Source organism: Physella acuta, unplaced genomic scaffold (genome assembly GCF_028476545.2).
Source record: "Physella acuta isolate Inbredline_101_S28 unplaced genomic scaffold, ASM2847654v3 ptg002270l, whole genome shotgun sequence".
Classification (NCBI taxonomy): Eukaryota; Metazoa; Mollusca; class Gastropoda; family Physidae; genus Physella; species Physella acuta.
The window spans coordinates 70,931-132,238 of NW_026733769.1; the positions used below are offsets into that span (position 1 = coordinate 70,931).

The window sequence follows — 61,308 nt, forward strand, 5'->3', positions numbered from 1 at the left end:
GATAAATCTCCCCAAAGGTTCGAAAGCCCCCCCCACCCCCTGGAGGAAAAAGTATGAAAGAAACCCTGTCCAGAAATCTTCTCAGTCCTAACTGCGTAAAGTAGGTTCTTTGTATCCTTATGAGATTTCAATTCAAAAGTAGAAACGTATGCAAGTTACCTCTTGATATAGGGCTGGTAAGTAGGTCACCAACCAGTTCTAAGGCTCAATAAAACCTGCATGAGCCATAGAACTGGTTGGTGACCTACTTACCAGCCCTATTATCAGATATGCGCATATTTTAAAAGTTAACTGATATATTTTTATCACACGTGTGAATACATGCAGCGAACGCCCAGTTGAAAAATCACATTCTCGAACATAAGGAATGCGTTTGGATGTCCCATAACATTTTCTCACATTTTCTCTTACGACCATGAATGATACAGCCCAGAGGCGTAGCTAGGGGGGGTACATATGTTCCCGGGCGCCGACCTTAGGGGGCGCCAAAATGGGTTGGAAAAACAAATTAAAATCTAATTTTAGGTGTAAATTGAAAGTTAGAGGGGGTGGGGCGCCGAATTGAAAGTTTGTCCCCGGGCGCCGGGAAAAGTCGCTACGCCTCTCATACAGCCATTCTTTATTGTTACAGATATGTAGCCTCAACGCCCTATGTGCAGGTGTACTAAATAGTTTTACGTCGTGACGTTGGTACCTGTGGTCTGGTACTGCCAGGATAAAGACGGGGATTAAAGTCTGGATCCCCGCCACGATGGCTGGCAGACATGACAGGAAGAAGATCCGCCTCTGGTACGGACCAAACTCTCCCAGCTCCTCCACTAGGTCGTCGTACTTCATGGGGGTAGGTCAAGGCCACGCGTGTTCAGTGACGTGATAGGCGGGTATTCCCGATTAAACCTCTTCTCGGTGAGATAAAATTTTAAAAATAAATGAGATAAAAAAGCAAACTATAATTTTTACAATGTGGTAGGTCTGATAACCTACATTTAAAGATAGAAAGAACAATAAAAAAAATATAAAGAAGGTGGCTGTTTGTATTACCGTACTTCAAATCGATTTTTCGTTTCGCTAATATTAAAACACCAACCTTAATCTTGTAAACTTATTAGATTGTGTAATTGTTAGCCTAAAATACGACTTGGTGTCTTGAGAACAATGTACGTTAATCATTGATTTAAACACTAGAATAAGCTTCTAAGTTCAATTATTTTTTAACAGTGATATTAAATAATATCCACCAATGGCGTAGACAGGAGAGAATTTCAGCAGATAACAGTCCCTTCCCCACTTCACATTAAAATGACAATAGTATCACATCAATGTACAGCGGTTAGAGTCCGTATGCTCGTGATTAGTTCAATACTTTTAGCTTTAAAAATGTGAACATCTTAATTTAAAAGCTAAAAAAATTCTAAAAACATCACCCATGACAAAATCCTGCATACGCCACTGCTAGACATCCTGAGAAAAAAAAATGTGGGTAGGCTAAGCTTACTTAAGAAGATCAGCAAGAAAAGTTTTATCTTGGTGCCTTTTGTCTACTCAAGTTGAACGCGTGTTGATAATAAGGGTTTTGTCGAGGATGATGATGGTGATGTTTATAGCAAAGATGATGGAGGCGCAGAATACGATGATTATTACGATGATAATAGAGATTATAATTACCTAAAACTTACTCTATCATCTTACTTACTTCTAGAAAGAAAATAATATCGTTCACTCAAAACACAAGTGCGTGATTGATTAAAAGCTGCTCCACCAGTCTGTGTTAAAAGCATGTAGGCCTATGGCTTGCTTAGATAGTGCACATTAAATATGATATGGTTCTTTTCTTACAGAAGATATTTTTACTTGGTGATAAATAGAAGATGTTTAGATTAGCCCCGCTAGTATTTCCTTTACTGATTGAGCAATCTAGCTGATTGTAAGCCAAAGATTGTTGACATTCATTAGACACATCGTCTACAACTACCGTAACACTGATAAAAGTTTGATCAAAATACTGAAAATGTAGACTAAATATTTTTTACATTTTTTTTTTTTTGCATCTTTTTAAACCAACAGTTTTTCTTAAAGCTTTTCTTTGTAAATAACTGTAATTCCATGGAAGTTGTAGCTATAAGCTATGAGGTAGGGGCGGATTAAAATTAAATTAAAATTAAATTAGACTCGGGCCTTAGTTGAAGAGTAAGGTGGCCAGCACATTTAAAGTAAGATTTATGCCTTGTAATAAGTCCAGCTGTGAGGGGGGGGGGGGAAGCTGAAGCCTTTTCACAACCCTTCCCCTTTTATCCGTCACTGGCATAAATGTGTAAAGTAACGTTCAATAAAACCATTAAATTTGTGTTGTTGTTTACGTCCACGTGGAGGGGGAGAAGGGCAGTAAGTGTGTGGACTTGGGGAGGAAGGTTAAAAAATTCAAAATTTTTGTGGACGCCATAAATGATTGACCACTCTCCAACGTGGCAAAGCTAAGTGAGACGAAACAATTTTCTATACAGTGGGGGAGGGGAGAAAACTCCAACGAGAATGCACATGTAGGCCTTTAGTTACACTGTGTTGATTTTTAGAACTACCACAAAAGACAAAATGCGGTGTGTGTTTTTTTTATTGCTTTTTTTTCAAAGACTTTTAGAAACGGTATCTTGAATGATTAGAGTTCGATTCCCGGTCAACATTCAGTCGTTTCTTTCAACATCTAACGCTCCATCAACACAAATGAATAGTCCATTGGGTACGACTTGAATCTGGAAAGGAGAGGTTAGCCTTTTTTTACGATATGCTTCTTGTTGGAGGGGAGGTCTTATAAATGTCACACCTCGCATATTTAGCTGTGCAAAAATATAAATTATGTTAGCAATTTTAATTCAGTAAATTGGGATAGTAGTATAGTAGTCTGTCGTCATAGACACTAGAGTTACTTCCAAGCATCTCTTCGGGATGAAGACAGTCTACCACCCCCCCCCCTCCCCGAACAAAATGGAATTTATATAGAAAATATATACTTTTAACAGTATCCGCCCCCTAACTAACAGTTTAGTCCGCCCCCCCCCCCCCCAAAAAAATTACAAGTGCCCCCCCCCCCCCCCCCAGAGAAAAAAGTCTGGAAGAAACAATGTAGACGACGTGTGACAACTGGGGTGTGGGATGGGGGGTAAAAGTCGTCTAAAATAGTAATTTAATTTATGTACGAATCCTTATACTATAAAAATGGTTAATATATAAGCTCTTGTTTTTTAATTTATTCTTCATGGTTCGAAACAAGGTTTAAAAAGAGCAAAAATACGAAAATGTGTACTTTGCATATTTTGTTAAAGGGTGTTAGAAATTTTACAAAAAAAAGTTTGTTCCGGTAATAGTGGGCGTGACCTTGAATACTTAATAGTTTTCATATCCCAGCATTCTTTTGTTATTAATCATTCAAAATGGCGCTGAAGGAAGCAGTCCACGAAAGTAAGTGGAAAATAAAATTAATAAAGCTGTTGTGTTATATTAATTAACCGCTACATAACACTAAAACCTATTTTGAACGAGCACATATTCTTTTAACCAAATAGATTACATCCAGACACCAGTCATATAGACGAATCTGCTCAATAGAAACGTTATTTAGAGGATAGTGTAGAAATGTGTTGGACCAAATTTTTGTAGGCCTAAAAAAATTAAGTTAGATCTAGATCTAGAATCTAGATCTAGATTCTACCAGCCGTAGAAGAAATCATTGCAGAATTAGTATAATTTTTCATTAAAGGATCGCGACGTCACACTCCTGGGTCGACTTGTGTGACAATGGAGGGGGGTGTCTGTCAGAACGTGTCTTATTGAATTGCTCTCTTCGCCTTCGGCCTCTTCCCTACACTTAACAGTGTTAACACTAACAGTGTAACACTTAGTTTACTATTTTTTCCCTGCCGTTTTGTGGTCCAGTCCAAGCTAGATATGGACTACAGAGTAGAGCCTACTTGATGAGATTGAATCTACTATTCCTTGGATGCTACTTTTAACCATTAAGCCTACATGTCATAGAGGGCATGAGTTGAACAATATGAATAGGGTTGTCGGTATCGGCCGAGTTCGCGGTAAAAACATGACCCGAATTCTCCCATTACTTTCTGATACCGGACACACGAGATTTGGTTTTGCATACTAATAAGTTTTTAATTTATGGTAATTAATTAAGTTTAAAAGTTCATTTCCTAATGTTAAATGAAAAGTAGAATGGTTTTCCAGTTGTTTTGATGGCTTAGCGATCTGATTGCATGCTGTCTCTGCTTTGGTCATACCGCTGTATAAAGGTTAACTTCAAATGCGTTAAAAACGCGATTTTTGAAAAGTTTCCATTTAGATAATGAAAGTTTCCACAGCAGATACATCCCATATTTATAGAAATGATATTTATTTTTGGATATTTTAACTTTGACATTAGTAAATACTCATTTGAAAGTAGTCACCGTAAGTAGGTCACGTTGCCCCCATTGACGCCAATGTTATATTTCTTCATCCCGATCTGCCGTCTTTTAGTTTTGATACACTAACAACAGCATTCTTATGTAATGTACAAACAAATCTCCTATTTGTTGCTTTAAAAATATTTTAATATACCTGCTTTCATTTTTTTGAACTCTGGTTCTAGTTTTGCTTGAAGTAAAATTTTGCTGAGTCAGACATAGGATACCTGTCTGTTGCTAATTATACACTTAGAATACACTACACTAGCTGTGTGCTAGCTGTAATTTTAAGTATTCAAGTTCTACTTACCCTTACTTATAGTTATATTTATATGCTGAAAATCAGAATTCATATACAATACACATAAAAACATTGATCTGATAACTTCAGTTCACTTATAACAAAATGGCTTAGGTGGACTCTACTTCACCTGCCCAAAATAATAAGGCAGTTATATACACATCACAGTGTTCAAGTCATTTACTTTACATTTCTGACTATGTAGTTCTTTCATTCACTGTATTTATATAAAACATTGCTTTAGAAACATTTTCATATCTGTGCAGTACAGTTTTATAACAAAATGGCTTAAAATGGACTCTACTTCACCTGCCCACAACAACAAGGCAGTTATATGCACATTACAGTGTCCAATTCATTTACTTTAGATTTCTAACTTTGTAGTTCTTTCATTCACTGTATTTATATAAAAATATTGCTTTAGAAATATTTTCATATTTGCGCAGCACACAGTTCTTTGGGGTTATGGAAGGAAGCCAACACAAAAATATACTTCTGTATTATTTTTATTCATTTCAATAGCATTTACAAGTTCTATATATCATTCTAGTTAAACTCTGCAAATATGAACAAAATCCAACCAAAATTAACCAAACTATACTCATTTATAGATACCCTATGATGACTTGTCACAAATGGCCAATGTTAAAAGAGGGACTTTTACCCACCCCCCACCCCCCCCCCCCCCCCCCCACCCCACAAAAAAATTCATAAAAAAAAACTATTTGGGATAGAAAGAATTTTTTTTCTGTTTTGTTTTCTCCTGATTGAAATCTACAAGAACATATATTTTTTATTTTAATATAATGAAATTTGTGTTTATACCTAAATCCCTAATATGAATACAGCAATTTTGCAGGTTTATCTAGTTTGAACATTGCAGAATAAGAAAACAATTTTGAATAGGCTAGGCCTAATAAAAATTGTCAACTTTATGGAGTCATGTATTGGTGTTCATAGGTGCCCATGAAAATTTATAGAGAATAGGGTATAGGGTAATATTATGTTGTTTGAAAATGTAAAAATGTGTTGAAAACAGAATTGTGTAAACTTTTGATATACAGACAAGTTTAGTTTTAAAATTTGAACATTATATTTTTATTTTTTTTATCCATTACTTAATGAAATTGCCATGGGTTTGTCATCAGAAATAATCAATGAAGTCATCAAGCAGCAAAGAAAGTCTGGAGAATGGAAAGTTTTGGTGGTAGACAGCCTCAGCAAACGGATGATCTCAGCATGTTGCAAGATGCATGAAATCATGTCAGAGGGCATCACTTGTGAGTGGCATTTTAACAGTTTTTCAATATAAATACATAGTACCTAGAGCTTGTTGTTTACATTATATTTATAGAATCTGCTTTATAGTACTGGTATGATAACTACACAAATTAAAGTATTAATATCAAAACACAGCTATCAGTTAAGTTTATGCATTGGTGGGTTTGAGAGTTTCTTTGTAAATAAATTAAGCTTAAACTTTTAACCCACACCACTTTAACAAAGATGCTTTAATTAAGAATATTTTTTTAATTGTGAAATTTTGCCATATATGTTGGAGGTCATGTAATTAGGATTTATCCAATATGTTTTGCTGTTTTATATTATTTTTATTTATTAACTATACATTTATTGTTTATTTAGTGGTGGAGGATATTAATAAGAGAAGGGAACCCCTGCCACTTCTAGAAGCTATTTACTTGATTACACCAATTGATAAGGTAAAAAGTTGTATTTAGCTATTACAGTTTTTAAAAAATACACATTCAATTTTTTAAATTAAATATTTTAGTACAATGTGTTGTATCTTGTTAGTTTTATTTTAAATTCAAGCAAATTATTAAATGTAATGTAAAGAAAAAAAATTTCTGTTTGTCAATTTAGTCTATAAAAGCAATGATTACAGACTTTCAAAATCCGAACAGTACACAATACAAAGCAGCCCATGTGTACTTCACTGAAGGTATAACTTTATAATTTTTTTTTTTTACATTAATTTAAATATAAACAATTGATTGAAAAAAAAAAATTCGTATCTATTTATTGCTGAACATCTTGTGTAAATAAAAGACTGGTTTTAAAATAAAAATTCTGTCATTTCATTTCTGCATTACTTAATTTTCTCTTATTAAATAATCCATTGGTCTGGCTTTTAAAAAATGTTATTAATGTGATCTAATGTGTAGATAGTCTCATTTCAATAATCACTATCTTCTAATTTCAGCATGCCCTGATGAGTCATTTAATGAGCTATGCAAATCTACAAGTGCAAAGTTTATCAAAACGTTGAAGGAAATAAACATTGCATTTTTACCTTATGAATCTCAGGTGACTATTTTTTGCTACTGTCCTTTGTGGGGACAAACTATTTGTTATTTCTATTTGATTTCATAAATTAACAAGTTATGTCTCTTAAAATTAATTTTGATCAGGCCTAGGTGTTTAATAACATTTTTTCGTAAAACATTTTTATGTTTATATTAAAATATAAATGTCTTATTTTAAATTAATTTCAATTAGAGATTTAAACATACTTTTCATGGTTGTTTCAGGTTTACTCTTTAGACTCAGCTGAAACCTTTCAGTTTTACTACAACCCAAACAAATCTTCAGGTCGAACAATTAACCTAGAGAGATGTGCGGAGCAGATAGCTACCTTGTGTGCAACACTGGGAGAGTACCCCGCTGTCAGATATAGATCGTAAGCTTTTATTTATTTATTTTTATTACTGTTTTAATGTCAAGTTAGTTTCATTCTTGGGTTAACCTACTGTAATGAATCCATTTAATGGCTACAGTTAGGGTAGGGTGGTCAGTATTAGGATTTAGTTTCAGATGCTCACTTTGTTGGACATGCAGTTTTAAGCTATGATTCAAACTCTAGTTTGTTTTTTGTTGTTGTTTTTTTTTTTTTTTTCGTTAAGAAATGTTGTTCTATCATACTACCATGCCATCTCTAATCAATGGTGAAACTGAGATTTTTCTTTTTTCTTGTGGTGCATGTTCCATACCAGTATCTGGCAATGCCACAATAATGGAAACTTAACTAAAAGACAGGGTGTTGGGTTACTAGTAGTAAACTATAAAATTATAGACCTTTCTAAAGTCAATGCTAGCTGAAACCTATTGAGGTGCCTAACCCTAATTTTTTTGCCCTAACATTAAACCTGATAGTACCATACTACTGACAACCCTAACACTAGTTCTTTAGTACAACTGTCAGACTTAGGTAAAGGGGAAATCCTAGATTTCTCATTGTATGGGGCGGCGTGGTCTAGCAGTAGAGAGCTAGACTGCTAACCCAGAGTCCCGAGTTTGAATCCAGGTTCAAATCAGTGGAACGTCCCTGAGTCCACCCAGTTCTGATGGCTACCTAATTTGCTTAGGGAAAAGGGGACGGCGTGGTCGAGTCGGTAAAGCTCATGGTTGCTAAACCGAAAAGTCTCGAGTTCGAACCCTCGGGCAGATGAGGCTCATTAGCTGGGGACAGCCACTCTTCTAGGAGAGACAACTCCAAAATCAAACAACTGCTGCCTTGTAGTTTGTTCTTGGTTGGACAAAGGCTATGGAAGCAAATCCAAAAAGAAAAGCAGGCTGAAATCGGAGTCAATGGCCTCAATGGCGCATAACCAGTTGACACGTAACGCTTAATTGTGTTGAAGGCGTGGTCGAGTCGGCAAAAAGCTCATGGTTGATAAATTCGAACAGTCTCGAGTTCAAACCCACTGGTAGATAAATCTCGATCCCCTTCAACACTAATAATTAAGAACGAAGAAGAAGAAGAAGCTTAGGGAAACAAAGTCGGCTGGGCACAGTACTGACCACACTATCCCTTCTTCTGACAAAGTCAATGAATCAGATGAACTCTACTTAATCTGCCCCATGTGTCGTGGGCACAAACGGGATTAAGAAGAAGAAGATTTGTCATTGTGGATTTTTCCTATGTGTAATTTTTGTTCACAGAGATTATGACCGCAATGCAGAATTCGCCCAGCTTGTCCAACAGAAGCTGGATGCCTATAGGGCTGATGATCATACAATGGGAGAGGTAAATATTTTCAATTCTTATCCATCCACTGACATTTCTATTGTAGTAGAAGTTATTGATATGAATCTCCAAATGTTAGTTTTCTTGCTGAAGGATCATATTCAGCTGAATGGCTAATCAACAAGTACTTTAACTGATGTAGTCTAAGTACTCAGTATTTAAATTACAATCAATTTGCATAAAAATTAAATTATGTGTTGGTTTTTTCCTCAAGATCTGCTTTTATTTTTAATTTCAAATATATTTTCAAAATAAAAATTGTTGCACTTTAATTATTATATGTACGTGTTTCAATTATATTTTTTCTGATATTCTCCTAGTCAATTTTTAGTAATGGTTATTTACTTATACAGCTGATAATGTTTACTTCAGGGTCCTCAGAAAGATCGCTCCATGCTGTTGATTCTAGACAGGGGGTTTGATCCTATCTCACCTCTTCTTCACGAGCTGACTTTTCAAGCCATGGCCTATGACCTCCTGCCTATTGAAAACGATGTCTACAAGTAATTGTTGTTTTTAATTTGTTACTGATCTCGCCTAAATGTTTTGGAGAATAATTTTCTTTATAAAATTGTTTTTGCAACAGTAGTTTTTATTGCTAAAAATAGATTTCTTCTTACATGTTCACGTCTATAATTTATAAGTCTTTTATAAATGGATTTTATCTTTCAAAACAATATTTTGTTTTTATGTCTTTTAAATCTCTTGAAATAGAATACAGTTTATTTTTCTGAAATATGTTTTTAGATAGTGATAAATGCCGTTTGAAAATTAGAAATTGGGCTTTTGTTTCCCTGATATTTTAGTACAAACATTACTTTATTTCTCTGGTGCAGTATCTTTGTGTAGTTTCTAAAGATGTCACTCTTAAGAAAATACAATGTTTGACATGAGATATTTTTTTATTAAGGTATGAAAACACAAGTGGTAATGAAGTGACAGAGAAGGAGTGTTTGTTGGATGAAAATGATGAGTTGTGGGTGGAGCTAAGGCACCAACACATGGCCATTGTGTCTCAGTAGGTACATTGTATTGTTGATTATAAACAGTGCTGTGTATTTATTAGAGTGTTAGTTTGGCTTGAGACCTTATATCTGTCACCCATGATACCACTGAATCTGAATGCTTGAATCTTAGAACCAATGGCATGTCATTTTCACCTAGTGTGATAGTATTTAAAAAAGAGACAAGTTTTTAACTGAAGCAAAACAATATATAGACCAACTGTTTATGAATTGGATTTATTGGCATAAAATTCAACCTCTGATATGCTTATAGCTAAAGACATTTGTTCTCAAACTGCTGCAGTGTCCTTACAATCTCAGTGGGGGAAAAAAAGAACTGCTAATCAATCACATTATTAAAGTTTTAATGATACACTCTAGGTGTTGGTGTAAATGGGTTAAAGGTATTTTAAAATGTTTAAAAATAGTATTCTGATGTTTCTCTTGCACTTCTTATTGAATGTTAAGGGCAAGGTATTAAAAAAATTAAAACTTTTATTTTTATTACAATAAATGTGAGATTTTTTAAGACATAAAAGTAGGACAGAGCGTTGGAGCGCTAATCTGTAAGTTTTGTGTTAGTTTCCTAGCCTTGAGTCTGTTGGGCATCCTTGAGTTCACCCAGCACTGATGGGTACCTGACTCATTAGGCAAATGTAAACAGTTTATTTACAAAGTTTACTTACTAGTGCTAATGTTTTGTATGCCAATCTTAGGCAGGTAACAAAGAAACTGAAACAATTTGCCGAGTCCAAACGCATGAACACTTCGGACAAGACCAACATCCGTGACTTGAGCCAGATGCTGAAGAAGGCACCTCAGTACCAGAAGGAACTGAGCAAGTATTCTGCTCACTTTCACCTGGCTGAGGACTGCATGAGGCAGTACCAGAAACATGTTGATAAATTATGCAAAGTCGAACAGGTCAGAAATCAAAAAAAATTTCTTTAAACAAGTAACTTCTGTTATAGATTAAGTGTTACATTTTATCTCAACCTAATACGTTTCTGTATAACATGTTTGTTCTGGAACCTAAGGATAGACAGTTTTCTTATTTTTTAAATATTGCATGTGATATTTTGAGCGGAATCCAAACAATTTGGTAAACCATTTTAACATTAATGAAGTTGGGAAATAATTTTCTTTTCTTTAGTAATTGTTAAAGTTTGTCGCTGTCTTTAAATGTTTAAATCCACTTTCTGCATGGACAGGATTTAGCCATGGGGACTGATGCAGATGGAGAGAAGATCAGGGACCACATGAGGAACATCGTGCCCATTCTTCTGGACCAGAACATCACAGCCTATGACAAGATCAGGATCATCCTCCTCTATATCATCCATAAAGCAGGTTCGACTTTAACAGTTTTTGTGTCTTTTTTTTTTCTTTTTATCTGAGTATTATCGTTTTTAATATTGATATTTTTTTTTTCTTTTTTGAAAATTAAGGTAAGATAAGCTATATCATTCCTGTTTGCAAATGCTGTTGTTTAAATTGAACTGGTTTGAGCAAAGTAAGATAAATCATATTTGATACTTATGTGTTCTTTAGAATTTCAAACAGTGCAAACTCCTTACAATAAGCTTATCCTTATTCTTGCCTGAAATTTTCTTAATACTAGATTACACTGATAGGGTAAGAGCTGTTGAAAATATTAAGTGTTGCAATTCTTTAGTTAGCTTACACAAAATGCTAACAAGAATTCAAGAGAAAAATACTCAAGAAAAAAAAATTATGCTTTTACTCTTACCCTAAGCCAAAGATTCCATAGACTGCCTGCATTTTCTCACTTGTTATGGTATCATTGGAGACAACACTATTAACTTGCTTTGGTTACTTTATTAACACTTTCTATTTAAATATATTGTGTATATATTTGTATAGTAATCTCACTGAGCAAAACAAAAAAGTCAAACTCTCTTGAAACATGTTCTATATACTTGTTTAGTAAACTCACTGGACAAATAAGCCAAACACTCTTAAAACATGTTCTATATATGTATATAGGGATCTCACTGGACAAAAAGCCAAACACTTTAGAAACATGTTCTGTATACTTGTATAGGAATCTCAGAAGAGAACTTGGCCAAGCTTGTCCAGCATGCCCAAATACCAGTAGAAGAGAAGTGCATCATCACCAACACACAGAACCTGGGTGTCCCCATCATACAAGATGTGAGTGTTGACACTTGAGCTTAATGTAGACTAGCTAGGCCCATGTTATGTAGTTTAGTCTCATCAATTAGGAACAAAGTTGCTTTAGTTTTTGTGTCTAGGGTAATTTAGAGAAGATCCAAGAGCCCTGCATGATATGGTAATTTAATATTTTTAAAGTTTAATAACTTAACTGATACTAATTTAAAAGATATAAAATAATAATGCATGTTCTTGTCATAAATTAATTTTTGTTTCAATTGAGGTTTTTTCGCTGAGTGTGACAGTAAATTTTGCAGAATTATCATTTTGTTTTTTATTGTTTTAGATAGCCATGGGATCAATTTTTTTTTTTAACATTCAAGTGAAAATTTTTTTTTATTTGACAAGAGATCTTTAGTTTAGCCAAGCTTGGATAAGTATTCACAGAAGTCTAGTGTTCTCAGCAGTAATGCTAAATAATGTTGGCTGACAGACTGTTGTGTGAGGTGCATGGAAGCATGGCATTACATGGCATGTCCAATGTCAGGAAGTTGTCGGTGTGATATGGCCAGATTTTTGTGTACAAAAAAAATTTCTTGCAATGGACAAGATAATAACTTTGTGGGTTTTTTTTTTTAAGAAATTGTAATGAAATTGTTTTTTTTTAATATTTAGTAATATACAAAGAACCCCTATTAGAATTCATTTCACAAGTTCTTTTGGTCTGATAATTAGTAAACTTTAACACATACTAGATGCTAAATCTTTAAAGATACTTGAATTCCTAAATTTAATTCATCAGTATCGGTATCAGTATCGATGGCTTGGCAGGACTATCAAATGGTCTGGTGTGGTTTGTTTTTAAAATTGATGTTAAACAGTTAATGTCTGTATTTGTCTGACTTTCTTCAGATATCGGAAAAGGCAGAATCTGAAAGCGGTGAAGTAAATATAAGATTCAGATCTTGATACTATAACTAAACACCTCTACCCATCTGCAACCTTTGCAGTCAGCGGGGGAGAGCATTTCACAAGCTTATAAAATGCAGTTATTCCCTAACTCAAAATTTAACCCAAAAAAAAATCAAGTGCATGTGCATCTCTTTGAACTCTCATCTTGTGTTAATAATTTGAAATAGGTTTTAATTTTGAAATTATTTTCTTTCTATTAAATAGGCATCTTAAATATTTGATAATGCATACGTAAGAAGAAAATGAAGTGATGAGTATCAAAATACTTATTTATCTAGTGCACTTGCTTTTACAATATAACTTTTTTTATATCCTACCTAATTATATTAGCCAGTTACCAATCAGATTATGACTAAAAATGTGTCTTGTATTGGTTGATTCAGCTTGTGCTAGCATATTTCTATTTTATTTTGAGTCATAAGAGGCTGTTTATTCTTTCTTTTATTTATTTTTTTCAAACTCCGGTGGTTTTAGTGCTGCGTTTCAAGGAACTTAGATTGCATTCTTAAGGGTGGGTGTTAGCCGGTAGACTGAGACTTGAAATCAACTTTTTAAAAGTCTGAATTGCATCTGAATGTTTGTTTTCTTCTTTCTTGATAGAGCATGGCAGCTTGCAGTAAAATCTTGAACTGTTATTTACTTCTTTTATCTCAGCATTTGTCTTGTGTAGGTGGTCTCCCTTGATGCCCAACTGAGACTTTTTAAGACAGCTGTATTTTCTTGCAATGACTTGTGTCCCCTGAGCATATGTGTTTTTTATTTTTTACTTCAATTTTCATATATATTTTAATGTATTTTCAAGAGAGTCAGAAATAAATTGATAAAAACAATAGTGAGAGAAATGGCTACACTGCCGTACATTAATTAAATAAAAATAAATACATCTAAAATATCAGATACAAGAAATGAAAATAAGTATTTATTTTAAATATTAAGTGTATTAAATTTTAACAGCTACAAGCATTTTTAGTTGCTAGTGTTGATATGTGTATACCTTAGTTTCTGATCTTTGTAAATTCCCATGATGCTTCACAACTTGTTTTAGCTTGAGTAACTAATTATTTTCTTAGTTTTTCTAGTAGCTAAGATCAATATTTTATGTTCAGTAGGTTGTTTGTTTTGTTTTTTTACATTAATATAATTCTACCTTATAAAATCTTCCAGTTCGTGTTTTAAAAAAAAAAATTATTCCCGCTTTTATCGTAATTATATTATTTTAATATGAGATTGAATACTAAATTAATCAGATTCCATACTTTCAAACATCCAAAATATCTTTCGTTTTACTTTATGAATAAAAAAATTAAGTGAGCTCCGCTACTTTTCTTTCTACTCTCACGCTACTGATTGTGGCCCCTTAGCCCACAACGGGTAAGAAGGGTATTCTCAATGAAAGTTATGGAACTTTTCAAGGACAGGTAACTCTCCGGATCATGTTTGGTAAAAGCTACTTCACTTAACTTCTCCTTAACCAAGGGCTCATTCAAACTTAATACAACTAGTCAGTCTTGTAACAGCCACTCCTGCATGGCTATTTCTAGCTTTAGTTATCCAGCTCTTTTTGGTTTCAATCATATTTTATTTATTTTGGTCTTTTATTATTACATATATCCTCATATGATAATTAATACTTTAATCAGCATATGCATAGCTTTGGGAGAGAGTGTTAACATGTATATACATTGTTTAATAATTAACTATGTAGTAATAATTTATTTTCTGTGAATTGAATTTTTTATGTATTTATTTAAAATCTTCATTTAATTATTGTTATTCACATTAAAAAAAATTGTAATTAAGTAGAGTAGCAAATACATTAAATCTTTTTAAAAAAAAAATAACTTGGGCGTAGGCAGTGGTTCCCAACATATAGTTAGATGTAGGCTTACACCTTGTTACTCGAACTCACCTTGTTCGCTGTCAGCAGTATATTTTTACCTGTCCATTGGCCAGTTTTTAGGACATCTGTTCTGAAACAGTTGTGGCTAAAGGCTTGGTCAACTACTACTGGCCATGTGGCTATTGGCTAAGACAACCACAACATATGAATGGCTTTTACCTGAGTTATCAGCCACTTGTAGCTTACCATACCTATGCTAATGATACTACTGTCATCAATATTTTCTCAACATTGGCCTTCAAATTTCTTCTCCCACCTGACCTTACTAATCCACCTGTTATACATTAGATAATGCCCCCCTAAAGTTGACAAAATATTCCATCAAAGTATTTGAATAGTTTTAGTTTGGGAGCCACTGATGTCTGAAACAAAAAAAATTTCCTTGTTATACTTTTGCAATAAAATCTTTTCTTTAACCAAACTAAAAAATGTGTCCTCAGCAACTAGAATAATAAAACCAGATGTATACAACCTACCACCCAAAAAAAAAGATCATTGAATGAGCCCTTTTAGATTGTTACACACTACTAAAATATTTCTTTCCTACCAATCTGATAATATCAACCTCCACAAAATCATCCAGATCTAAAAATTCTATTAAAGCTGTTATGTTTTTTTTATCTTGAATTGTTTCATAAGTACTATAGTAGCTGTGTGCTTTACCCCTTTTTTGTTGTAGCCTAGCCTTTTGTGTTTTTTTTATTGTAATCTAGGGCTTTATTTTTAGATAAATATTTAAACCTTACTTTGCACAGGGGAGAGAGAATATTACTTATTGTTTAAAATACCTTCCTAAAAGAAAGAGAAGAAAAAAAAAACAGACCACTGCAAGAAATGACTACAAATCTAGTGGATTAGGAAAGTTGTTTTAAAAAAATCAAATCCAACATAATTTTTTTTTTAGTTTAACTTTCAAAATATTGAATAATTAGCCCTCCAATTTTGTCTTTTGAAACCAACCTACCTTCCGCTTTAAGCAATACCCTAATAATCTTACATATAAAATTTACCTTCGACTTTTATATAAATAAATTGATTCTGTGCTTTACCGCTTGTTGCTTTAATGCATGCAGGACTTCAAAGCTAATGGGTTTTTTTTTATATTTATGGGTAAAAAAAGTTAGAAACTAGCATTTTGTTAGTTTCAGTACAGAGGTTACATTAGCCTGGTATTGTGCATATGGAGGAAATGTTTTGGTATTTTTTTTTTATTATTGTTTTCACAGCCTACATTATTTTGCCTTTTGAAAAAAATGGTTCAATGACTCAGGAAACTTTGATTGACATTTTAAAATTTGGGCTTAAATGCAATTTTAAAATTATTATTTTTTTGACTAGGAACGTTTTTATAATTTAATAAGGTTGGAATTTATAGTTTGAGTAATAGTTTTTTATGTTGAAAATTTGTCATGATTTTTGTAATTGTATGTATAAACTAATTTTTTATTTGACCAGTATTAGGTTTCATTATGGGTTAGTAATTCTGGCTAATATTTAGCCAATTAATAATTAATTTATAATTAATTATTTTTAAATTGCTAGTACCCTCTTTTAACAGACTTACCAGAAAATGTATGTAAAGGTTTGCAACTTTAGTCTGTATGTTTTGTGAATTCAGGGTGACTTTATTTTCCTCAGGGAGGCAGGCGTAAAACTCAGCAGCCATACCAGCCATTTAATCGCAAGGTTCGGGCATCAGAACACACTTACCAAATGTCAAGATGGGTTCCATACATTAAAGACATTTTGGAGGTACAGTACTTCTTCATATTTGTTCTTATGATATTAAAGGAAACTGTACAAAGTCGAAAACTGCAACTCGGCACAGGCCCCATACAGTTTGTCAGTGGGGTGTAATGGGGCAAATTTGGACTCAATCTTGTAAAAAATGCAGACTTTTAAAACATGTTCTATTAGCAGTAAATTATTTTTCAGTTTGTTCAGTGTCCATTACAGGCTTTTCTCCTTAGTTAACTATGTCTGTTTGTCTGACTTGCACACACATTTGACCTTGGTGAATAACACAGATTAACTTCACGTGTAAATACAAATCTCCAAGGGTTCTAAACTTTTCCTAACCCTACCCTAAATGCCTTGCTTTAAAAGGGTAATGGTTTCAATCCACTGTACCCTTCTAACAGGATGTCATTGAAGATAAGTTAGATGCCAGGCACTTCCCCTTCCTGTCTGGTGGAGCCTCAGCTAGACCACACATAACAGGTGGACAACGCAGGTATTGTAAATAACCCCCACATGACTTGACATCTTTTTATATAGATTTATACATTTTCCACGAAAAATTATATAAATTTATATAAAACTTAACATGATTTTTGTCACACTTACTAATAGAATGTAGTTTTGAAATTATATATATATATATATATATATATATATATATATATATATATATATATATATATATATATATATATATATATATATATATATATATATATATATATATATATATAGTTCTTATATATAGTTCTTATATATTTATACTTAATTTTTGGCATAATTTTTTCAAAATTCAGAGGATCATGTAATATTTTGTAAAAAAACAGATGTAGAATAATGTCAATAAATTGTATTTAACTTGTGCCTCGAATCACCTAACAGTTTTTGTTATCAGTCGTCTAGTACATAATTTATTTCATTAATCAAGTTTTTTAAATGAACATTTCAATCCTATATAATCTATTGCAACAAGCTTTTAGGATTTTAAGATTAAAAAAATGTCATGTCTTTGCAGTGCTCGCTATGGCCAGTGGCATCAGGAAAAGGGTAAAACAAGCTACAAGTCTGGTCCCAGGCTCATTGTGTTCATCATTGGAGGGGTGACTTACTCCGAGATGAGGTGTGCATACAACGTCACACAATCTGTGAAAAACTGGGAGGTCCTCATAGGTGGGCAAAATATTTTTATTCAAAATTATTCTAATAATTATTCAATTAATGCAGCAGTCAGAAGGTAGTTTTCTATATCAACATGACTGCTAACCTGAAAGTCTAGAGGTTGAGTCTGTATGACGTCCATGAGGCCACCCAGCTCTATTGGGTACCTACTCAATTTTAAGGAAATAAAGGTGGCTAGACATAGTGCTGACCACACAATCCCCCATATTCCGAAGCAATTGAAACAGATGAACTCTATTTCATCTGTATGTCTTGTGCATTCACTGGAAAAATGAGATGATGATATGAATATAGTTGCTTTGAGAGAAAAATATTTTAGCACGTTATATACATTGTGCAGGTTTTTTTAAAATTATTTATTACTACTACTAGTATCATCTTTCCATAATCTTATCACTAATTCGACTGTAGTAAAGTCACACAAAGCATTATTACAAAATGACACATGTGTTTTTATTAATTCTATGCATCTTTTTCACATGGAATTTGGTGCCGTACATTTCTCAAAAATATTTTTTCATACCCTCACCAGGTGCTACTCACATTCTGACTCCAGAAGGTTTCCTTAGTGATCTACGAAGTCTGAGCACAAGCCAAACTTGATTGTGTTAATAGGGTTACCCCTTTTTTTTTTAATATTCATCCCCATACAACGCCATTTTATTAAATTATCAAGCTGTACAACTCTACCGAAGATAAACCTAGATAAATATAGCAACATCCAATATTTGTGTCTTTTAACATGAAAATTTATAATAAATGTGTAAGAAATTATAATAATTGCTTGCATTTTAATAATGCTATATTTGCACATTACTGTTTGCCAAGCATTTAATTTTTTTGGATTTATTTCAACAATACTTTTAATGTGCAAATTTCTTTTTATTTATTTTATTTATAAATTTAAAGCTTTGACATTGTATTTTTGGAAGGTTTATCTTTTTACTTTGATGAGTCTATCTAATTGGTGCACCATACCATGTGGGAACAAATACCACTACAAACAGTAAAATGGTTTTTTTAAATACATGAAAGCTGATCAGCTGGATTGTTTAAAAAAATCAGTTGGTAATTTTGGGTATTATTTTTTAATGTGTGCGAAAGATAGATAAAAATGTGTATGATTGTGGAGTAGTTTAATTAATGTTAGGTGTACTTGCCAGGATTGGTACTTACAGCACAGACTAGTGTTAGTGTAATTTATTTCATTCACCGCTTAGTTATTTTACTATTTCATGTTTAGCCTTAGATTGAATGTATGTATAAACTTTTTTTTTAAAAAAGGATTGATGCCCCATGTTTGATGTGCAATACTTTATTTTCCGCCTTGAACAAAGGTTCTGTTGTACATCTTTGTTATATTAACATTCTAATTCTACAGTATGTGATATATTCTTAATTTGTAAATATTTTTCAGATTTTTTTTTTTCATTTGTCAATGTATTATATTAACAGACCTCTGTGTATTAATTACTTTGTCTGTTAATAATTACCTGTCGGTTATTTTTAATAAACCCTACTCCAGTATCAGTAATGTACATTTGAAAGGTAAAATCAACAGGAGGTACATCATGGTTTAACACTATGCATCCCAAAATAATTAGTGGAATTGTTGTGGAATCCTACTCATTAAATTTCACATACTTTAAGTATTAATTCTATAAGTAGTAATTTCATACCTCATCTAAAATGAGGTTACTTGCCCCTCTCCCCCTCCATTAAAATTGATGCTCTGTTCTGTAACCAAAGTCTCCACTAGTAATCCAACGGATGCCATTTTCATCCTACCTGGCCACATTGTAACATTCCAGAAAAGTTAGGTTCATTTTACTTGTATTTATTAAGGGTGCTTTTCATGCTTGGCCATTTAAATACAAAAAGTAATTGTTTCACTAGTCCAGATTGCTGTAAATTTTTTAGATACATTTAACTCATCACAATAAATTTAACTTAAGTGGCTTGTTTTATTTTACATCAAATGTAAAAGTCCCTTTCCACTGTGCTATCACAGCAAATTTTTTTATGTAAAAAAAAAGTTTTGAAGAAAGTAAATAAATTTTAATCCAAGAAGTAGCTCCCAATCTCATGTATTTTTTCCCACGTTTTCTTTAACTTGCTTTCTCTGTGTCTGTGTTTGTCTTTCCAATCCAATCTTGCGATCGAAATTTCTGGCACTTCCCAGTTAGCTAGCGCGCTGAAATTTTCAGGGAAGCTTTCTTTTGGATGACCATAGAATATGCAATTGTTATTATTACTAAATTGATCAATGGAAACATTTTATTGAGCATTTTAGACCGCTATATAATCTATATATATATGCGAGCCATTAGAAAAAAAACCAGTGACGCGTACCTCGCGCGCAGTGAAGCGAACGATCCCACAGGCTTAGAGGCAGATAATTTACTTTGAACCGAGTTTAAACTTACAGGATGTAGGCCAGTTTGGGGGAGACGATATGGTCGAGTGGTTGGGCACACAATTGCTATCCCACTCGACACGGGTTCAAATCTATGTGTTCTAGTCAGTAACGTATTCACACAACGATTTTTTTTTGAGTTGTCTTTTTACGAGTTGTCTTTTTACGAGTTGTCTTCGTTTACCCAAAAAAAAGTGAAAAGATAAAAATCGATAACAGGATTTTAATGCAAAAAAACAGACAAAGACTAAAAAGTAGAAAATAATCATTAAAAAAGTTTTAAAAAACCCACGTTTTCTGATTGAACTAAAAAGTAGAAAATAAATACTATACATCACAATAATGCAAGCGATCACTCTACTATAAGCGATCAAAAACGTGGGGCGCCGTGATTTTCTTACAGTTTCTAATACTGTTGACTCTCTACAAGCTCCCTAATAAAAGTCAATAGTATTATCTAATCAATAGTAATATAACTTTTACTTCGGCGCCCCACGTTTTTCATCGCTTATAGTAGAGTGATCGCTTGCATTATTGTGATGTATAGTATTTATTTTCTACTTTTTAGTTCAATCAGAAAACGTGGGTTTTTAAAAACTTTTTTAATGATTATTATTTTAAAATAAATTTTGAATGCTGGATATAAATATATAGTGATATGAGAAAATATTTCACTGAGATCTAGCAATAATTAACCCAGGTGCATGTCTGGGCGATTTACAAATTTATATTGGAAGGTGTGTGAACTGCTTTTTTGAAGTTCATGACTTGTGGTGGTTGAAAATCAAACGCAGTTAAGACCCCATATGGATTCAGTTATAACTATACAGATCTCAAACACCCCACATCTGCCTGGAGAAAAGTGAAATGTTGGTCATGGATGATTGGAGAGTGCTACCATGCATGCCAAAAAGGTATATCCCTAGGCACCATACCACTTTTGAAACCAAGGAGTCACATAAGGTATAGGTTATAATTTTAATAAACTGTTTGACTGACAGTGACATAGCTGTCTTGTCAAAATTGTTCCGAAGTGATTACCTGTACAGTATTTTAAGCCCTCTTTCAATACATACTTGGGTTACTGTCTTTACCAGGTTCCAAGACAGCCATATTGATGTTAGCAAATGAAATGCAATGAATTTCTGTAGCTCATAAAAAATTACTTCTGGCAATAAAACATCCCTTGATTTTTTTTTATGTTTAATCTTGAACCAGTTTCAGTTTACACAAAGGTTTGCATCATCTTTATACAGGATCATTTTATGAGCTGCCTTGTAAGATATACCATTAGAACACTAGCAGTGACACTCAAAGGAAAACAAAACAAATAAACATAAATTATACACTTTATTAAGCTTGAAATGTTTCAATCTAACCAACTCGCTGTGCAATTTCTTTAGCCTTGGCTTTCTCCAGCTTGGCAACACGTGCTTGAGACTTTGAGCCCATGACACCACCACCCCAGTGTCTTCGGAGCTGTAAGACATTTAAATCAATAAGTTTGCCATATGCATTTTCTTTACTAAGTTAAACAATTAATCATTCCCTTTGCTTGTTCAGGGTTAAAAAGCTCAATACAAAGCTTCAAAGATAATTAGCAATGTAGAATAATCATCATCACAAGCAACAGGAAACAAAATAGTTACAAAAAGAAATGAAATTGTCATCACACCAACTAATTAACCTTTAGGACAAAATTTAATTTAATTGACCAAATGGGTAAAGATTTTAAGCATAAATGTCCCTAATGACATGTAAGGTGATAATATGAATAATTGATTTGACTATAAAAAGGAACTAGAGAAACAAAAAAAGAATTGTAACAAGAAACCAACTTTTGTAATGCTTCACGACATTATGGACATAAAGGAATTTGACTGAAAAGGCTGGTCAAGTCAGTAAAAAAACTTGGTAAGTGGTAAGTTGATTAATCCATTTAAAAATAACCTCTTCTGCTAAAGGTATACAAATGTACCTTAACTGATATTCAGCATTGTTTGCTCAGGGTTAAAAAGCTCATTACAAGCCTCACAAAAAATCAGCAGTAAAAAAAGATTCATCACAGCTAGCAATGCTGAATCAGTAAGGAGAACCAAGAAAATAAATACACTTACCTCATCAAACCTGTCATTGAAGTTAGTTTTAACAGCCTCAATAAGCTTGTTCAGACTTGGTCTATCCTCACTGAAAAAGTATAGAACAATTGTTTTTGAAAGTACACTACAAAAGAAATAATCCTTACTTCGATTTTGTTTATATTTTAAATTCACAAGAGTTGCATGTTTTTAAGTTTAAAAAAAATTAAAGAAAAAAGATTTTCAACTAATATTAGAAATCCTTGCAGCTTTAATAAAGAAACTCAACTACAATTTGATATAACTGAGCTCAGACACAGCCAAGGAGTATCTTCAATACAAGATCAGTAAATGAATGAGATCATCACTGCTCAGTTACTAACTACAGAAACTACTACACGTAACAGGCAGGACTAAAGAGACCCAGAGTGAAAATCAAGACAAAATAAGACAAAAAACCCTTATGTATGAAACAATTTATGGTAAACTTTCACAAAAATATTACTTGCTCCACACAAAAAAAAAACCCACCGTGTAGATTTTTAAAAAGGCCTGAGCCATTTTACATTGTATTCCAAATGCATAATCCTTCCTGCTAACTACTTACTGCCCTTATTGTTTTAGTTCCACCCTGCTCTGAGATTTTGCAATTTACATACATTTTGCAAGGTTAAAAAAAATCATTCAACTTCATTTTGTGCTGGTAAACCTGAGTGTAAATGAACTTCATTCAACTGGGATTGGGGAAACAGAAATTGCCAAGTATACACAGAGCTGTAAGGTTTTTAAAACTGTCCTAACTAGAATCCCTACATACCAATTAAGGTTTGGGACTGATGTAGTTCCAACAATACTGATGGTGAAAAGAATATAACCACTATTTTAATCACTGAGCTCAGACACAGCCAAGGAGGTATCTTCAAAATAAGTTCAGTAAAGTAAATAGGATCATCACTGCTCAGATACGTTTCTAATTTACAAATCAATCGTGGAAATAATGGTACCAAATCCAAATCCTATTGCAAAAGAAAAATGTGTAACTCAGCAATCAATAAGTGAATAAAAATAATGTGGGATGTTAAAATAATTTTTTTTTCTTGAAACCTGTTGCATGTACTTACGGATGAACTTGGGTAAAAGCCAAGCAAGTGGCTGTCTTTCTGTGAACAACCTGCCCCAAACGTGCCTTGCCTTTGACAATACAATATGGGACTCCCATTTTACGGCATAGTGCAGGAAGGAAGAGTACAATCTGTAGTAAAAAGCAATTATTAACAGTTTTGTTCTGTAGCATTAAAAATACAGAACTGGGTTGATTAATGTGCTCAGTTGTCAAATAAACATCATACTAAAAAGCTTCAGGTGAAGAAATTCTATTACATCACAGCACAACATGTATTAACTGGTTACTTCCAAATGTCTGTATGCTTGGTTGGCAAATTTTAATTTGCAAAAAAATAATAGGGAATATTACTAGGTTACTATGGCCAGATACTGACTAGGACAATGATTTTTAACTAACCTCAATAGGATCGACATCATGGGCAATGACAACCAACTGTGCCTTTTTAGATTCAATCAGGGCTGTAACTGTGTTGATTCCTGATCTAACAACTGGTGGGCGCTTAGTTGGTGTATCAGCTTTGCCTGCAACACGATCTTCAGCACGGCCCTGAAGACGAGCTTCCTTCTGTTTTCTAACTTCAGGTCTGTATTTGTCCATCAAACGGAACAGCTGAATTGCTGCAAGAAGAAATATTTGATTATGCCTACTCAATAGTATCAGATAAGACTATTCAGCAGCAGAAAAAAATAATGTCCCTACCAGTCTGTCTGTCAAGAGCTTGGGTAAACTGGTTGATTGGAGGTGGAACCTTGAGACGCTGGTAGAGAATAGCTCTCTGTCTCTGCAGGCGAATGTACTTGGGCCATCTGACAAAGCGACTTAGATCTCTCTTGGGTTGAATGTCCTGACCAATGCCAAAATTCTTGGGTCTTTTCTCAAAAAGAGGATTTACTATTTTCTTAGGCTCAATCTTTTTGGCAACCAAAGGGGCAGAAGCCACCTTCTTTTTGCCTTTCTTGGATTTTGGTGGAGGCTGTAAAGAAAATATTTTGATTATTATTATTTTCGACTGAAAATAAAATTTTAAAAACATAGGCTACAAACTTAAACCAGGTTTCTTCGTGTTGCAACCATTTATTATATTATTCATTACTTAGGCTAAGTCATATTAAATGTGGGAGCAAGAAGATGTAATAGCTCAACATTATTATGGGTATTGTGTTATTACAGAGACTATGCTGAAGGGTTCTTTTGAATTGTGAAGTCTTAGCCAGTCTTAGGCCTACAAAAAGCCAAATTGGTGCTCAGGCGTCGTAAGTCATCCTGTTTTTGAGTTAACAATAACATCAGGTGAAGAAATTCTTACATCATTGCACCAAAAGTTGACAGTTAAATCATGTTATTCAAATTTAAATAGGATTCAGATATCTAATAAAGTTTCAGTATAAATAATTTCAGTCGTCTTCTCAACCTAGTCATGTCGTCTCACAGAAAATAGATATAAACACCGGTCTTCGAATTCAATTTTATGATACGTAACGAAAAATTGACCTGCTATGTGAACGGTACCCCACAAATAATACTCCAATAAAATTATTAGAACTTTTAAAATACACGATATTAATTATTTGAAATAGTGATAGGTAGATTTTACACGATTTTAAGTAGATATTATCTAACGTAAATCGACAACAACCTACCATGATTAGCAAGAAACCGGAAAAGGAAAGGGTTGGTTGTAGATCCGGGTCAGTGTGGTCAAAATAGAAACTCGATCACAATTTTTAACTTTTGCGATAGTCCCTAGGCTAGGCCTAGCTTCTTGCTCTGGCTGTAGAAATAAGACCAAATTTTTTAAAATAAAATTATAATAGTATAAATTAAATTTAAAATGTCTGAGTAATGTCTACTCTTTTTTTTCTTGTTCTTGTTTTATTATAGTTGTAACTTGTGCTATTAAATTAAATTTGACTTTCCTAAGCAAGTTCATTAAAAGAATACCCCAAAAAAGGCCAAATAGGGCCTAAGTAAAGTAATCCATTAATAAGGAATACATTAATTTTATAACGTAATTTGTGATAAATAAAAAGAATATATAATATGTGTTTTAATTTAAGATAGTGTTAGATCTATAGGCCTATATAATTTTAAAGAAAAAATAGTCTATAATTTTTTTTTTCAACTTGATCTAAGCTTAAGTTTACTGTGGTGAATTACTAAAGTAAATCTATAATATAAGCGGGCTGAGCGTGTGTCAGTCTGTCATCGCTATGGATTTTGAAACCATAAAAGTAAACATCGCACCATGCTGTGCTTTTCAGTGCACCGCAGTATTCTTATTTTAAGTATAGAGTAGGGTTTGCTTATATAACGGCATAGAGCTATTTTATAATTTCCACTGTTTGTACAATTTTGCATAACGTAAAGAGAATATTAAATACACGCACATTGCTAAAACATATTAAAAGGATCAATGTCAAATATCATTTTCGTTTATATTCCCAGAAAAAGTGGATACATATTAATAACATAATAATAGTACGGTAGAAAAATCAAATTAATTTAACTCTTTTTTCTAATTTTGACAAAGGAGGTAATTTAAAAATACATTAAACTCACGCTAATAAAAAATGTGAATGCAAATATACGTTCGTCATAGAAGGAATTAGTGTTGCAATAATATAATTAGCAAAATGTGAATGCAAATTATTCGGATGTGTAAGAGGAAATTATTGTTTGAAAATAATAATTAGCATGGATTGATATAAGGCAATCTTTTATTTATTTTATTCACTAAATGTAGGCCCTAAGACTTATAATTTTTAATCAACTATTCAGCACTATTATAGACGCGTCATCACGTTCATATGGTGCGCAATGGTTTTAGTTATGAAACTTTATTGTAAATTTTTAAAATTTAAAGTACTGGAAAAAATGCGTGAATTGATAAAGTGATATATGGTAGGTAAAACACGGATATTTTAAATATTGCCTATTATTTATTGTATATTATTTATTATTATTCTATCTTTCGGTTTGCGGACAAGCGGGGGGTTTTATAGAAAAGGCGTAGCGAGGGGGGGGGGGGGGCATGTGTCCCCGGGTGCCAACCTTAGGGGGTGCCAAAGTGGGTTGGAAAAAATTTGCGACGGGGGGGGGGGGGTGCAAATCAAAAGTTTGAGCGGGGGAATTTCAAATCAAAAGGGGTGCAAATCGAAAGTTTGAGTGGGGTGCAAATCGAAAGTTTAAGGGCGTGGGGTGGAAATTAAACTTTTGAGGGGAGGGGGTGCAATTCGTAAGTTTGAGGGGGTCAAATCGAAAGTTTGTCCCCGGGCGCCGGAAATGGTCGCTACGCCTCTGTTTTATATTCATTCACGGTGTCAGACGCGTCCGCCGGCGCTCGGAAAGGGCGCGATTTGGTGCTACTGGCTAGACCAGGGGTCTCCAAACTACGGCCCGCGGGCCGGATGCGGCCCGCGAGCTCTTCTTATCCGGCCCGCGGAGACCTTTTTGTCCACGGAAAAACGTTTGTTGGTGATGGCTGAGGAACTTTGCCCAGAAAAATCAAAGACATGCCTGGAAGAAACTGGCCCCTGAACTGAAATTTAATAGTTAATGCGGCCCTCGGACTGAAAAGTTTGGAGACCCCTGGGCTAGACTGTGAGCAATATGCCTTTATGATTGCATTTAAGATGTGTTTATGTTATGAGTGTTGATGTTGTTTTTTCGTTTGTGTTTTTTTTTTTTTGCGTTCGTTTGTGTTGTGTTTAGTTTTGTTCTGTTCCCAAGTTGGTACATTTAAAATAGATTTACCGTGGCGGAGCACGGGATGCAGCTAGTCTAATATATAGATCTAATAGCAATATTGAAAACATGATTTTTTTAAAGACAATATTCCTTTAAGACCTAGATCTAGCAGATGAAGATAGTTCATATGTTGTTTTTTTTTACCTCGGCATAGGGATAAGTGGTCAGCTTTTTTCACTAACGGACCTCATTAGTTGGTCATTTTCAGAGATGAAGATAACTCTACCATCCACAATTTCCCTTCCCCCCCCCCCCCCCCAACCCTCATAATTGGTTCCGCCCCCCCCCCCCCCCCCACACACACACATACGCTTTCGTTGTCCCACCAACTATCCTACAATACGTGGAAGTTTTCTGAAGTATGCCAGCGTTTTACTATTTTTTACGCCAATCTCTGTTGATCTTTCATTTTTTTTTTTTTTTGTAAATTTTAATTACAATGAGAGCAAAGATGTTAGAAAACAATATAATCGGTAAACTTAATTAAGACTAGATCCCTAAATTTTGACTACCCCTCTCTATCTAAGCAAGTGGATTTTGGCGGGATTTTAGTTGCGTCACTAACTACATTTATGACAATACTTTAACTCTGGACCGAATTTCATCTTTCTTTTTTACTTTCTCGTATATACGAAATATAGAGAAAGTCTTGTAATCGTGCCAAAAAAAAATCGAGATTTTTGGAAAGCTCGACGTTTTACACCTCACTGATACGGAAAAACATAATTTTGCAATCTTCTCGGTATGCCTGTGTGTCTGTAAACACGATAACTTGAGTACCGTTACAGCTAGGTTGATGAAATTTCATATATAAGTATTTTATTAAAATCGTAGATCCGTATCAACTTCTGATCGATTTCCGATAACCGGAAGTGGAACTTTTTTTACTTTGAATTTTTCAAAAGCCTATAACTTGAGTACTATTTCAGATAGATAAAAAAAAATTCACATATAAGTAAAAGATCTAATTCTCTGCCTTCTATCAAATTTTGAGTAATTTCCGTTGACCGAAAGTAGTAATTTACACTATTTCCGTTTTCACAAAAAACTAATGTAAATTTATAAAGTACTAATTAATAATCAGAGTTTCTTCCAGGCATCTCTTCGGGGGGGGGGGGCAGAGCCCCCCCCCCCCCCCCCGAAAAAATTTTACCGCCCCCCCGAACGAAATGAAATTTATATAATTTATATAGAAAATATATACTTTTAACAGTGTCCGCCCCCCCCCCCCCCGAAGAAAGTCTACCCCCCCCCCCCCGAAAATTTCAAGTGCCCCCCCCCCCCCGGAGAAAAAAGTCTGGAAGAAACACTGCTAATAATATTGCGCACTATTATGCACATTTTATTTGAAGTTCATTTGGTGTGCAATTCTTTTTTTCTAAGAGATTTTATTCTATTTTTAAAAAGTATTTAAAATGGAGTTCCCATCCCTTGTTGTTTTATATAAGAACGAGCCGACCCGCAGCGTATCATACGCCGCTATATAGTTGTTTTATTTTCTACTTTTCAGTAATTCATAATTTGTGAATTCGACAGTACCAATGCTGCCACTGAAAATATTTGCTTTAAAACACTACCCCCCCCCTTTCCCCTAACCCCGACCCTACACCCCCCCCCCCCCCCCCCGTGAAAGCAGCCTCCTCTTAGTTATTTCTTAGTTACCTCCTGTAAGTTTAAAATCGAACTAAATTATCTGCCCCTAATAGAAACCCGGCTCTACGGCTCTACGATTTGTAAACATTTAGCTTTGTAAACATTTAGAGTGAACACAGCTCACCAGATAATGTGGGGGTGGGGTGGGGGTGGTAGTGATAGTGATAGAGAGAAAGAGAGGGGACTGCAAGGAGGCGCTTGCAGCTTGTTTTCTAACGGCTCCCAGAAGAGAATTATATATATAGATATTCGCGAAAGTTTAGGATAGATCACTCCCGGTTTATTACTTTCTCGTATACACAGATAAGAGGAAGTGTTGTAATCATGCAAAAAATGCACCAATCTCGACGTTTTACACCTCCCTGAGTCGGAAAAACATAGTTTTGCAATGTTGTCCGTGTGCGTGTGTGGATGTATGGATGTGTGTCTGTGAACTCGATAACTTGATTACCGTAACAGCTAGTTTGATGAAATTTCATATGTAAGTATTATATATATCGCTTTTCAGCGATTTCCGATCACCGGGTGAACTTTTTCTACTTTTGGTTTTTCAATAGTCTATAACTTGAGTACTGTTTCAGATAGATAAATGAAATTTTACATAAAAGTGAAAGATCTAATTATCTACCTTCTATCAAATTTTGAGTAATTTCCGTTAACGGAAGTAGTACTTTCCAATATAGCAAAAACGAATGTGAATTTATAAAGGACTAATATTCCGCACTAGTATACACACATTGTTTGCTGTTCACTTGGTGTGCAATTCTTTTTTCTAGGAGATTCTATTCTATTTTAAAAAGTTTAAGTAATTAAAAAATCACGTCTAGAGTTAAGATCCACCAATTTTACGGAAGAACCGGCATTACTTAGGGTTATGTAATCTATAGACTATGTCACACGTTTAAGATATATAATGGAGTAGGGGGGGGTTCACAATTTTATCGTAATGTGCGAATAGTGGTGGGGGGTCAGAAAGTGTAACGACACACTTTTGTATTTTAAAAGTAATTTTTATTAGTTTTAAAATTTAATCTGAAGTAACCTCCTCTGGTACTCTACTACAAGGGAGACAACTTAAATGCAATCTCTGAAATCTAAAAAGAACGTAGTTAATTTATCTCCTACGCTTTCCCAAATAATAAAAAATATTTAAAAGTTGACATAAAGCTGTCAATTGAAAATTACCAGGTAAAACGTAGTCTGTGTAAATAGAATGTGTCTGTCATGGTTTATTTGCTCTATTAAAATCACATCTACAATACAAAAAGGTATTGGCTTATATACTCGATCGTTATATATTACCTTATACAGTTCATAATGTGTCATACAGCCACAGGCCGCTAAAATATATGCTTGCTTATACCTAACAGGGCCAGCGTGGCCTAGCAGTAGAGCGTTAGACTGCTAACTCAAAATGCTCGAGTTTGGATCCGACTCCAAAAGACAGTACAACGTCCACCCAGCTAAATCTTGTGAGGGAAAATAAAGGCGACTGGGCATAATGCTGACCACATTCGTATGCTGAGGTCACTGAAACAGATGAACTCTACTTGATCTGCCCAGTGCGTATCTTTTGCTGCTTGTGCACGAACGGGAAAAGATGATTATATGTACAACATACTCACATACTGATACAAATGTTAGAAAGAAACACTGGCCTTCACATTGATACCAAATTTGCAATTCTTTTTACCAAAACAGTTTAATGATAGCAGTACATTTTTTTTTACTAAGCACACACGTACGCATGTAGACGATCACACACACACATACGCACACATGTACTTGATATTTCGGGGGGGGGGGGGGGGGGGCGGATCGTATACACACATATAGTTCAATATCCTTAATAGGATTTTGCATTTTTTTCCCCAGAAGACGGATATCTTCATGTGCTGAAAAAGATCTCAAAAGCAGTTATACAGATATAAGGCCTCAATTTAAAAAAAGAACCTAGTTAGGAGTTAGGGAGGGGGTGGTGGGGGTAATCCATACATGACTTTACGCTTTTTGACGATTTTAACCCCCTTCCTCCCCCTGCCGTAACACATGGCCACAAAAAGCCAGACCCACCCTTTAAAATGGCGTCACATCTCGGTATATAACCCCTCACTTCAAAGTTACAGTTTTATTTTTTAAACATTGATTTGTTTCTAAAATATTTACTGAACTCTGTCAACATGGAGTATATTATTTAATTTCTACTTCATTTATTAAAAAAAACACAACTTTCTAAAACGCGAATTAACGAACATCCAACAATATGACGTCACACTTTCTGAAATCCCCCTCCTCATCCTCGTCACACATCGTCACGAAATTCCAACCCCTTCTCTCCCCTATGAGTGTGACAAACCATTAGCTTTTCAGTTAGTGTGACCAAATAACTTGCCACATAATTATCATAAAACTAAAAATAAACCGGGAGTGATCTCCCCTAAACTTTCTCGGATATTCTTATATAACTTGGAATATAGACATGGTTTTTAATTACTTAAACTTTTAAAAATAGAATCTCATCGAAAAAAGAATTGCGCACCAAGCGAACGCCAAAACAAAATGTGCATAATAGTGCGCAATATTATTAGTACTTTATAAATTTACAAGTGTTTTTTGAGAAATCGGAAATATCGTAAATTAGTACTTCCGGTCAACGGAAATTACTCAAAATTTGATAGAAGGTAGAGAATTAGATCTTTTACTTACATGTAAAATTTCATTTGTCTATCTGAAATAGTACTCAAGTTATAGGCTTTTGAAAAATTCAAAGTAGAAAAAGTACCACTTCCGGTTATCGGAAATCGCTCAAAAGTTGATACGGATCTACGATTTTGATAAAATACTTATATATATATAACATTTTTTTTTTGCGGGGGAGCCTTTTTTTCTAGTTCCGCCACTGCCCGGAACTTCGTGGTTTTTATGACAAGCATAGGCGTAATTGAAATTAAATGCCATATGCCTTTTCTGGAACTATATTATTATTACGTTCAATGTTTCTTTCAGACTTTTTCTCCGTTGGGGGGGGGGGGGGGGACAGAAGCACCTTATATTTTGGGGGGGGGGGGCAGAGGCGTAGCGACCCTTCCCGGCGCCCGGGGACAAACTTTTCGATTTGCACCCCCCCCCCTCGAGATTTTGATTTGCACCCCCCCCTCGAGATTTTTATTTACACCCCCCCCCCTCAAACTTTCGATTTGCACCCTCCCCTCGAGATTTTGATTTGCACCCCCCCCCCTCATACTCTCGATTTGCACCCCCCCCCTCGAGATTTTGATTTGCACCCCCCTCCCTCAAACTTTCAATGTGCACCCTCAACCTTCCAATTTATTTTTCCAACCCATTTTGGCGCCCCCTAAGCTCGGCGCCCGGGGACATATGTCCCCCCCCCCGGCCCCCCCCCTCGCTACGCTACTGGGGGGGGGGAAACACTGGTTAACGAATATATTTGCCCTTGGAACAAACTCTGATTACGTACCTTTGGCATAATAATACCTGCTTCCAATTCAACCCCTCTTCATGTTATACAGATGAACATAATTTTAACGAATGGATATGGGGCACATTTTTTAAAAAAAAAAGGTTATAATTATACAAACCAAATAAAAGTGGATATACCCCCCCCCCCCCACTCCCGAAGCTATGCCTCAAAGAAACTGCCTAAACCTTCACACCAGTAAATATTATGATTTACACTCTAGATTCTGTGGGTCTTAACTCATTACATATTGTATTAACAAACTCAAAATTATAACGTATAATTTTTCTTTAAAAAAAAAATAAATAAAAAGTCCAACATTCAGGGGAGTTTATCACTAGATTACGGAAGTGACGGAAAGAAGCACGGAAGACCAATATCGATAACTGAAAATGAAACAAACAAAATTTACTTTGATTTTTTATTTGTAGATTTATGCTCAACTAAAGTTCATGGTATGTTCAAATGTTTTTTTAATAATACTGACCGATTTGGCTAACATATTAACTAGATCTAGATTTAGATCTAATTTAAATAAAACTAAACTTAGTTTTAAATTTAATAATTTAATTTTAGTGTTGCAAGTTGAGCAGAGGGAGTTCAACAGCTCACTGGCAGCTCACTGCTCATGCTTTATTTTTTTGATAATTTTCTTAGATCTAGTACTTAACTAGATCTAGATCTAATCAAATACAAACCACTAGAGTACTACTAGTAACTAGAGAGATCTATAAGTGTATAATATAAGTGGAAGTCTAATTTGAGTTAGTACTCTGACTAGGACTAGTGACTAGACTATGACTACTATGAGTCTACTAAAATCAAAAGTTTCATATACTCAATACTGAGTCAATACTCATTTGACATTTACCAAACCCATCTTAATAGTTCTGTCGTCCGCAGTCAATTTCAGAAGCATAGTATGCAAATCGGCAAATCATGTACAATTATTGATCCTCAAGAAACATGACTTAGATCTACATGTAGGCCTATTCAAAGCTATTTTTAATATTTTAATAATTTTATTGTTATCTTACATGACAACAATAATTGCATTCGTTATCAAGCACATTTTTTACTTAGAATCAAAATCAGATGAGTAAATCAAGTTGTTATTTAGTTCACATGGCAATCAATTATGATGAAGAAATAATTTTCTGTAAAAATTACAATTGGTAGAAAAATAATTATTGTTAAACTGACCATGTAGGCTAGGATAGTTTTTTCAATTATTATGGACGTTGACTTTGACCCATATTTCCTAAAATAATACTTTTGATTATTTTCATCTAAATACCTATAAGTTTTAAACTGTTAAATGACAGCTCTTACCTTTTCTTTAACTGGACAGTGTGATTCTTTTTCTGCTGATTGTATACTAATTATAGTTTTTCATTTTCAGTCCATCGACTCACTAATTTGATCACCTTTTTTTATTTACCAGGCAGATTTGTTTTTAAATATCTGAGTCTGTCAGACTGCAAACATGAGTTCAGCTGCAGCTCAGATAATGAGGTTAGTAATACACAAGTTAAAGGGAGGCTAGTGTTTTTAGACTTACCTAGTTCATTTATTTAAGTAATATAATAACTTTTTTAGGCCCTAGATCTATATTGTTGAACAAATATTATTATATTCCTTAAAATATTTTCATTTTTTTTAAATTTCCAGACAAGCAGATGCTGTTAAAAATACAATGACAGGTACATATTTATTATTAGTATTATTATTATTATTGTTTGTAAATATTCTTCACATCGTCAACCTGTTTTAGCCTGGTACACTTTTCTATACTTGAAATAATTTATTGTGTGGTCATCTTGATAAAACAGTTATCTTAAAGGATTTTATTCTTTTCTTATGTTTTATACCTAAATATTGTCATAAAATAATTTCTTTTGCATTTTCTTAGAGTCAGGAAAAGCATTTGCCGACCTATGGGTGACTAGGCAAAAGCTGGAGGATCTTTACAAAAAGATGTTACTGTTGGACTTGGAGTATGCTTTGGATAAGAAAGTGGAACAAGAATTGTAAGTTGTGGCTGATGCAAGCTGTAAATTATTATTTTGTTGACTTCACATTAATTAAGATATATATCTTGGTAAACATCTTAGATGTTACACCCCTCCGCCTAATTATCTTTTCCCCCTCCCCCACCCCAATATTACTTTAAAAACTGGAGTTGGACCTTCCACACTAGACACTTACCACTCCCCTTTCCCCATAAGAAAAAGTACATAATGATTGTTTGTTTGATAATTGTATAGGCATAGCAGTTACATGTTGTAAAATGTTCCAACTCCACTTATGAAGAAGTGAATTTTAGCTTTGAACAAATTAAACTTCTTACACTGTAAAAGTAAGCCAACATTTGAAGGGGCTTGAGTTGGATATCCAAACAATATCTCTCATCATGGGGAAGAGGAAGTAAAGTGTATCTTTTTCAGTGACCTTCGTGGGGATCCACTATCCCCCCTGTGTAATAACCACAAAGAAAAACATTTTTTGACTCCAATTGTTGTGTTGTTAACATTGTCCTTGACTTTGTTAATGGATACTCCATAGATTAGTTGTAAGGGATAGCACACAGCATTGATATACAAATTAAAGTTGGTGTTTTGTTGTCTACCATCATCTTCTACCATTTGTGCTCAAGACACATGAGGCGGATGAAGTTGAGTTAATCTGTTTCATTGACCTCTGCATAGAGTGGAGATAATAGGGTCAGCACTATGTACAGTCATCTTAATTTGCCAAATTAATCTGGGTGGACTGGGGGATAATTATTACAAGGTAGATTAACAGAGGTTGGGGTGTAATTGATCTGAAAGGAGGGGGGTGGGTACTGCTTCTCTTTTTCAAATCCGCTTGCTCTTTAAAAATTATTTAGAAAACTTATTTATACTTTACATCATACCATAGATGGAACCATGCTTTCAAGAACCAAATAAACACACTTCAGACACAGGCTAAAGATCGTCAGGTAAGGCAAGGATGATAATTAATTGTAAGACTCAAAAACTTAGTTGGTCAATGTAAGGAGTTGAGGTTTAGTTAAACTTATGATTTCATATCTTATGAAGTGCTTAACATTCTACTCTAAATAATTTTTTAAATTAGCTTTGTTTTTTAGAAATTAAATATAAATCTCTTTATACTTTTATACAAAATATGTATATGTAAAATAAATTTTTACAATAATGTTATATAAACTATGATTTCATCAAGAATACTCTAAATAAAACAAATAAAACCACACTTGTATATATCTTTTCTTGACAGAATCCCAAGAAAGTAGAAGCACAAGCTAGTCTTAATTTGTTTTTGGAAACAGCAAGTGGTTTTTATTTACAGGTGGGTTTCCTTTCTTTTGCCAACTGTTGTGATATATTTAGACATTTATTACTTCTAGTTGCCAGATAATATTGTTTTGTTTTAAGTAAAATTTGTTTATTATTCATTTCTGTGTATTTCAGTTCTTACAAATGATATGCTCGACTTTTAAACTTGACCTGCCATTCAGACGCAAATCTGCTGCTTTTGGAATTATGAGAGGTAAACACTTGAAAACATATTCATGTACAAAAATAAATTCTGCATAGCTAAAAATAAATTCTGCATAGCTAGCTAGACTCATTCAAGAATCTAAAAGCTCTATGGTTGAAATAAAACAAGAGATTTGTTAAATTTCAAGACACAAAATAGTCAATCAATTTTTTACCTACCGTATAGATTCAACAGTAAAAAAAAAGTAAAATCTAATACAAAACTTTCAAATCAGTGTTTAAAGTTTTGATCAGCAAAATGATCAGCATATTTGTTTTTGTATCCAATGATACATTGAATTAGTCTAGTTGTCTTTTTAGTAAATTTTATGAATATTAGTTATTATATTATATAAAATGTTTTGATAGAGCCATGCAGATGAGTAAAACAATACTTCTATTCAATTACAACTGAGTATCATGTTTAATTTTTGTTTCTTTCAGAGAACACTATGAACTACAAGAGTATTGTCACCCCAAAGAAGAGCTCCTGTCTTTATATTTGCTGCCACTGCCTAGTCCACTTGGGAGATATCGCTAGATACCGCCAGCAGACAGAACAGGCTCAAACGTACTACAGACATGCTGCCAACCTTTCACCAAATAATGGTTTGTATGATAACCTTTATTATCAATATCTATTTCTGTATGAAATATTTTAACAAAATGCTACAATTGATGGTGTGTTCTTATTGTCATGCTTGTTTATTATATTAATAAGTAAAGCAGGCTGCTTTTTTCACAATGTGCCAAAAATAAAGCAATTTTGGCTCATTAGTTGATTAGAAAGTTTTGTGAAAAATTTATTTTTGCAATGTTAGCAAACAGATCTGTGAATATTTTTTAACTGCACTTTCTTTGGTGAGGTTAAAAAGATACCTTATGGAGTCTATTTATCGTTGTAAAGTAAAATCAATTAGAGTTAGTGCAGTAGTCTAATATTGAAACCCATTAGATGTATAGTTTGATTGATAGCTGGTCTGTGTGTTTGCAGTGTATGTGTCACTCTGATACTGTGCAACATGGCGTCATGGGTATATGTTGAGACTTGTTTTTTCTGTTTTTGTGTTTGAAAACCGAATGCAGGCGCCTGGTTTAAATATATTCATCAAAACGTATAAATGTTATTTTCTTGATAGGTCAACCCTACAACCAGCTGGCCATACTGGAGGCATCTAGGGGAGACAAGCTGTCAACAGTATTCTACTACATCCGCAGTCTGGCAGTCAGGCACCCGTTTCCTGTTGCTGCCACCAACCTGGAGAAATTTTACTCCAAACTGATCAAGGACACGTAAGTTGATTACTCTCTTACAACTTAGGTTTGATGACAGTCGACTGTTAAGTAACTGTAAGTAAAGTTACCCTTTTTGAACCTGGTGGTCCATGCGGAAGATGAAGTAGAGATCACCTGTTTCTATGACCTTAGCATACGAAGGGATAGTGTGGTCAGCATTATGCCCAGCTGCCTTTACTTTCTCGAACATTGAGTCAGGTACCCATCAGAGCTGGGTCTTCTCAGGAACATCCTACTAACTCAAGGCCGGGATGTGAACGCAAGACTTTCTCGTTGGCGATCATACGCTGTACCATCTTACCAGAAAGTCCCATTTATGTAATAATAATGTAGCTATAATGTATTATCTTTTTATGAAATAACGATACCAAATGTGATCCTTTTCAAAGAGCTTCTATGTTTTATATGTCCATTTTACTGTAACAATATATGGGTTGTACATACACTGTTTAGTGTTACAAATTCTTACATTTTGTCATTGTTTTTTTAGTAAGCCTAGTCTTAATTAAATGTGTTATTTATATAATTTTTGTCTGTCAGGCGGTCAGATTTTGATGGACTTAACCTGACTATGAGTGAGCTGATCACAGCGTTCATGCATTTCCAAGCTCTGTTGCACATGTCTACTGGTGAGTGTGGTCCTTTTCTATTTGATAATTAAACTAAATAAATTTTTTAGCAATGTCAGTTATTTAGAAAATGTGGTACATTTAAGAGATGGCATGGAGAATTCAGATTTGGAAGCAAACTTATGAAGATTGAGAGTGTATCTAGAATTTTTTTTAAATTGTACTTTTTTTTTAATTTTAAAATATATTTTTTCATTAGTTATTTGTCAATGCTTGAACCTACCAGATATAAAAAAAAACAACTAATTTTCAAAGATGAGATTTTTTATGGAATTGAAAAAAAAGCTCAATTCTGTTATATGTTTGAGTTATTTTTAGATTTTTTAATTACTTATTTGTCATGGTTTTAACCTACAAGATTAGAAAGAACCTTCAATCTAAAGATTGTGTCTTGAATACATAAACACATTTTTATTATTTTTCATTTTTGGGTTACTTTTAGATTTTTTATAATTTATTTGTCATTGTTTGAACTTACCAGATTTAGAAAGAGCCTCCAACCTGAAGATGAAGATTGTGTCTGGCCTGGGCAGCCACATCAGGTCTCAGACAGTCTCCGCGGCCCACCTGACTGGCATTGTGGCCATCTCCATCTTCGCCCTGCACAGGGCCAGGTGCGACAGCAATGATGCTGGCGACGCTGTCAGGAAAACTGTCCTGTCATCAGAGGAGGAGAAGATAATCCAGATACACCTGAGTTTTGCTGGTACTGAGATTTGATAACATGCTTAATTAATTAGTAGCTAGCCTACCATCACTCTTGGATTATACATAATGATAATTAGTGGTTGTATTATGATTATTAGTTTTTATAGATTATTAGGGGCTTCAAATTATAATTATTGGCGGCTATATATTCTGATCATAAGTGGCTGTATATTATGATTATTAGTTTCTATAGATTATTAAGGGGCTTCAAATTATAATTCTTGGTGGCTATATATTCTGATCATGAGGGGATGTAGATTATGATTATTACTGGCTGTAGATTCTGATCATTAGTTGCTGCAGATTCTGATTATGTAGCTTTTAAAATAATCAACTTTTAATATGTACCATAAATTGTGGATTATAATTTCAGAACAAAATTTTTTAATCTAGCAATGAACCTTAACGTGTCTTTTAAAATTTACCATAAATTAATGGGAATAAAAGCTTTAATCTAGAAATGACTAATGATCTTTGAAATAGCAAGGAAAATATTAAACTTTTTTTTTGCTTAATTACCATTTCTTAAAGTTAATGATGTTGTAACAATAATTTAGAATTTTATATTTTCACCATTTTTAGTTTTTATTTGGAACTAGGTGTAGATTCCTTCAGGACTGTAAGCTGCTTACACTCATTAAAATGATTTAATAGCAATTTTATTTTACCATCCTATTCTATCACCATGAAATCTAATATAAAACTTTACTATGGCATGACTGTAGCCAAACTGCTGGAGACTATGCTCCAACACACTCCCAAAGAGGACAACAAAGCCAGAGACTTTCCAACACTCTCAGCCATCAAAGTCCTGTTTGACTGGTTCTACCTCAACAAAGACATTTTTCATGGAAAAGATTTTAATAACACCAGGTATTTGTCTTATGTAACTGACAACCAGTTTAAGAAAAAAAAACTACATAATGTTGCCCTGGAAGTATAGCACTCAAAATTTAAGTGTTTTGATCAATTATTTAACAAGAACTCTGTTGTTTTCCTTTGTGTTACTTTTCGCTTAACCTTTTTGAATTGACCAAACTGAAATGACAGCTGCGGCCTTTTTAAATTCGATGAAGGTCTATAAAAATACTACTTAAATACAACGTTATAGTTAGATACTTTAATTTAAACTTACTTTCATAAATATTACAGCAGTTACTTGTTCAAAGTGTCTACTCGGAAGAAGATTTTTCTCCCCAACGTCTCCACTTAGTCGGCAAAAGATAGCTCTGCGCATGCACAGTGACCTATGGCTAGGGTTAGGGCTAGAATGAGTGTTAGGGGTAGGATTAGGGATAGGGTTAGGGATATAATTAGGGCTAGGGTTAGGGCTAGGGTTAGGCTTAGGGATAGGATTAGGGTTAGGGATAGGATTAGGGATAGGGTTAAGGATAGGATTAGGGTTGGTGTTAGGGTTCTGCGGTTGTAAACACACGCATGCGCAGTACCATCGAAAACATCGCCGCTAAGGCAAGTCGTAGTTTCTCTCCATTGCGCATGCGTATCGCATGCGTATCTTATTCCGGCTAGAATCGGCCTTACTTGTTTGCCTTCTTTATTTAAAAAAAAAATCACATCTTTCCACAGTATCTGGTCCGATTTGTGTAAACTGCTGAATACACTGCAATGGTTGTTGAATGATTCCAACAAAGCTTCTGAACTCAGGAAATGTAAGATTTAGTACTTATTATATTTGAATGTTGATTGATCCGTAACTTATTCCTTTGTAGCCCCTGAGGAGCAAAGGGTCAGCCGCATATCTCCACCAGAGTTTGTTTTGGGCAGCTCTCTTCATTTGAGCCCACTTTAGCCTAACAGCTCTTTTGTTGGTCCAGTCACTTTTAAAGTTTGAGAAGAGTGTGTATTTCTTTAAAAACAAGTACAAGTGCAGTTAACCTCCCTATTAGGTCCACACTGGTAGAGGTATTTCTCCAGCCCCTATTTTTTAAATTATGTTGGCAACTAAAGTTCCCCTTTTGGACCTGACAATCCATAGTGCAGATGAAGTAGAGTTCATTTGTTTCTTGACTATGGGATGGTGTGGTCAGGACTAAGCTTTGCTTTCCTTAATTTCTCTAATGTGAGTCAGGTACCCACATCAGAGCTGGGTGGACATCCTACAAACTGAAAAAGTTTTAGTTCGAGATCCAACCTCGAGACTTTCAGGTTAACAGCCAAGCTCTCTACTCCCTGACCACACATCCCGTACCTGTTAAACTTTGTATCTATTATTAAATGTATCAGCTGACTTAAGTAACCTGTGATGTTCAACTATCATGAATGTTATTTACCAGTTGAGGACACTCCCCTACCTGAGGACACAGATCTGAGATGTTTTCAACCACTGGAGCCCACCTACAGGTTAGATACAGACTTTTTCATTTTTGCATGGGCCAACATTTTAATGGTACCTAGCTAATGACATCTTTAGGCCAACATTTTACTTGTCATCTTTAGGCCAACATTTTACTGGTATCTAGTAAATGACATCTTTAGGCCTACATTTTACTGGTATCTAGTAAATGACATCTTTAGGCCAACATTTTATTGGTATCTAGTAAATGTCATCTTTAGGCTAGTACTGGTACCTAGCAACAGTCGTCTTTACATAGACAAACATTTTACTGGTTAATGTTTAATCATTGAAAATGGTAATATCAGAATCTATGGGTAGGCCTTGAGCTAATCACTACAATTTAGCCTATGCTTACATTCCTATTGCTTGCTTACAGTGCATACAACTTCAACAAAGCAATGAATGAGGACCTAAGCTCTGCATGTGAGAGAGACCTGCGCTGCCAGAGACTGATATCACATGGGAAATGGGTGGCTCAAGATCTGCCCAAGCTTAAGCTGATTGTCTACCAGCCGGCCAAGTCCATACGAACACAGTTTTCCACACAAAAAGGTTGGCTTGCGAGTTCTCTAATGCTTTTTAACAATCATAAGATTAAATTTTTCAAAAGAAACTGAATTAAGATGGCAAAGTTAAATGAAGTTTAGAATAGATAAAGCACCACTCCAAGAAGTAATGGTGACTTAGCCACACTGAACCAGTCACAACTTGTGCACTGTTTGTCACAAGTATTACCCTGCTTGATGACTATGTGATTTAAAATATTTTATGTTCAATAATGCTTTAAAAATTTCCAAAAAACAAATAGCTTCAATAAATTAACATAATCTGTAATAATTTAATTAAATGTTAGCATCGTAAACACTGTATTTTTAAAAATTCTGTAGAGTATAACATTGTTTTGTAAAAGTATTTGTTTATTTTACTGTTATTACTTTACTTTGTTTAATTATAAATTGTTACACTTTCCTGACATTTTATTGTAATACTTTTGTTTCCTTTAGTCTACCATATGACAGAAAGCCAACCAACACCTGTGCAGAAGCCATCACAGCGACAAAATGTTGCCATGCAGGTAAGATTACATCATGAAATTACTAGGGCCACCAACAGGTAAATTATATCTTGAAAAAAATCACTTGGGGAGCCAAAATGGATAATTGGTTGTGGGGGTGGGTGGATGTAGATTGACTCAAATGCTGTCAACTGGATGTTAACTGATTCAGTGGCAATCCATCATCTGATATAACAAGTAGACCTGGACTATAACCAACTCTGCCAATGGTCAACTATGAGCATTTTAAATTTAGAAATAAATTAAAAAAGTAAATTCTGAAGCTGTTTTTGTCATCTTTAGCACAGGTTCTCAACCTTTATTGGGTGCTGACCCCTTTTATAAAAGCCAAGTGACCCCTGACGCCCAATACAATTGAAAAAAAAATTCATACTATTAAAAATAAAATTTGCATTAAAGTTAATATTGTTTTTTTAGTTTACCATATAAGTTGGTGACCCATTTGTGTCTAAACCGATCGATTGGGAACCGTTGATCAATGGGGTATCAATTTTATTAAAAACATGAATTTAAAATTTCTAAGCTTAAACAGATTCTTACTGCTAATGCAATAATTGGCTGTTTTATATGCATGACAATGAAGTATGGATTGCAAGAAATAGCTTCCTCATCTTTATAAAAGGTTGCTTTCTTTAAAAAATAATTATATTAAATATTTAAAAATGCCATAGTAGAACACTCTCCTACACAAAATATTCCTTCCACACACGTTCTATATAGATGGAACATTGCATGGTACATTCTTACCATTTTGAAAACAAATTTACAAATATGTTTTGAATTTAGACCAGTGGTTCTTAACCTGGTTTAATCAAACCCGTAGGTTCGATGAGTCAGTCTCAGGGGCTCAGCGGAGGTCAAGACACACACCCAATTCATGATTCACTGATTCACTATTAGATTTTGTCTTTGCGGATGATAGAACTATTAAAAAGTGTTAGCTGAATGCGCATATGAAATCGGTAGGGTTTGGTTTGTCCAAAAATGTTAAGAACCACTGATTTAGACAGTTGTAATGTATTGTTTTATCAAACCAAAGCAATTTTTTCCCCAGACAATAATGAAGAAACAGATGCAGAAGAGGATGGAGCAGGAGAAGAGTTCATCCAGTACAAGCCCACTATCAGTGAGTGGTACACTGTGTGCTATCACCTTACTTAGATGTCTCTGTGTATTGCTTATTAAGATATCACTTCAAGATACCTTACCTAGAATACGCCTATTAAGATATCACTGCAAGATAATTTTATTACCATATTAGAAGCTGGTGTTGTTAAAAATGTTGCATTGTTGTGTAGAACATTGTATCTCGTCTGTTGTTCTATAGAACCAATGTAATGTTGTCTAGATCTAATGTATTGTCAAGAACCAATGTACTGTTGTCTAGATCTAATATATTGTCAAGAACCAATGTAATGTTGTTTAGACCCAATGTATTTTCAAGAACCAATGTAATGTTGTCTATATCTAATGTATTGTCAAGAACCAATGTAATGTTGTCTAGATCTAATGTATTGTCAAGAACCAATGTAATGTTGTCTATATCTAATGTATTGTCAAGAACCAATGTAATATTGTCTAGATCTAATGTACTGTCAAGAACCAATGTAATGTTGTCTAGATCTAATGTATTGCCAAGAACCAATGTAATGTTGTCTAGATCTAATGTATTGTCAAAAACCAATGTAATGTTGTCTATATCTAATGTATTGCCAAGAACCAATGTAATGTTGTCTAGACCCAATGTATTGTCAAGAACCAATGTAATGTTGTCTAGATCTAATGTACTGTCAAGAACCAATGTAATGTTGTCTAGATCTAATGTATTGTCAAGAACTAATGTACTGTTGTCTATATCTAATGTATTGTCAAGAACCAATGTAATGTTGTCTAGATCTAATGTATTGTCAAGAACTAATGTACTGTTGTCTAGATCTAATATATTGTCAAGAACCAATGTAATGTTGTCTAGACCTAATGTATTGCCAAGAACCAATGTAATGTTGTCTATATCTAATGTATTGTCAAGAACCAATGTAATGTTGTCTAGATCTAATGTATTGCCAAGAACCAATGTAATGTTGTCTAGACCCAATGTATTGTCAAGAACCAATGTAATGTTGTCTAGATCTAATGTATTGTCAAGAACCAATGTAATATTGTCTAGATCTAATGTACTGTCAAGAACCAATGTAATGTTGTCTAGATCTAATGTATTGCCAAGAACCAATGTAATGTTGTCTAGATCTAATGTATTGTCAAAAACCAATGTAATGTTGTCTATATCTAATGTATTGCCAAGAACCAATGTAATGTTGTCTAGACCCAATGTATTGTCAAGAACCAATATAATGTTGTCTAGATCTAATATATTGTCAAGAACCAATGTAATGTTGTCTAGACCCAATGTATTGTCAAGAACCAATATAATGTTGTCTAGATCTAATGTACTGTCAAGAACCAATGTAATGTTGTCTAGATCTAATGTATTGTCAAGAACTAATGTACTGTTGTCTAGATCTAATATATTGTCAAGAACCAATGTAATGTTGTCTAGACCTAATGTATTGCCAAGAACCAATGTAATGTTGTCTATATCTAATGTATTGTCAAGAACCAATGTAATGTTGTCTAGATCTAATGTATTGCCAAGAACCAATGTAATGTTGTCTAGACCCAATGTATTGTCAAGAACCAATGTAATGTTGTCTAGATCTAATGTATTGTCAAGAACCAATGTAATATTGTCTAGATCTAATGTACTGTCAAGAACCAATGTAATGTTGTCTAGATCTAATGTATTGCCAAGAACCAATGTAATGTTGTCTAGATCTAATGTATTGTCAAAAACCAATGTAATGTTGTCTATATCTAATGTATTGCCAAGAACCAATGTAATGTTGTCTAGACCCAATGTATTGTCAAGAACCAATGTAATGTTGTCTAGATCTAATGTACTGTCAAGAACCAATGTAATGTTGTCTAGATCTAATGTATTGTCAAGAACTAATGTACTGTTGTCTAGATCTAATATATTGTCAAGAACCAATGTAATGTTGTCTAGACCTAATGTATTGCCAAGAACCAATGTAATGTTGTCTATATCTAATGTATTGTCAAGAACCAATGTAATGTTGTCTAGATCTAATGTATTGCCAAGAACCAATGTAATGTTGTCTATATCTAATGTATTGTCAAGAACCAATGTAATGTTGTCTAGATCTAATGTATTGCCAAGAACCAATGTAATGTTGTCTAGACCCAATGTATTGTCAAGAACCAATGTAATGTTGTCTAGATCTAATGTATTGTCAAGAACCAATGTAATATTGTCTAGATCTAATGTACTGTCAAGAACCAATGTAATGTTGTCTAGATCTAATGTATTGCCAAGAACCAATGTAATGTTGTCTAGATCTAATGTATTGTCAAAAACCAATGTAATGTTGTCTATATCTAATGTATTGCCAAGAACCAATGTAATGTTGTCTAGACCCAATGTATTGTCAAGAACCAATGTAATGTTGTCTAGATCTAATGTACTGTCAAGAACCAATGTAATGTTGTCTAGATCTAATGTATTGTCAAGAACTTATGTACTGTTGTCTAGATCTAATATATTGTCAAGAACCAATGTAATGTTGTCTAGACCTAATGTATTGCCAAGAACCAATGTAATGTTGTCTATATCTAATGTATTGTCAAGAACCAATGTAATGTTGTCTAGATCTAATGTATTGCCAAGAACCAATGTAATGTTGTCTATATCTAATGTATTGTCAAGAACCAATGTAATGTTGTCTAGATCTAATGTATTGCCAAGAACCAATGTAATGTTGTCTAGACCCAATGTATTGTCAAGAACCAATGTAATGTTGTCTAGATCTAATGTATTGTCAAGAACCAATGTAATATTGTCTAGATCTAATGTACTGTCAAGAACCAATGTAATGTTGTCTAGATCTAATGTATTGCCAAGAACCAATGTAATGTTGTCTAGATCTAATGTATTGTCAAAAACCAATGTAATGTTGTCTATATCTAATGTATTGCCAAGAACCAATGTAATGTTGTCTAGACCCAATGTATTGTCAAGAACCAATGTAATGTTGTCTAGATCTAATGTACTGTCAAGAACCAATGTAATGTTGTCTAGATCTAATGTATTGTCAAGAACTAATGTACTGTTGTCTAGATCTAATATATTGTCAAGAACCAATGTAATGTTGTCTAGACCTAATGTATTGCCAAGAACCAATGTAATGTTGTCTATATCTAATGTATTGTCAAGAACCAATGTAATGTTGTCTAGATCTAATGTATTGCCAAGAACCAATGTAATGTTGTCTAGACCCAATGTATTGTCAAGAACCAATGTAATGTTGTCTAGATCTAATGTATTGTCAAGAACCAATGTAATATTGTCTAGATCTAATGTACTGTCAAGAACCAATGTAATGTTGTCTAGATCTAATGTATTGCCAAGAACCAATGTAATGTTGTCTAGATCTAATGTATTGTCAAAAACCAATGTAATGTTGTCTATATCTAATGTATTGCCAAGAACCAATGTAATGTTGTCTAGACCCAATGTATTGTCAAGAACCAATGTAATGTTGTCTAGATCTAATGTACTGTCAAGAACCAATGTAATGTTGTCTAGATCTAATGTATTGTCAAGAACTAATGTACTGTTGTCTAGATCTAATATATTGTCAAGAACCAATGTAATGTTGTCTAGACCTAATGTATTGCCAAGAACCAATGTAATGTTGTCTATATCTAATGTATTGTCAAGAACCAATGTAATGTTGTCTAGATCTAATGTATTGCCAAGAACCAATGTAATGTTGTCTAGGCCCAATGTATTGTCAAGAACCAATGTAATGTTGTCTAGATCTAATGTATTGTCAAGAACCAATGTAATATTGTCTAGATCTAATGTACTGTCAAGAACCAATGTAATGTTGTCTAGATCTAATGTATTGCCAAGAACCAATGTAATGTTGTCTAGATCTAATGTATTGTCAAAAACCAATGTAATGTTGTCTATATCTAATGTATTGCCAAGAACCAATGTAATGTTGTCTAGACCCAATGTATTGTCAAGAACCAATGTAATGTTGTCTAGATCTAATGTACTGTCAAGAACCAATGTAATGTTGTCTAGATCTAATGTATTGTCAAGAACTAATGTACTGTTGTCTAGATCTAATATATTGTCAAGAACCAATGTAATGTTGTCTAGACCTAATGTATTGCCAAGAACCAATGTAATGTTGTCTATATCTAATGTATTGTCAAGAACCAATGTAATGTTGTCTAGATCTAATGTATTGCCAAGAACCAATGTAATGTTGTCTATATCAAATGTATTGTTAAGAACCAATGTAATGTTGTCTAGATCTAATGTATTGCCAAGAACCAATGTAATGTTGTCTAGACCCAATGTATTGTCAAGAACCAATGTAATGTTGTCTAGATCTAATGTATTGTCAAGAACCAATGTAATATTGTCTAGATCTAATGTACTGTCAAGAACCAATGTAATGTTGTCTAGATCTAATGTATTGCCAAGAACCAATGTAATGTTGTCTAGATCTAATGTATTGTCAAAAACCAATGTAATGTTGTCTATATCTAATGTATTGCCAAGAACCAATGTAATGTTGTCTAGACCCAATGTATTGTCAAGAACCAATGTAATGTTGTCTAGATCTAATGTACTGTCAAGAACCAATGTAATGTTGTCTAGATCTAATGTATTGTCAAGAACTAATGTACTGTTGTCTAGATCTAATATATTGTCAAGAACCAATGTAATGTTGTCTAGACCTAATGTATTGCCAAGAACCAATGTAATGTTGTCTATATCTAATGTATTGTCAAGAACCAATGTAATGTTGTCTAGATCTAATGTATTGCCAAGAACCAATGTAATGTTGTCTAGACCCAATGTATTGTCAAGAACCAATGTAATGTTGTCTAGACCCAATGTAGTGTCAAGAACCAATGTAATGTTGTCTAGACCCAATGTAGTGTCAAGAACCAATGTAATGTTGTCTAGACCCAATGTATTGTCAAGAAACAATGTAATGTTGTCTAGAGTTAATGTATTCTCAAGAACCAATGTAATGTTGTCTAGATCTAATGTATTGCCAAGAACCAATGTACTGTTGTCTAGATCTAATGTATTGTCAAGAACCAATGTAATGTTGTCTAGACCTAATATATTGCCAATAACCAATGTACTGTTATATTGAATGACACTGTGAGGTTGTCTATTGCAGGTGATCTCTGAAGAGGGCAGGTTTGTGCCGCCAGCTGAGAATGGAACAGACCCAGGCTTGAGCCAGAAGACAGGGGGAAGACAGGCAGGGGTCATTACCCTGCACCACAAGAGTGGAGGAACTCAGAAAAATTTACCACCAAGGTCAGTTTGATTTGTTTTACAATAATATAATTTTGTTTCATAGCCCCTACCTGCCATTTTTTAAATTTCAAATGTTGTTTTGCATTATACTTGACAAGGCAGTTGAAAAAATTATTTTTTAAACTGCAAAAAACATAAAAAATGAAAAACCAAAGGTGTGCAGGAAGAGAGTTTAATACATTAGCACCCTGCTCCTTAGTGTCATCATCCAGGTCAATCACTCCCTGATAATAATCACCCGGTCATTGAAGGATGTGAATATGTTTAGGATATGGTAAAGGATAGGGATACTTAGGAATAAAGATGGGCAGATTGTATAAGATGCACTCTAAAGCGGAGGGGTAATTTCCTGGATCCGTAACATTTTAAAAATATACTTTTATGCTAGTTAATGTTACACATTTTCTGTTGATTTTTTGTTAAATCAAAATGCAAATCTGGCAAATCTATCAGGTATATTTCTAACACGCTTTTGAAAACTTGTTTATCCATTAGATTATCTGCCAAAGTTTCCAACACCCAAAACTCAACTCTAAGCCCTCGTCTTCAAAAGAAACAAAGCACACCAAACCACAGCTCAAGTCGCAGCATCCCAGCTGTCAGTCGTTCAAACACACAGGAAGGGGTGGAGGGTAACAAGGAAGATGTCCAAGAAAGCACTGGGTATTCAAGTCAGGAAGTGTATCCAAGTCTGAGTATGGATAACTATCCAGTTCTGACCAGTGCCAGGTCCAACGCCTCCCTAATTCCCTCGGATAATAACCAGCAGAGTAATAAAAATTTCCTCTCAAGCACAAGTTGGGGAGTCCTGAATTTGGGACGTGATAGCGGTGGGGGGATGGGATCAGCCGGTTCACCTTTAGGGATGGGATCATCCGGTTCTCCATTAGGAATGGGGAGCAAACCGTCTTCTGTGGATAACATGTCCGGTTCACCGCGGTCTCCCCAAGCCTCTCCAGGCGTTGGCTCACCATACTCCAATCACGATCAGGGCATGAGGTCATCAATGGAGCTGCCAATGATGGGTGGGGAAGCCATGGACAACCAGGGTAGGCTGAATTTCTCAAGCTCAAAGCTCAATGCAGATTTCCTGTCTGCCATCATGTCAGCCAGTCAGATGGTACAACAACAACAGCAGCAACAGCAACAGTACCACCACCAGCAACAACACCCGAGCATGCGACAAAGTGGTGAGCAGTTCCAGCGACCGCCCTTTGGTCAAGGGCACCTCAACCCCATGCTGAACCAACCCCCAGCCCAGAGCAACAACTACTACCAGCCCCAGAACCCCATGCAGAACATGTTCCAGCAGCCCCCTCTCAACCAAGGTACCACAGGGTCTAACCTCCCCGGGCAGAACTCAGCCATCTTGAACCAGGCCCAGAGTTCCAGAGGTATGAACATGTTAGGGAACCAATCTATGAAAATGCAGACGCCGCTAAGTAGCATGAACATGCCGCCACCACAAAGAGGAATGGCACAAGGGCCACAGTCCATGATGCTGGACTCTAGGGCCCAGACAACATCTACGGCCTCACCTGCCAGGGGTTACCAGGCTTCTAGAATGGATTCCTCACAATCTTTCATGGGCAATCAAGCAGGTGAGATGTTCTTTACTGTTGGTTTACTCTTCACTCTCTTAATACTGGTGTGTTCATTACTTAGTAAATACTAGCTTTCATGGAACTAGTTAGGTTAAAACTTGCTCATCTTAGAAAAAATAACAAAGCTGTACTGCGAGCCACATTAACTGGCTTGAGACAGGTGACAGAGCTGGGTGGACTCAGTCTAAATGTGGGGAGCCAAGAATTTTTAGTTAGTACATGTGTGCTCTGTCACTTGGCCATCCCATACTTTGCCAACTATAAGCTCTGGTTTATTGAAAAAAAGTGCCTCTAATTTTTCAAAGGTTTCATTGATATTTTATTAACAATAAAACTACTATAGGTACAATTAATCAATAAAATGAGTATAATAAACCAGTGACTTATTTGTCCATAAAAGTAAAAAAAAAAATTTCGTCTTAAAGTTGATTGACATGCCACTATATAAATCATTAAATGCTAAATATGTCATTTGCCAGCCTCACCAGCTCCTGTTGGGTTCATCCCCCCCTCAGCTGTTGTAGCCCAGACCAAAGGTCAAGCGCCCAGCTTGAATGGCCCAAGTTACCCTTCTTCCATGATGTCTGGTGGCTCGGTGGGCACAGGAAGATCAGGCAACAATGGTCAGTTTTCACAGTGTCTGTCCTTAACTCTTGCTTTTATTTTACACTAACAAATGTGTGAGCTGTTTGTTCTGTTTTAGCCAATGCTAGAGTTTGTTTTGTAGGGGTGTTGCGTACTTGATTAAAAGCATTCTTTCCAGCTTTCTGTGTTCTAGTTTGCTGTAGTATAGGCTAAAGCTTTTAGGTTGTAGTTAATTTTGTGTAAGTGGTAAAAGAGGAGTGTTTATTATATGAAAATTTTTGCCCTTTCTGATCATTTTTAAAGTGGTTATTATTTTTTATGCTGTTTGATCTATGAAATAATTTGTCTGTCTTTGCCAACTTGGCTTAATCGAAATTATTTAAAATTTTAATTTTTTAGTGTCTCAGTCTCTGTCTGGCATGGGTGGAGCTCCATTCATGGGGGGCCAGCACCTCCACCACCACCCCCAGCAGGTGTCCGCCATGAAGTCCCAGTCCTCGGGTCTGCTGTATCAGAACATCCCACTACCAGGCAGCGCCACTGGTGGCAGCAGCGCTGGCTCAGGTGGGCCCAGTTCCAACATGTCTGGGATGGTCATGCCTGGTCAGGCCCAGGGTCAGTGTAAGTCTTTGTTTTGGTCATTGTAAACACACTTGAACCATTTCACACTGGTCATGCCTGGTCAGGGTCAGTGTAAGTCTTTCTTCTGGTCATTGTAAACACACTTGAACCCTTTCACACTGGTCAGGCCCAGGGTCAGTGTAAGTCTTTCTTCTGGTCATTGTAAACACACTTGAACCATTTCACACTGGTCAGGCCCAGGGTCAGTGTAAGTCTTTCTTCTGGTCATTGTAAACACACTTGAACCATTTCACACTGGTCAGGCCCAGGGTCAGTGTAAGTCTTTCTTCTGGTCATTGTAAACACACTTGAACCATTTCACACTGGTCAGGCCCAGGGTCAGTGTAAGTCTTTCTTCTGGTCATTGTAAACACACTTGAACCATTTCACACTGGTCAGGCCCAGGGTCAGTGTAAGTCTTTCTTCTGGTCATTGTAAACACACTTGAACCATTTCACACTGGTCAGGCCCAGGGTCAGTGTAAGTCTTTCTTCTGGTCATTGTAAACACACTTGAACCATTTCACACTGGTCAGGCCCAGGGTCAGTGTAAGTCTTTCTTCTGGTCATTGTAAACACACTTGAACCATTTCACACTGGTCAGGCCCAGGGTCAGTGTAAGTCTTTGTTCTGGTCATTGTAAACACACTTGAACCATTTCACACTGGTCAGGCCCAGGGTCAGTGTAAGTCTTTCTTCTGGTCATTGTAAACACACTTGAACCATTTCACACTGGTCAGGCCCAGGGTCAGTGTAAGTCTTTGTTTTGGTCATTGTAAACACACTTGAACCCTTTCACACTGGTCAGGCCCAGGGTCAGTGTAAGTCTTTGTTCTGGTCATTGTAAACACACTTGAACCATTTCACACTGGTCAGGCCCAGGGTCAGTGTAAGTCTTTGTTCTGGTCATTGTAAACACACTTGAACCATTTCACACTGGTCAGGCACAGGGTCAGTGTAAGGCTTTGTTCTGGTCATTGTAAACACACTTGAACCATTTCACACTGGTCAGGCCCAGGGTCAGTGTAAGTCTTTCTTCTGGTCATTGTAAACACACTTGAACCATTTCACACTGGTCAGGCCCAGGGTCAGTGTAAGTCTTTGTTCTGGTCATTGTAAACACACTTGAACCATTTCATACTAAGACATCACTATGATCTATCTCACATCCCTTAAATACAAGGCATAACTTTTGAAAAACGTAATGTTTTAAATAAATCACTTTAAAAAATTAGTCCACAATTTATCCAGTTAAAATAAAATTCCAAAATGAGCCAGTTGCATGACAACTTGCTTTTTACTTTAGTTGATTATAGCTGTCTATTTGTAAAGGCTTCTTGCTGCTACTAGTTGTGGAAGGGTTAAGGGTCTCCTTTAAAGTTTACTTGAAGGGATTGGTTGCTTACAGATTCAAAAGAAATTTAGTAAATCATTTTGTGTAGTAAACACTTTCCACTATTGAGACTGTTAAAAACTAAATTTATGATAAATATCAACTCTAGTCAGACTTTTGGTTTCACTGATAGGAATTAATATTATTTTAAAGAAAAAATTTAATTTAAAAAAAAGACTCGTTACTGTATTTTTGTGTTGAAGTTAAAAGACCATGAATGTTTTAGTAGTTTCAGGTCAGCCCATGTCTCACATACAGCACTCAGCCTACAACAACAGTGGACAGGCCAGCAACAGCCTCCTCCAGGATTCCAGACTTTCAGCCAGCTTCCAAGGCCATGCTGCGGTAAGTCGTTTGATTTCACTTGATGCCATGTGCCTGATGTAATTAATATTTTATTATAAGCTTTGATTTCACTTGACGCCTTGTGCAAGATACAATTCAGTTTTTATTATTATTGGAGAACACATGATTGCAAACTCCACAGAGAGAAGCAGGCTTAAGTCAGAGACAATGGTCATATAATGTCAAAATTTGAGCACTATGTTTTTGGCTCATAGAAAAATCAGACAACAAAATGCATTTTGATACTTAAAAATTAAAAAAAAAAACATTTTAGCAGATTTTATGCTAAAGAATTTGGATTTCTGTAACATTAGCATGTCCTACTTAAGTTTATAACAATGATGCTGTGAATCCTATTTTTGTATATTATCTGTCCTCCAGGGTACACCCAAACCAGAGAAACAAAATATTCCTACACAGTTTATGTAAGTACTTAATTAGTGCACTATGCCCTTCAAATTTAAGTATTAAATGGTATTTCTATATAGTTGCTGGTGATGCATTACAGGCTTTTTTGGAAGTCTTTTTAAAACAGTAATGGGCTATTTCCAATTTTACATTATGAAACAATAAATAATTGTTTGTATCTTCCTTTTACCTACTGTATCTTAATAGATATTTTTTAAAATTATGTACAAATAGTAAATATTTTTTAACAAAAGTAATAGCCAATATATGTTTACCATAAAACAAAAATATATTATCTGTTTTCCCTATATAAAAATAGCAAAATACAAATACATGTCTAATATGTACACTTAGATATCCAATACATGTTCCATGTTTTCCTCAGCCCACAACAACAGCAGCAGGTCCACAAGCAAGGCCCTGGCACCCAGCAGGCCATGATCCGCGCTGTCATGGACCCCCCCTTCCTCCAGGCTAGCGGGGAGTACACCCTGTTCAGCAACAACAACTCCCCTGCCTGGCCCACCTCGCTGGTCAAGAACACCAACCAGATGCTCAAGGCTGCGTCCAGTAAAGGTTGGTATCAAACCTGGGTCTTATTGATACTAAATTAGCGCTACAACTGTCATGGTTATTCTTGCTGTTTAAAGTTTGTTGTTGAGTGTTAAAGACATAAAGGGTTTGTCTTCATATATCTAGTCATTTTATACATTGTATCAAATTTGGAAAAAATTCAGGAATTCATTATTTAGATGTAGTGATTAAAAGTAGTTACTTTTGTTACAAAAGAAAAGTGGTCCCTTGTGTAGCTATACAAGGTAAATAATTTCTTAAATAAAATTAAAGATATTTTTTGAACTTGACGGTCCATGGGGCAAGTGAAGTAGAGATCACCTGTTTTTGTGACCTCAGCATTTTAAGGGAAAGTGTGGTCAGCACTGCTCAGCCACTTTTACTTTCTATTAAGTGAGATGTTCTGCTGACTTGAACCTGGATTTGAGCTCAAGACTTTCAGATTAGCAGTCTTGCGCTCTACTGCTAGGCCATGCAGTCCCTAATTTCTTAAATACTTACGATAAAGAAAAAACTATTTACAAATACCATGAAAGAACAACCACTTCTTAAACTGCAATGATAAAAATTTTGCTTCAAATCACAGGAATACAATTATTATTAAATGACCTTGTCTCCCTAGGTCATGGTCCCAATGCACAGATGGCATCAGCACAGATGATGGCAGGTCAAGGTCACCAAGATCCAGGCACCAATATGCAGGTAGGTCCTCACCCAACTATTTTTATATTTTCCCCTTGATAATACCTTGGGATATTTCATGTCATATTATCATGGTTAAGTTCACAACACCTTCGATGGCTATTTGGTGTCAGTTAGAACCACTGAGTAAACTATGAATTTCTGCTATTGTAACAACTAAAACAAATTTCTTTACATTATATGTTTTTATTGGTTTATGATTTTAACGTAATAAGTGTGAACAATGCATCTCAGTCAACTTAAACCCCTAAAAATAGACTTATCTGGTTGTGACTTGACCTTAATGATCAAGTTTGTTTTGAAAAAAAAAAGTTATTGGTCTTTTGATTTGCATCTTTTTATTATTTAAAGAAAATAAATGAAAAGTCAAAAGAAAAAATGTATGAAACTTTTCAGGGCTTGTGGTCCAGTACCGGCCCCTCCCCCCTGGAGCGACTCCTGGAGCAGCAGAGAAACCAGAGACAGGCAGACGGCTGAGACACGACTCCCTGGCATTTGTTCACAGATCATGGACCTGTTTGGTCAAACCCAAGTGTGGCTTGTTTTTCCATACACAAAACGTGTCAAGGGTTACTTCCCTTACGTCCTCATCAGCTATTGAGGGCTGTTTCCCTTTAGATTCAGGAAGAGATTGCCTGTACTCGTGGTGACGAGGATTTTTTACCAGTATTGTAGAGTTTTTTCTGTGCTAGCTTGCCCCGGTTGTCATTAATTTATTTATAATGCCCCCACCGCGGTGAGAGGCAGCGGATTCGGTCGAGTGCTTGACGAGATTTATCTCTAATCAGGGCAGGGGGTGCACAGCAGGTTGACCATCGGGCACTTTGACGCAGTACGACTATATCTTTACCTAGTACGTAGACAAGACCTTACCTGTAGCTTGTGTTGTAGAGATGTGTAACCAGAATGATCTAGACACCTAAGCTATGCTTCTGTGACCACAGAGTCATTTTATTTTTTCTTACAAAAAAAAAAAGGTGTTTAATGAACTCAAGACGTTTTTTTTTTAAAAATTTATTGTAATAATGTCCAGTGAAAAAATTAATTTTTTTCGCTTTGTTTTTTTTTTGTTTTGTTTCTGATTGATGGGTTGTTTTTGTTTTATATACATACTATACCAGGAGTTGCTTTCTTTTATCTACTTCAAAGCAGCTCTCTCCCCCCCCCCCCCCCCCCCATTCCTATGTTAATGGTTTACAGAAGTTTGCTTTAGTTTATTGCAATCTTTATCAGCCTGTTAAGTTGAAGACTTGAAATTGGTTTCTAAAAATAGTCCAAGTTTAGTGGGATGTTTACATTTTGCAAGCTGTTTATTTATTTAAAAATTAATTCTATTTTTTTAGGGACAGGTGAATTTTAAATATTATTTTGGAATATGTGTGCTAATATTTTAAAATAAGTTTGGGAATCAAATCTTGAATGAATAATATAAATCAAATGTTGTCATTCTAAGCTGAGGTTATAAACTAGTTGTGAGAAATAAAATGTTTTAGCCTGTTAACGTCAGTTTTGTTTCCTCAAGCCATCTGTCTTATATTTGTAAAAGTTTTTTTTTATAGTAGATGTGAACACTATGCAAATTGTAACCAGGTAGGATTCTTCTGATTTGGTTTTAAGCTGGACATGAGAATTGTAAAGTTGTGTTTTGATGTAGTAGCAGCAGTTTCGAAACATCAGGACTGTAAAACTTGGAATGTTTTTTTTTATAGGAAATAATGTAAAATGGCTTCTTGTTAAAAAGCTACACATCTTTTTTTTTAATGTTCACATTGTCATTCAAATGGTGTATGTGGTGCTGGGGGGGGGGGGGTGTGATTAATTTTGGGGTAATACATGCTTCCCAGATAGACTAAACTGTGACAATTTACTGTAGTGACGACCAATAACATGAAAGGGTGAAAAAATATTTTAGCGTCCTGAATTTTAAAAAAAATTTGGTGATGAATTGCATTAACCACATGTCAGTATGTTATCGCCATGGCAACCGTTGTTTACTCATGGAGGGTAGGCTGTGTTTATGTGTACATAGTGGATGTGATGGAGTGGTTACCTTTCTCTAGATTGGGTTCTGGTAGTGTCAAAACTTTGGTAGCTATGTGACTGCTCATGATATGGTTTCAAAATTTTTTAAAATTTGGTCATTTATTAGAACATTACATCTGATGCTCTCAGCCATTGTTATGTGAATATTTTTTCCAAGTTTCTGTAGGCTGGCCATTATAATTCAAGTAACTAAAATTTAAAGTTTGGTGATTAAAATTCTGCCAACTAAACGTCAGTACTAAACTAAAAAGTCTTACATTTAAAATTCTGTTAAATAAGATTTAAAGTTTGGTGAAGAAAATATTTTGCTAACTTTTACTAAAATTACGACAATTAAAAGTCTGGTAACTGAAATTTTGAATTTGGTTATTAAAATAACAAATTTTGAAATTTAAATTCTTATAACTAAGTCTGTAAACTAAAATTAAAAGCCTTGTAATTAAAATTAAATGTTTGGTAATTAGCAGCTTGGTAATTAAAATAAAAAGTCTGGTGGTTAAAATTCTAATCATTCAAAGTCTTGTAATTAAAATTAAATGTTTGGTAATTATGTAATAAACAGTGTGGTAACTATATTAAAAAAGACTGGTTGATAAATTCTAATAATTTAAAGTCTTCTAACCAAAAACAGTGTTATTAAAATTAAAAGTTTGGCGATTAAGGGTCTAGTATTGTAAGGGTTACACCATATCACAGTCAACATTGAAGGACTGGTGCTTTGAGAGTTAGGGTTCTTGCCTTGGGCAAGTTGACAGTATTTAAATTATTTATTCAAGTAGATCTCTGCAGTGAGCAGAGTGTATTGACCTAAGGTCATCATGACCTTTTGACTAGAGGTTACCGTGACCCAGGTTTTTTTTTTACCTGACATTAGAGCCAGATGTTTTGTTAGGTGTGAGGAGATTACTTTGTGTTGGGACCAGGTTGTGTTATGTGTATTTACAGCAAGGTGCGTGTGTTTGTGTGTGCTGATGTTGGTTCAGGCTAATTAAAGAAAATATTTTTTCTCCCCTGATAGACCTGCAATAAATTATAGCTATGCATTCTCAGCAGTTATTTTATTTTTTTATTTCTGTGTTGATGTGTGATAGAATGACAGCTGGTATGGTTGTTTTTATGTGTTTCTGTATGGTCTGTTTGGAGTAATGGTGCTTCTGTATGTGTTATATAAATTGTGTTTCTATATGTTACATGTATTGTTTCTGTATATTGTGTTATATTAACTTATATGTATTGTATTTCTTTATGGTTGTTTATTGTATTGTGCTTCTGTATAGTGTTGTGTTTAGTGTAATGTTCTTTTGTATGTTGTTATGTATGCTGTTATGTGCTTGTCTGGTGTTGAATTTGATGTATTATGCTTCTGTCTGTTGTGTTTAATGTATGTTTCTATATGGTGTTAGATATACATTTATTTTTGGTGTATGTTGCTTGTGTATGTGGTTGTTTCAAAGACAAGTAAACAAAATATGTCAGATCTTCCTTTTAACTTAAAATATTACTACATGTTGCTATAAAAAAAATCCAACCAATAGATTAGAATATGGCACTTTGTAATTAAATCAAAACATGTCACAATTAGGGCATACAGAAAAATTTTTAATTACAAACAGTACTTTTTTGTACAAACATTTTCTTTGAAGTATATAATCATCTACACACAGACAAACACACGCACAGTGATAATCTCATACTTGAGACAAACGGATATCATTGACACAAACACGCACACAGACCAATGATATCAGTATTGACACAAACACAGAAACAGATGATCACAATCACTTTGGGTCTAAAAACACCCCCACACTATAATGACACAAGAGATACCTTACAAGAGACAGGCATTGACTTCGCCACTGTATAAAACATGTTTGTTCAAGTCTGTCTGATGTACAGTAATGAGCCCCAGCATACAAAACTAGTTCACTCACAACATTAAGTCTGTCTGATGTACAGCAATGACCCCAGTATAAATAACTGTACTTCACTCACAACATAACATTGTTGTCCATTTCCTCAACACCAAATCCATATTCATTTCCAACAGAAAGAATTGTTATTTACTGAAAATATACTGCATGGTTCACATAATAATTTGTTAACCAATGTCTACTTGCAGTACACGAAACTGTTGTCCAGCTCCTATATACTACATAGTTAACCAATGTCCTCTTCTAACCAGTGTTTCTTCCAGGTATCTCTTCGGGGTGACGGAGCCAAAAAAACGTACCCCCCCCCCCTGAACGAAATAGTATATTGAAAATATATACGAAAATTTGAAGTGCATCCCCCACCCCTTGGGAGAAAAAGTCTACCCCCCCCCCTGAACGAAATACAATTTATATGGACAAAAATATTCCTTTACCAGTGTCCGCCCCCCACCACGAAAATTTTGGTCCCTCCCCACAAAAATTTCAAGCCTCTTTTCAAGTCTACATAGTTAGTAAATGTCCATTTTCAAAATACTACATAGTTAGCCAATGTCCATTTCCTACATACTACATAGTTAACTAGTATCCACTGCCAACACATCAAACTGGCAAAAAGAAGTTGAAATCCCATACTTGTAACGACCACCTAGCATAGATCTATTTTCTCCCCCCTCCACGAATTTATTATTCGATCACAAAAAAAAAAAATCAGTCGATTCCACTGAATGTGACACATAGGAGCGTAGGGGATCTTATCATAGGGTGATTAAAAAAAAAACTCCACCGTGTGGGGTCCATCTTTTCTTCCCTTCTCCTTGATCAACGCCCCTGAAAGCGCTACATCTTTTCTCCCCCTTTACTTGATCAACGCCCCTGGAGGCGCTACAGTTGTGCCGGGCGCGGGGAGTGCAGCAGTTCGTAAAGGTTTTGTTTGACCTCGCTCTCCCGCCTCAAGTCGATAGGCGCGGCCTGCTGACTCTGCTCGAACAGGGAGGTACGGCGGGCGGCGCCCCCCTGGGTCGACCCGGCTGTCGTCTGCTGTAGGAAGGAACTTTTGGTGGGCTCAGGGTCTGGACTGGTCTTGGACAACCTCCGCTGTAGCTAGCAGTTCAAGAAAAAGTCAAACCTCAAAGTTAAGTCTCTTGAACATTTATAAATTGCTGCGTTTTTTTTACTTTCTCGTATATACGAAATATAAAGAAAGTCTTGTAATCGTGCAAAAAAAAATCGAGATTTTTGCAAATCTCGACGTTTTACATCTCACTGATACGGAAAAACATAATTTTGCAATCTTGTCTGTATGTCTGTGTGTCTGTCTGTGTGTGTGTGTGTTGTGTGTCCGTGTGTAAACACGATAACTTGGGTACCGTTACAGCTAGTTTGATGAAATTTCATATATAAGTATTTTATCAAAATCGTAGATCCGTTTCAACTTTTGAGCGATTTCCGATAACCGGAAGTGGTACTTTTTCTACTTTGAATTTTTCAAAAGCCTATAACTTGAGTACTATTTCAGATAGATAAATGTAATTTGATATGTAAGTAAAAGATCTAATTCTCTACCTTCTGTCAAATTTTGAGTAATTTCCGTTGACCGGAAGTACTTATTTACGCTATTTCCGATTTCTCAAAAAACGCATGTAAATTTATAAAGTACTAATAATATTGCGCACTATTATACACATCTTTATTTAGCGTTCACTTGGTGTGCATTTCTTTTTTCTACGAGATTATATTCTATTTTTAAAAATTTGAGTATTTAAAATGGATTAAAAATCATGTCTAGAAGTCTATATCCCGAGTTGCCATTCCCCGTAGTGTTATATTAGAATATTCGAGAAAGTTTAGGGGAGATCACTCCCGGTTTATTTTAATAATGTGTGTGTGTGTGTGTGGGGGGGGGGGGGGCTATGGTTCGAGGGGTTTCGAATATAAGACACGCATGCAAGCATCCACCCATACACAGACATACACGCACACACACACGTAATCTTACGAGTTTGGAGGTCTCCATGACGATTTATCAAGATTTTTTAACCACACCCACCCTCCAGAGTTTCTTCCAGGCTCAGCCCCCCCCCCCAAACGACATGGATTTTATATAGTAAACACACACTTTTACTACTGTCCGCCCCCCCCCCCCCCCCCCCCGAAAAAAGTTGAACGCCCCACCGAAAATCTCAAGTGCCCCCCCCCCCCCCCCCGGAGAAAAATGTCTGGAAGAAAAAAAAACTGCCCACCTCTACATGGTCGCCACTCCGACTGGGAAAAACACCACCTCTATTAACATGGACCCCCGCGATAAAAACCCACCTCTATCAAAATGGACCCCGCGATAAAAACCCACCTCTATCAAAATGGACCCCGCGATAAAAAACCCACCTCTATCAAAATGGACCCCGCGATAAAAACCCACCTCTATGGAAGTCCTTGGCCGGCTGTTAGCCATGGGTGGTGGGAAATAGACTTGGCCTCCCTCAGCTCTTTGTGGCTGTGTTCGATCTGACTCAGTCGGTCGTTCCCGGAGCTGGGGAGAGCTTCCTGATGGCCACGTCAACATATATATTATATATATATATATATATATATATATATATATAATATATATATATATATATATATATTCTGGTTATATATATATATATCTGGATATATATAATGTCTGTATATATATAATGGCTATATATATATATATATATATATATTATATATAAATAAATAAATAAATATATATATATATATATATATATATATATATATATATATTATATATATATATATATATATATATATATATATATATTCTGTCGGTTATATATATATATCTGGATAT

General features: G+C 34.9%; 4 protein-coding genes and 2 non-coding genes across 12 annotated transcripts in view; 2 read left to right on the forward strand and 4 right to left on the reverse strand.

The window, feature by feature from the left end:
• LOC131932750 (organic cation transporter protein-like) overlaps positions 1 to 837 on the reverse strand; it is a 10,565-nt gene extending 9,728 nt beyond the window's left edge. Inside the window, exon 1 of the mRNA XM_059289664.1 lies at positions 695 to 837. Within this exon, the coding sequence (XP_059145647.1) occupies positions 695 to 837 (143 nt within the window). The remainder of the gene's footprint in view (positions 1 to 694) is intronic.
• A 2,563-nt stretch (positions 838 to 3,400) lies between these two features.
• LOC131932749 (syntaxin-binding protein 1) lies at positions 3,401 to 19,684 on the forward strand. Of its 4 annotated transcripts, XM_059289660.1 has the most exons (18): positions 3,401 to 3,453; positions 5,898 to 6,029; positions 6,394 to 6,470; positions 6,634 to 6,712; positions 6,974 to 7,077; positions 7,302 to 7,450; positions 8,713 to 8,797; positions 9,170 to 9,300; positions 9,708 to 9,815; positions 10,518 to 10,725; positions 11,013 to 11,151; positions 11,867 to 11,976; positions 12,850 to 12,882; positions 14,271 to 14,327; positions 16,448 to 16,561; positions 16,951 to 17,042; positions 17,565 to 17,719; positions 18,261 to 19,684. In XM_059289660.1, exons 1-18 carry the CDS (start codon positions 3,426 to 3,428, stop codon positions 18,329 to 18,331), a joined length of 1,872 nt encoding a protein of 623 aa, XP_059145643.1. In that variant the 5' UTR covers positions 3,401 to 3,425; the 3' UTR covers positions 18,332 to 19,684. The 4 variants fall into 4 exon arrangements, with proteins under 4 accessions (XP_059145643.1, XP_059145645.1, XP_059145644.1 ...); XM_059289662.1 differs by lacking the exon at positions 14,271 to 14,327; XM_059289661.1 differs by lacking the exon at positions 12,850 to 12,882.
• Positions 19,685 to 21,480: 1,796 nt separating this feature from the next.
• On the reverse strand, positions 21,481 to 25,116 carry LOC131932753 (large ribosomal subunit protein eL8). Its single transcript, XM_059289670.1, has 6 exons — positions 24,989 to 25,116; positions 24,048 to 24,321; positions 23,745 to 23,965; positions 23,344 to 23,474; positions 22,262 to 22,331; positions 21,481 to 21,623 (listed from the first exon to the last, which is right to left on the reverse strand). The coding sequence occupies exons 1-6, from the start codon at positions 24,989 to 24,991 to the stop codon at positions 21,519 to 21,521; spliced, it is 804 nt and encodes a 267-aa protein (XP_059145653.1). The 5' UTR covers positions 24,992 to 25,116; the 3' UTR covers positions 21,481 to 21,518.
• Positions 21,699 to 21,770, reverse strand: LOC131932755 (small nucleolar RNA SNORD36). The gene has a single exon (XR_009384705.1). It is a non-coding gene; the product is annotated as a small nucleolar RNA SNORD36 (small nucleolar RNA).
• LOC131932754 (small nucleolar RNA SNORD36) lies at positions 22,144 to 22,215 on the reverse strand. The gene has a single exon (XR_009384704.1). It is a non-coding gene; the product is annotated as a small nucleolar RNA SNORD36 (small nucleolar RNA).
• Positions 25,117 to 32,571: 7,455 nt separating the features above from the next.
• Positions 32,572 to 57,577, forward strand: LOC131932752 (nonsense-mediated mRNA decay factor SMG7). Of its 4 annotated transcripts, none has more exons than XM_059289665.1 (26): positions 32,572 to 32,681; positions 33,671 to 33,741; positions 33,898 to 33,929; positions 34,139 to 34,256; positions 35,149 to 35,209; positions 35,509 to 35,580; positions 35,703 to 35,781; positions 36,216 to 36,380; positions 36,911 to 37,064; positions 37,608 to 37,696; positions 38,178 to 38,402; positions 39,130 to 39,277; positions 39,992 to 40,074; positions 40,699 to 40,765; positions 41,137 to 41,312; positions 41,765 to 41,835; positions 42,890 to 42,961; positions 48,126 to 48,268; positions 48,764 to 49,869; positions 50,352 to 50,495; positions 50,857 to 51,078; positions 52,697 to 52,815; positions 53,197 to 53,240; positions 53,609 to 53,799; positions 54,419 to 54,498; positions 54,895 to 57,577. In XM_059289665.1, exons 2-26 carry the CDS (start codon positions 33,713 to 33,715, stop codon positions 54,973 to 54,975), a joined length of 3,771 nt encoding a protein of 1,256 aa, XP_059145648.1. In that variant the 5' UTR covers positions 32,572 to 32,681; positions 33,671 to 33,712; the 3' UTR covers positions 54,976 to 57,577. The 4 variants fall into 4 exon arrangements, with proteins under 4 accessions (XP_059145648.1, XP_059145650.1, XP_059145651.1 ...); XM_059289667.1 differs by having other exon boundaries at positions 52,700 to 52,815; XM_059289668.1 differs by having other exon boundaries at positions 50,857 to 51,072; positions 52,700 to 52,815.
• Positions 57,578 to 61,308: the final 3,731 nt, after the last annotated feature.

What these genes read in the sequence shown, in the direction of transcription:
- LOC131932749 (XM_059289660.1), top strand. Translation starts at nt 3,426, where the DNA reads ATGGCGCTGAAGGAAGCAGTCCACGAAA. An exon ending in ATGGAACTTTTCAAGGACAG is followed by an intron (nt 14,328 to 16,447) that starts GTAACTCTCCGG and finishes TATTTTCCTCAG; the next exon opens with GGAGGCAGGCGTAAAACTCA. An exon ending in AAACTGGGAGGTCCTCATAG is followed by an intron (nt 17,720 to 18,260) that starts GTGGGCAAAATA and finishes TACCCTCACCAG; the next exon opens with GTGCTACTCACATTCTGACT.
- LOC131932753 (XM_059289670.1), bottom strand. An exon ending in AGCTCTTGACAGACAGACTG is followed by an intron (nt 23,966 to 24,047) that starts GTAGGGACATTA and finishes TTCTTCTTGCAG; the next exon opens with CAATTCAGCTGTTCCGTTTG. An exon ending in TCAATGACAGGTTTGATGAG is followed by an intron (nt 21,624 to 22,261) that starts GTAAGTGTATTT and finishes AATGTCTTACAG; the next exon opens with CTCCGAAGACACTGGGGTGG.
- LOC131932752 (XM_059289665.1), top strand. Translation starts at nt 33,713, where the DNA reads ATGAGTTCAGCTGCAGCTCAGATAATGAG. An exon ending in CCAGTACAAGCCCACTATCA is followed by an intron (nt 42,962 to 48,125) that starts GTGAGTGGTACA and finishes TGTCTATTGCAG; the next exon opens with GTGATCTCTGAAGAGGGCAG. An exon ending in CAAGGCTGCGTCCAGTAAAG is followed by an intron (nt 53,800 to 54,418) that starts GTTGGTATCAAA and finishes TTGTCTCCCTAG; the next exon opens with GTCATGGTCCCAATGCACAG.